The sequence below is a fragment of the Hippopotamus amphibius genome, chromosome 3, assembly GCF_030028045.1.
Source record: "Hippopotamus amphibius kiboko isolate mHipAmp2 chromosome 3, mHipAmp2.hap2, whole genome shotgun sequence".
NCBI lineage: Eukaryota > Metazoa > Chordata > Mammalia > Artiodactyla > Hippopotamidae > Hippopotamus > Hippopotamus amphibius.
In genome coordinates, this window is record NC_080188.1 from 110,843,484 (window position 1) to 110,915,572 (window position 72,089).

The window sequence follows — 72,089 nt, forward strand, 5'->3', positions numbered from 1 at the left end:
GGACCACAGGGCATTTAAATGTTGATGGTAGAAAAAGACTTCAAAAAAATATTATGATTAACATATTGAAGAAAATAGAGAAAAAGTTAGAAAAAACATTTAAGATGAAATATTTCAAAAGAGAAATAAATTTAAAGGGAGACATTCAATGCTCAGCTTCTTTGATGTTGCTATTTTAGATACCACTTATAAGGGAAAACATGCAGTATTTGCTCTTTGTTGTCTGGCTTATTTCACTTCGTACAGTGGCCTTCAGGTTAATCCATGTTATTATCCATGTTATGCAAATCGCAGGGCTTCCCATTTTTCTAACACTGAATAATACACAATTCATGAATATACCATGTTTTCTTCACATCATCTTCAATGGGCATTGGGTTGTTTCCATTTTTTTGGGCTGTTGTGAATAATGCTGCAATGGACCTGGGTGTGAAGGTTTCTCTCTGGGGAGAGGGGAAATGGGGAACTGCTGTTCAATAGGCATGAAGTCTCGGTTATGGGAAATGAATAAATTCTAGAGATCTGCTGTAGAACATCCAGCTTATAGTTAACAATACTGTTGTGTACTGAAAATTTTGTTAAGAGGTTAGATCTCACAATGTGTTCCTATGACAACAAGAAAAAAAAAAAAAACAGGAGCAGGAGGAAATTTTTGAGGTGTTGGAATTATCTATTAACTAGATTGTGGTGATGGTTTCATGGATGTATGCATGTATCCAAATTCATCAAAGTTTATATATTCAATATACACAGTGTTTTGTACATCTATTCTACATGAATAAAATTATTTAAAAAAAGAGAGAGAAAAAAATGTCATTCCAAAATGAAAAAATATTCCCACAAAAGCTGAAAATAAGAACTCAAAGGAAGGATTTAAAATGTATTAGACAAAGCATAGGATAGGATTAATGAACTCAACCACAAGCCAATAAAAATTATATAAACTGAATCAGGGAGAGAAAAAATGAAAAGATAAAGCAGACCATAGGATTTATATTTGGTGCAATTGAATGGTGTGAGATACTTGTAGTTAATGTTCCAGAAAAAGAGAATGGATAGAATAAATACTTTAAGGCAAAGTGACTAAAACTTTTGCAAAACTGATTGTTCTTTTAAAATATATTCAAGACGAGCAGGATATCCCCAATCAAAAAATGTAGAGAAACCCACACATAGGCACTTCGGGGTCAAAGGTAAGTGGTAAGATTTAGGGAAAACTTTTCATAGAAATTATACAATGGAGGGTAAATGGATTGACATTTATGTATGAAAGAAAAATAGAGTAAATACCTAACACTCTATTCTAAGGGAAAAGAAATCTTCAAAAATGACATTGTCAACAAACAGAAGATGAGAAGATTTCTCAGATTAAAATAAGAAATATCAAAAGTTTTAAGAACATAATAAAAACATCCACATGTGGAAATATGTGGAAAATATTAAAGAAATTCCTTGACTTTTGACTGTTATAATTAAAGAAATACCATAAATGATTTTCTACAGGGATCATAGCATGTGAAGAAGTAAAAGGATGAAAATAACAAATGACAGAAATGAATAAGTGAATTAAACTGCTGAAAATTTCTTCCAGTGTTGTATTAAAGTGATAAAGTATCGATTTTTAAAAGATTGTAATAAGAAAAATATATATTACAATTCCTCTTGCAACCAATAAAATAATTAATTTCAATATGTGGGTAAAATAATTCAGTAAGAGAAAGTTTAGTAATGCAATCTTAATGACTTGACTAGTACACTACAAGAAGGAAATGAAGTTCTGAAGGAAAAACATAAACGGAATCGTGAGGCGCTCCACGTAAAATCAGCTTTTCCAATTATTATATATTGAAACAAAGGTTGACAAACTAAATCAGGGTTTATCGACCTTGGCATCATTGCCATTTGGGATTGGATGATTTTCATTATGGAGACTGCAGGTCAACATTAGATGCCAGTAACATCTCTCCTCCCTGGTTAGGATAACTTAAAATCTCTCTAGACATTATTAAATATGCCCTGGGCAGCAAAATTGCCCAGGTGGAGAGCCACTGGAGTAGATTAAGAAGCAAACAAAAAACAACAATAACAATAAAAAACAAGAACCAAGTATATGCAATTTGTGAGATATAGGATACAGACGGAATGTTAAAAGATGGGAAAAGCTATACTACAGAAACACACACTTGGAGGAAGCTAATGTAACTATATTAATATCTGAAAAAGCAAACATTAACAGGGAAATATTATTTATAAAAAGGGATATTCCTTAAGAGTAAAATAACAAATTGAATAGGAAGAAAAAGTGACCCTTAATTTGGATTTACCTAACAACTTGCTTCAAAATACTAATAAGATACGTAGTGAAAATGAGATAACAAAGTGAGATAAGATTATGTAGAGGAAAAACTTTAAAGCTAAAGGAATTTTAACAATCTATTATTATTTTTAATGATCAAATCAAACCTGTAGAAATCAGGAGAAAGACAAAGATTGTTTTTAAGTACACAGAATTTCAACAGAAAAGCAGTTTACTGACGGTTGTTGACATCACAGAAAGGAAGGATTTTTTAACGTTTCAGATTGCCACCAAAGAGATATCGCTACATGCAGATTTTTAACTTGATGAATTTACAAACATTTCATTCACGAGCAAAGCATTGAAAATGAGAGTCTCAATTTTCCCCATGTCCCCAAAACACATTCATCTTAGATTTCAATGACAAAGGAATAATCAAAGGTTAAACTTGTAAGTGTACATAGAAGGCTGCAAAAATTACATATGAATTGACAGAAGTATTGCTTATATATAATATATACGTGTACATATGTAACTATCAACTTAGAAGAACACATACAAAGCTGCTAAGAACTGTGAGGGCATTTCTATGTCCTTAAATTTTTCAGCATTCTTTCAAATCTTTCCAATAGTAATACATACCATTCTAAGTCACTTATAAAATACTGGTGAATATCCTTTAAGAAAAAGCCATTGTGCATTAAAAATACTCAGGAATCCCACTAATGGGCATATACCCAGAGAAAACCATAATCCAAAAAGAAACATGTACCACAATGTTCATTGCAGCACTATTTACAATAGCCAGGACATGGAAGCAGCCTAAATGCCCATCAGCAGATGAATGGATAAAGAAGATGTGGCACATATATATAATGACATATTACTCAGCCATGAAAAGGAATGAAATTGAGTTATTTGTATTGAGGTGGATAGACCTAGAGTCTGTCATACAGAGTGAAGTAAGCCAGAAAGGGAAAAACAAATATCAAATGCTAACTCATATATATGGAATCTAAAAAAAATGGAACCCATTGACAGGGTAAGAATAAAGATGCAGATGTAGAGAAGGGTCTGGAAGACATGGGGTTGGGGGTGAAAGAGAAGCTGGAAGGAAGTGAGAGAGCAGCACTGACATGCACACAGTACCAAAAGTAAAATAGATAGCTAGTGGGAAGTGGAATAACACAGGGAGATCAACTCAATGACTGGTGATGATTTAGAGGGTTCGGATAGGAGGTTGGGAGGGAGTCGCAGGAGAGAGGGGATATGGGGATATATGTATAAATATAGCTGTTTCACTTTGTTGTGCAGCAAAAACTGACAGAACAGTGTAAAGCAATTATACTCCAATGAAGAGCTTAAAAAAAATACTCAAGAATGTGAGTGTTCTAATGATAAAGGCCAGTATTTATTAGTACTACCTTAAATGACTTGCATCATTTACTTTGTGATTTAATCTTCAGTAACTCTATGAACCTGGACTTATTATTTATTTTGTGCAGTTGAGGAAACTTGAGGCTTAAAGTTTCAGTGACTTTTTAAGTTTACACAGCTCGAGGGGTACCAGATCTAGAGTCTAAATCCTAGAATGTTGCTTTCCGAAGCAAGTGTTTATAATCACTCTGCTACATTGCTTCTCCACAAAATGAATGAGATAATTTCTAAAAGTATTATCATTGTTCCCAAAATGGAGCTCTTTTTCATCATAAAATTCTCTGAAGTGGATTATGCATGGGAATATGTATGATATAATTTAAAGGTAACAACTGTATTTTCTTCATTTTGCAAATTTTTTTCCCTTAAAACCACACACATTTAGAAATAGATTTAACATGTTTCATGGTTTCCAGTTACAATGTGGCTTTCTAAAGGCATATTCCTGGAAATGTCCAAGATCATATTTGGTCAAGCAAAGGATGGTAAGCAAAAGATGGTTCAACAGAAGAAACAAAAACAACAGCAACAACAACAAAAAAACAAGCAAACAAAAGAAAGAAACAAACAAAAAACCCAATTCAAATGTTTCTGGAAAGAGACAAAAGAAATACACAATTGGAAAGAACAAGAAGGATGATCTTAAAAGTTTAGCTTTACAGTTATTTTAATATCCTGGAGCCCTTTGTCTTCTGCATGACTCTAATAAGAGCATTTTTTACTTCTTTGTTTCTAAGACTATAAATGAGTGGATTCAGCATGGGGATGACCATAGTATAAAAAACAGAAGCCACTTGATCCTTTCCCAAGGAGTAGGACTTATTGGGTTTTAAATAAGTAAAAATCATAGAGCTGTAAAAGATAGTGACTCCCAGAAGATGGGAGGCACAAGTAGAGAAGGCTTTTCGCTTCCCTGAAGTTGAAGTAATTTTCAGGATAGTAGACAGGACAGACACATAGGACACAGATATTGTGATAAGAGACACCACTAGGGTGGAGCCAGCAGAAATGAAAATCATAATTTCAATGTCATGTGTGTCAGTGCAGGACAGGGATAAAATTGCAGGTCCATCACAGAAAAAGTGATAGATTATATTGGAGTCACAGAAATGCACTCTACTCAAGCAAAGCCCATTGACAAAGGAGTCCATGAAGCCAATCAAATAAGATGCAAAGACTAGCAAGCAGCAGTATCTGGTGGACATAACAACTGGGTAATGCAGAGGGTTGCAGATAGCTACATAGCGATCATAGGCCATTGAGGCAAGAAGGAAACATTCAGTGCCACCCAAGAAAACAAAGAAATACATCTGGGTGAAGCAGTTCAGGTATGAAATATACTTGGTGGACATCAGTAAGTTTTCTAAGGTTTTAGGGGTGATGACGGTTGAGTAACTGAGGTCAAGAAATGACATGTGGCTGAGGAAAAAATACATGGGAGTGTGAAGCTGGAGTTGCAGGCGGATGATCAGCAACATCCCTGTATTCCCCAGCACAGTGATCAGGTAGATGAGGAGAAACAGTGTAAAGAGGAACAGCTGGAGGTCTTCAGAATCTGTCAATCCCATGAGGATGAAGCCAGACACATGTGTGGTGTTCCTTTTACCCATAGTGTTAAGATGCTCTAAACTGTTGAGAAATCAAAGTTGATGCTTAGCAGGAATCACTCCAAAAATTTTGTGTTTCTATAAATGACATGATATATTTATATTAGTTTATTTTTTCTAAAATGTGCAATAATGAGGCATGCACAGAGTATGAAGAGAAAAATCTTGATTTGCAAATATAGAAATAAGTGTAAATTAACATCTGAATATAACAAAAGCTAATGTATTAAATAAGTAGAATAAGCCTGACACTGTTCTAAATGCTTTCCTTGATTATTGCATTTAATACCCATGAGATTATTATACCATAGTTAGTACAATTAGCCAGATTTTTTTAAGATGAGAAAAAGGGCACAGAAAATTTAGGTAACTTTTCCAGTGTCAGAGCTATTAAATGTTAGCTCTGTAATTCCAGCAAGATAGATTGATCCCAGAGAGCATGCCCGTAATACTATATTCTTCTTTATGATTAATTTCAGCAAAGCTGAGGAAAATAATGCTAGATATATAATGAAAATGATAGAAAAATAGTTTTAATGCATCATGTACTGTTCTTTTCTTTCCAATATTATTTAATACTAATAAAAAGTAAATTTCAAGCTTAGTGGGCTTTAGTAGGATATTTTAAAACCATAGACCATATATTAGTATTAATTGCCAAATGATAAGCTGTCTTCCAAACTTGACCATTCAAAATTAAGATTCTTCCAAAGTTATATTTTTAAAATATATACATTGATTGCAGACCCTGATTACATCAACTCTATATTTCTGGTTCTACAAATCCTGGCATTACTTAGGGTAAAGTTTAAATGATATCTGAATGCATATTCTTCTAAAAATGTCCCTGTTTTATTTGATCCTTACTAAAACCTTTGAATTTTGAGAATAATACTTACCTGGAGACAAAGTTGGTGAAAAAAACACTTTCTTCCAATATTGTCTGTCTAGAGGTATGTCAACCTCAAATTTTGCTCACAAATAAAATATGAAGACCATTTCAGTTGAAAATTTCTGTAATATAATGTTTTCTTTGAAATAAATTCTGCTTAAATTTTAGGCAATCATTTTATTTTATTCTGAGGGAAAAATAAATCAACTTATAAATTGCATTCAGCTTCTGATCAATTGTAAAATTTGCCAGGAAGTTATGTCTAAAAAGAAAATCATGGACCTATTGTGATCATACGTAAGCAGAGTATACCTTTCCTCTCACCCTGGTAATCTGAGTGCGTCATATACTGAGGATTGATAATAATGAAACATTTGCTCATCCCTCTGGACCAATTTCCAAGGAAGATTGCTTGGCATGTTTCCAAGGACAATAGTTCAAGGACTAAATGCAGCTATGCTAGGTTTTGAGAAGCCAGTCATCTTTTCCCTTAGAAGCCACACAATGAAGAGTCTAATGGTTTGGTCTTCCTTTGTGATGCTCTAAATTTATGCCTGGGGTGGTAGAGGAACTCTTTCTAGAGAAACACTTATTTTCTCTATGACTGAAACCATCAGGGACAGAATGATACATTTTCCACAATGAAAGTTTTATATTTAAATGTGTGCTATATTATGGGAGTAAATATATTCATTAGAAAGAAAATTAGAACATAACAAAATTCAAAGAATGATGTAAAAAGAATCCACAACTATTCTAACATTTTAATGAATTTCTCCAACTTTTTTTGTTCATAGGATGCTTGTTTGCCTCTAAATTTGTGTAATTATTATCATACTGTATACTCATTATCATTCCTCACTTTATAATTAAAATTTCATAATATAAGATGACCAGTGTTCTTGTAAACTTTCATAAAACTCATCATTTCATATATGACATGTTGACTGATACCCCATAACTAACCAACTTCCCTTTAGAAGTGTTCATCAGATAGTAAGTATTTTATTGAGGCTTGTTTATCAAAGATGAGGAAGCAAAGGAAATCCCTAAAAAGGTTAAGACTTCGAATCAGATTAAAATATTCCTGTGAATCTTTCATTATTTTATGATAATTAAACCAATTTTAATGTGACTTTACAAGTGACTCTTACAGAAAAGAGTCATCTGCTCATACTCCGGAATTTCAGGAGACAATTTGTTGGTGGGAATAGTGGAGCTACTTTTGTATGTATTACATCTATGATGAACTTTGAAAGGGCAATTCTACTCGTCAAAATTTAGTGCTGCTAAAACAGCTGTGAAATAAAATTTATATTTTATAGTAAGACAAGAAAAAATTAAACAAAAATGTTTTCTCTGTTCTTTGGCCCCTTCTCTCCCCCCACTGTGCATGTGTATCTGCATTATACATCCACCATACCTCCCCATCAGCAGAAATACCTGCTCAACCATAAAGAGCAACATTCTCCCAACACCAACAAGACAACTCCTTAAGAGATAACATTCCTTCTTGATCTTATATGGGGCCATGATGACCTATGACCCATTCTTGTTTAAATCTGGATTGTGTACACTGTCAATTATGCAGCATTTAATTTTAGCCCTCTTTCTCAAGAAGGTATATAACTGTCCTTTGACCTCTAATGGGCAAGACAGTTCTTGGAGCTTTATGAGAGGTTGATCCCAAGTTATCATCCTCAACTTGGCTTGAATAAAATTTTCCATTTCTTTCTTAGAGAGACCAATGAATTTTTCACTGACATAGGCTTATGTACAAATCAAAATGGCAGCATAAGCCTAGTTTACAATAGGTAACTTTGGGAGTTAAGCCAAATGAGAGACTAATGGTAATCTTCAATGTAAATGCTCCTCAAAAACCATGGTGATTGCAAAATTACCAGAAGCAAGTTTTTCTTGCTTAGTATTTTCTAACACGGAAACTCATTTGTTCGTTTAGTGTTATTTATGATTTCAAACTATTCTTATACCATTTATTGTGTCATATTGGAATCCAAAGCCTGATTAGAGATTTTTTTTTAAATCTCTCTTGATTTAATGATGATATAGTTTCATTCCCTAATTCATTACAGTTTTAACTATGTTATATATATATATATATATATATATATATATATTCCATTTTCTTTTTATTCTAGAATGATGGACCAGGGATAAATATGAAGAGCATATTGAAAAACATATATGGACACTTAATCATAACACTGCACAAATGAAACCTATTTCTACATATATAGAACAAGAAAAGTGTGGTATGTTTTGTGCTCTTAGAGAGAGACTAGCAAGGAAATATTAAAACACAAAAATAGAAATTAGATACATAATTTTATTGATATTAAAAAATATAAAGTCTTGAAATGATCTACAGAAGAACACATATGCAGTGCAAGTGAAAATAAAAATAATAAATACAATTAGAACCACAATAAACATAAATAAGATTCAACAGTCAAGATGTTTCACACAATTATAAAAAATTGAGCATTGAAGTTATAATGCATGGATGAAAACCCATGGGAGAAAGTGAAAGAAAGGGAAGTATAATCAATTTAATAATTCTCAGTGGTGATGAAATATCTTGAGAGCAACCAATGAGAATCAGACACTATGCCTAGAAGGAAAAAAATTAATGAGTTAACACAGTAGCCTCAATAAGTCCCTAAAATAAACCAGTAATATAGATCAGAGAAGAAAATTAAACATTTAAAACCAAATATATACATGTGCACAGGCAGATCCCTTCACAAGAATTATCCTCAGCTATCCCCAATACTGGAGACTGACTATCTTTATAGGAGATTTGTTTGTGATACACAGTATATGAGAAGTCCTATTCAGTTGACTCCATTGATTTAAAATCATATAAACAAAGTAAAAATCTGTGTATACTCATTTACATATTCTAACCATTAAGGGAAAAAAAATCTTTTGAAAAGGGATGTGTTAAGTACCATGCCATTTTTAATATATGAGATGGTTTTCAAAGATTTCCAGAAATAGAATTTTCAAGTAATGTTTTTGAGTGGTAATATGCATAGAACTGTCCAAATACCAAAGAAAGATGAAAATTTGAGTAAGGTAGATTTCTTCACCTTAATGAATTCATCACTATGCATTCACAAGCCAAAAAGAAGCAAAGAAAACATCTATTTGCATGTTGCATATGTGATATATTTGTTACATATTGTGGAGAGAAACATGACCAAGAGATCTCTTCTCTCAAAGAGCTTACAAACTTTCTGGAGAGAGAAAAACACTAAAAACACACATTTTATTTTAAAAGCACCTCATCAAATTAATCTTCAATTCATTTCAATAAACATTGAAATATGACTGCCGAGCTCCTTTGGCTACTACTCAATGATTCATGCACAGAGAAGGCAGTACTGAGGGCTTCATCTTTTCCAAGGGTCATTTTGTAACAATGCCTGGGAGACTTCATGAAAAGTGGTTTATGAGCTACTTTCAAGGAAAAATAAAATGAAAACACAGTTCCCCCTCTTCTGCCTGATTTGGAGAAATGATAATCTCTCTAGATATGTCTAGAAATGATAATCTCTCCAAAATGCAACAGGAATTATGCTACATCTAGCACTTCATTTACCTACACACACACACACACACACACACACACATACATTTAAAAGTTTATCAAGTCTCTGAACTTAGGGAGGCCCATTATGGTGACTAAGAAATTAAACTCTGCCGTTTTTGATGGAATCTGAACTATACTTTATAAATGCACCACTTGTTTGCATAATCAAAGATCATGTTTTGCAGATAAGTGATCAAAATTTTAACTGTAATGACAAAATAAATCCACATTACCAACAGATGTTGCTATATTACCCAAAGTTGCTTGTCTTCTTTAGTCATTACTGAAATAATTTCAACCACTTGCCCCTCTGACCTAAGACTTATATTTATTTTTGTTAATTCTGCCCTCAGGTTATCAGCTATCATTTTTTTGTTAATAAGATTTAAAAGTCATCATCTCTTAATGTACTAATTTTCTACTCTCACTTTGTTGCTGGCTGAGAAAACAAAACGTCAACCATATGAAAAGTCAATTTATTAACTTATGGCATGATCATTCAGGAATATTCAGGGATGTCAGAAATGTATCTTTACTTGTTTGTGCATGTTTATCCCTGAATAATGTACTGAAATGAACTCCTTACATGATGATTCAGTATTCCATACACACAAATAAAGTAATAATTCACTTCCTACATTTCTGAAGACTCCGTTATCATTTATTTTATTTTTTTTTATGTCTGTGGGGGTTACTCTACTATTTTCCTAACTCTTAGAGCCATTGAATTCCTGAAAACCTCCAGATTTGCTTTAATTGCAATATGCAGAAACTTGTCATGGAAACAGTTTTCTCCGTATGACTCTCAGGAGAGCATTTTTTACATCTTTATTCCTCAAACTATAGATGAGTGGATTCAGTGTTGGAATGAGAGTGGTATAGAGTACAGATGCCAGCTGTGCCTGGGTGAAGGATGATGTGTTATCAGGCTGCAAATATGTGAAAATCAGGGACCCATAGAAGATGGTCACCTCCATGAGGTGGCAGGCACAGAAAGGCCTTCTGCCTGCCTGCTGCAGACCAGATCTTCAGGATGGCTGAGATGATGGCAGTGTAGGTGACTGTGATGAGGAAGAGAGCTAAGAAGGATGAACCCGACTAAACCAAAAACCACCATTTCTGTGCTGAATGTCCATGCAGGACAGCACCAAAAGAGCTGTGGTGTCACAGAGAAATGATTGATGCTGGCATCACAGAATGCCAAACTGCTGATCACACAGATGGATACAGAGAATTGGTGAAGCTGAACACATAAGGCATGTCTCCCACACTTTCTGGGGCATGACCAGTGAATACAATAAGGGATTGCAGATCGCTATATAGCGGTCATAGGCCATTGATCCCAGAAGAAAACACTTACTACACACCAAACCCACAAAAAAGTACATTTGAACAAAGCAGCCAACAAAGGAGATGGTTTTCTGTTTTGACTGGAAATTTACCAGTGCCTCGGGTGTTACACTAGAGGAGTAACATATGTCAATAAATGTTAAATTGCTAAGGAAAAAAATACCTAGGTGTGTGAACCTGAGACTCAATTCTGATGAACTTAATTAGTCCAGGGTTCTCCCAAACAGTGAAGAGATAAAGAGAAACATCCAGAAAAGGCTGACTTTTAGTTCAGGGTGATTTGCAAATCCAGAGAGGATGAAGCAAGTCACCTCCATGAAATTGTTCCCAGCCATTTCTATCAGCTCAGACCTTTGACTCCCTGCTGAAAAATAACAAAAGTTGGAGAAGGATTCAAGTCCAAACAGCTAATAATCAGCATTGACCTAGACTCCCATAATAAGACAGGAACAGATGGGAAGAAAAAAGTTAATGACTTCAAGTTAATTAGGAATTTATGTATGATTTTTACTTTAAATATAGAGCTGAGAAATGCTAAAAAAAAAAAAAAAATTCCAAGTTCACAGTCATGAGGAATTGGTTGCACTCTAAAAGACATCTACCTGGAATGATTTTCAAAGAGATTCCTCTGGAGATATAGCATCTTTTACCCTAGTCTATCATTGTGACCCGAATCATATACTTAGAAGTTTACCTGTAGTAATTAATTACTTACATTGTGTTCTTAGAAGATATAAAGCTGATCTATAATTTGTAAATTTATTGATACCTCTGAGTAGCACGTTAAATTTTCAACACCCAACAGCAAGTTTACAAGGTAGTTTTAGGAGCTGAATAAGATCTTAGGTAGACATGTGTAATATTTCCTTGGACTCAAGCTTTGCTAAATTTTGAAATATATGTATATATATGCATATATTATAATATAGTAATGTAATACATAAAATATATTTTACAAAATGGTATATATAAAAATATATATACTTACACATATATAAAATAAGATTTACAAATTTATATATATATATAATATAAAAGGAAAGAAACATCTTGCTTATATTATATGTTAATGTTAAAATTCTCGATCATTTTCTATCACATATTATTTCTATCTTTTAGTATCTCTCATGTTCACAGTGTGCCTACTTATTTACCCATTTGTTCCTTTAACTAGTATTTAGTCAAGGAAGGCATTTTGACTTGCCTGTCAGTAAAGGCACTTTTCTTAAAGCTTACTGGAAGGTGCAAGCATGTAAAAATAAAAACTATCTCATTGCGAGAAATACACACACAGACACACAATAATGAAGAGAATGATAAAATTAGACTTACCTGGGATTTAGTCATCTAAAAGAAACCCCCTTCTGTTTCAGTACGCTTCCACCTGTTTTCATGTTTACAATCAGACAACAAGAAGAGAAAACATTATGCAATCTTTGCAAAACTCACCATACATTTTTGGTATAAAACTGTATCTGCCTTGTGTACAAATCTGAACCCCATGAAATCCCAACATGATGGCTTGGATCTATTGTTGTTTTTGCTGCTGCTGTGGTTGTAAGCACAGAGCTCTATTTCCTATATAATGGACCCTTAATGATATTAGGAAGTTGATGAAAGAAATGTTGGTGGTTTTGATGACAGTTCTGTATAATATGGCTAATACTTTCCACTGATAGGATAAAAAATAAGAGCCAAATTAGCAAAGTAATCACTTATTTTCATGTACCTTCTCAAGAATTAAAAACAATTTTTAGTTGAAATTTAGATTTGCATTTCAGAATTATGTTCTCAGTGTATTTATAAAGCAGTCCCATGACAAATGATTGTCTTCTGAAGTCTAGTGTTAAACAGTCTTTTTGTACCAGCATCTCTTTTTAAATTCACAAAATCATATCATAAAGGAATTGTTCAATTAGCACATTTGATATCTTGAGATCTGTATTTTAATTGTACCACAAGGTTTATTTTTAATTTGCCTGGCATATATCTCCAGTGAAATGCTTGGAAATAAATATTCCTTACTTTTGTGTGTTTCAGTTAAAATGTCCATAGACATACTGAAAAATGTAATTAATATAGTTTTAAAAATTATATTTAATTTGATGTTACATACATAACATTTCACAATGTTTTTCTCAAAGATTAGTAAATATATATGAGACTTCCCTGGTGGCACAGTGGTTAAGAATCCACCTGCCAATGCAGAAGACATGGGTTTGATCCCTGGCCTGGGAAGATCCCACATGCCACAAAGCAACTAAGCCCATGTACCACAACTACTGAGCCTGCACTCTAGATTTGGAATATCTTTTGTTCTCTTACGACATAGTAATAATCTTCTGTTTTGTATCTAAAGGCACTCTAATGTTGTTCTATCAGTATAGTCACAACTTTACATAACTTTTTTATAATTCTTTGAGTTTTGTGCAATATTTGGCTTGAGACAAGACTGCAATATTTATTTATCTGAATATATTATGTTACTCTACTTTTATGCTGAATACCTAACATATGCTAATATGTTGACAACAGAGCTTAACAAAGCTATCTGCTAACCTCTCCCGAACACACAAATAATGAAGATATTATTTGTATAATTGAAGAGAGTGAAATATAAGATTATGTAAAATGCTAACAAATTCATGTGATTTATAGGGAAAATCTCCACACTGTGTTATGAGTCTACTTCTGCTTCAAGAATGGCAGATACAAAGAAATTATGAGACATAATTCATATCTGCATAATGCTATTGAATTATTAAAGAGAAGAAAAGCATACTTTTTATATTAATAAGCTAAAAGGCAGGCTTACTATTGAATTAATTCTGTGTTTTTGTGTGTAATCTCATAAAACTTTAATATGAATTATTATTAAAGCTTTTGGAGTATGATGCCATATATTACATCAATTTCACAATGAATCAATGAGGTAGAGAAAGCATGGATGGATGGTCCCATTTTATAGGAAAAAAGACAACTTTAGCTGTTTCATCATTAGAACATTTGAACACTTGTCCAAGTCCTATCTATGTCATTGGGAAACATTTCTTTAGTTCCTGCAATTGCATTTAGTCTCTGTCTTGTGTCTTTATCCCAAGTTGATGGAGTCTTAGAAAACACATCTGTTTTAAAAAATTGTTTTGTTTATAAAAGAAAAAATATATATATTTTTAATTATTTAATTATTTATTTATTTATTTATTTATTTTTGTATTGGCTGCATTGGGTCTTCATTGCTGTGTGCAGGTTTTCTCTAGTTGCAGCGAGTGGGGGGCTACTCTTCATTGTGGTGCACAGGCTCTTCATTGCGGTGGCTTCTCCTATTGTGGAGCGCAGGCTCCAGGCACAAGGGCTTCAGCAGTTGTGGCACAGGGGCTCAACAGTTGTGGCTCACAGGCTCTAGAGTGGAGGCTTAATAGTTGTGGCACACAGGCTTAGGTGCTTCTCAGCATGTGGTATCTTCCTGGGGCAGGGATCGAACCAGTGTCCCCTGCATTGGCAGGCGGGTTCTTAACCACTGCACCACCAGGGAAGTTCCAAAAGGAAGTATATTTTATGTTAAAAAGTGAGAGCAGAGGCATCTACTGAACAACTGCAAAAGGACCTGAAGCTCTGATTAGTTCCAGTCTCAAGAAAACAGAAAAGATGTTAATAATCCAACTTGTTTTCATCTGAGATTCATGTCTACAAAACAAACTATAGTTTGTGTCCCCAAAAGGAAAAGAAGCACACATAAAAAAGCTCTACTTTCAAGGATAAGTCCTATAAGAATCATGAAAACCTGGTCTTTTTTAGATCCTCTGCTTACCCTGGATTTTGCTCAGTTATGAGTATGTTGAGCAAGAGGTGATAGAGATTTGTTTAAAACTGTAATATTTCTTGTTATCTCCACACTAAACGAATCTGTTACCAGCTGTATGATTCCTGTATTGTTCTCAAATAGCCAAAAAACGATTTCCTAACATGTGTTTATGTTTCAAAGGCTTTCTTCTCATTTTGTGGAAAGTGTGCATGATTTATATAATAACTACAAGGTTGAGTAAAAATTCTCTGCACTCTGGTTATATTAAAATGTCTGTAAATTCTACAGCCAGAGTATGGAGAATTTTTGACTCACCCGCATATGTTCAATATTCTCATGTGTGTGTGTGTTTATGGTATTTAATATTCAGTTTTTGTAGTAACTTATAACCATCTGCACATTTGAGGAAACCTTGAGATATTCTACGGAAAGTGGAGTATCTCAGAAATGTAATGTATTTGGCTATAGTACAAGGAAAGTCACTCCCTCCCTGTCTTACTAATAATAGTCTCTGGAAATCTTTTAGATCTGCATTTGTTTTATGATTCCAATAACAATATTACAACATTATTTTCTATTTTCTTTGAGTTTGTCATTACATCCTGTCTGTCACAAAAGCTAGGCATGCACACAGACACTTGATTTCCAGAACCAGGACTGCTTTTGTTACACAAGCTGCTACTTCTTCCCTCTGCAACTCCAGCATGCCTGAATATACTAATCTGCAAATAAATATGTACTATTTTAATATTAGACTATCAAAGCTATATAGTTTTGAGTTTTTCATTATCTCAAGGTGGTTGATGTTGATAGTGGATTTTTAAAAAATTTTTATTTGTGATTGTTGTTTAAGTTTGTGTACGTGTGTGTTTTGATTATTTTGTTTCTTTTTGTGTTATAAACAATTTTTATCATAAATCATTCAATTTATATTACTTTAAATTACAAGGACATTGATATACTTATGAACTTATATACTTATGAATTTATAAATAACATAGTTCATGTAAAAATGTATTGTTATATGTTTATTTGTATATAATATTCTGTAACAACATAACAATAATAGAACTGATAAATGAAATATAATATTTACACATAATATTTTATGACAATTTCAGTTGTAAATATTATGACAATATAAACACATTTGGGGAGCAGACCTCCATGGGAACATATAGTGAGATAGTTCAGTTTTGGTTTACAACATAGAGAGATCATTGTTTTGAAATTATTGACTGTTTTGATAGGTATTTGGCTGGGATCACTTTTTTATTTTCATGATAAATGATTTTTTTAAGATTTCTTTATTTTTTATTATTTATTTGTTTTATTTTTGGTTGCATTGGGTCTTCATTGTTGCACATGGACTTTCTCTGGTTGTGGTGAGTGGGGGCTACTCTTTGTTGCAGTGCATGGGCTTCTCATTGAGGTGGCTTCTCTTGTTGCTGAGCATGGGCTCCAGGTGTGTGGGCTTCAGTAGTTGTGGCATGGGCTCAGTAGTTGTGGCTCATGGGCTCTAAAGCACAGGTTCAGTAGTTGCAGTGCACGGGCTTAGTTGCTCCTCGGCATATGGGATCCTCCCCGCCCAGGGCTCAAAACTGTGTCCCTTGCATTGGCAGGCAGATTCTTAACCACTGTGCCATGAGGGAAGTCCCAAAAAATGATTTTAACTTTGTGATTTCTCTCACCAGTATCCTCATTGTGACCTTGATCATTGATGGTTGTATATTTTCTAATGTCCCTTTGGAGTCATAAGTCAAAAATTAATTACTCTGAAGGAATTTCATATTTTTTAAACAAACAGATCCTTTTTTTGTTTGTTTTTGGTTTCTGACATTTCAAGAAATTGATCTGAATTGGCAGAATTGCATTTGAGCATGTGGTTAGGTTACAAAAATATTATTTCCAGTATTTCTTTTCCTAAGGGAATACTCACATTTATTACTGTTCTGAACCAGAGTCTTATTTTATCAGGAAAATGATACTGACTGGTATCAGAAGTTTTCCATTTAGTCACAGATGAACCTGTGTTCTAGTTGGAGTTCCAACAGAGTGAGAGAAAATCATATCCTGATCCATGGTAACACTTTTCTCTATTTGCAGCTTTCTCTTACAAGCTCAATAGATAAAGCTGCTGTTAGAATTCTTACTACTAACTTACTGGGGTCACACGTGATTTTCCTCTCTCCTCGTGCTGGGGCATGTTTGTCAATATCATGCATCAGGTCATTGTTACATCTTCCGTGTGAAGGCTTATGCTAGCTAAACTGGCACAGGAACTCCATTTATCCTTCTCTTTCTCTAAGTGATAAATGTGACACTTATACAAACTCTGTTGTCTTCATTCCTTTTTATGATTTGTGCAGACAGGTAGAATATACAGCAGGTCAAAGAGAGCTTTACTGGAACACAAGCTGTGCTAGTCCTAACATACTCTAGTGCTGTGATGTTCCCATTATGCTCAGCAGTCTTGCAGAAGAAAAAGTCTTCCATTATGAAACACATAAATGTGCCTTCACCTCCAAAGTATTTTCTTTAATTGAGCTTTTTTCCAGGTTATAAAACCCTGATTCTGGTTTTTACAATCTGGATTTTATTAACAGAAAAAAATACTTGCTATTTCCAACAAATTAGTTCTTTTCCAGGATACAGTTAGATTTGGATTCCTTGTGATTCCCAAATTTATTGATCTAAAATATAGACAGAGTATAATCTCAGTCTGTGAGTGAGGAACCTCTGTACTAATAGAATAAAGATTTCAGTTTTGATTTAACAGTACTGTGAATATTACATCCCAGGCTTATCCAACTCTTTAGACTTCAAATTCCTCTGTAGACTTCAAGTTCCATCAGAGCACCACTCAGATATCTTTCTTGACATGTCTAATAACTACCACAGTGCCTGACACAAGAGGCAGGTTTATTATATTGAGTCACCAATGCTTGGTAACTGGTTACTGTAGCAGTAGGAAAGGAATACTCTATGTAGTAAAGTATTTACCATCTCTTTCTATTTACCCTCTCCTTCCTTACTTTTCTTCATAGTACTCACCCTCCAGGTATATGGAAATTCATTAGGTGTTTATTTTATTTATTTACCTAATAGCATGTAAGCACCTTGATAGCATGACGTTTTTCTTGTTCATTGCTTCAACTCTAGCAAATATAATATTTCTTGGTACAGAGTAGTAATATACATGTATTAAATGTATGAAAGTATACACAAATGGATTCATTTATTGATATTAAACCACAAATATTGTTGAATCCATATTATATCACTTCAGAAAACAAGTGAAACTGAGTGACAGACTATATTTTGGAAAGCAAGACACATCTGACCAATCACACCTTGCCTCTTTACACTAAGTTTTTGGGTTTGTTATTTTAGTCCTGTTAAAACCCAAAGATGTGAAGGTAAATACAAAGGAGTGATAGGAAAGGATTCTCAAGTTAAATTGCACTGCTATTTTTTGATTGGCTTTAGTACTAAATAGTAAATGAAAAGGTGTCTCTACCTCTTTCTCCTGACTCAACTCTTTGGAAGGCACAGACATTGTCAAAGTAAGGAATCTGAGCACATGCTGAGGCAAAAAAAGTTCTGATATTTGAGATTTGTAAAGAAAAGGGCTTAAATATTATGAAAGACATTGTTATGAGTTAACTAGTTATGAAAAAAATAGGAATAGGTTAGCCACAGAGAAGGAAATCATTTCTACTATTGCTTTAGTTTGAAGCCAAAGTAAGCAGAGAACTTGTCTGTGTCATAGACAAATCAGGGATTTGGTATGATGTATACTTGGGTTAGAATGTCAGTTCTACCAATTAACAGTTTCATCACCTAAAAGAGTTTCCTTATTGCTTATTGCAATGTTGATGATGTGGAAACTGACAAGGAAGAAATAAAAAAAAATCTTTAGTTCCAAAAACTTGAATCACTATAATGAAGTGTCTAGTACACATATGATATACCACTGAAGTTAATTTCTTTTTTGATCTAACTACAGGTTAAACCTAAATGCTCCATGCTACTATGGAAAACAGATGGTGGAGAAATCATATATGTATTTATATATATTTTCAACTGAGTGATACCATCTTGTTCTGCAGAGAAAAACCTATACAAACCTGAATGCATGACAGCTTGGAATCATACAGTTGTGAAGGAATTCCTTCTGGTGGGTTTAACTGAAAATCCTAATTTACGATCCCACTCTTTTTGCTGTTTCTCCTTATTTATCTTATCACACTGGTGGGACACTGGGGGATGATCATCTTGATCTGGATAAATGCCCCACTTTATACTCCAATGTACTTCTTCCTCAGCAACCTCTCTTTTTGTGATATCTGCTACTCGACTGTTTTTGCTCCTAAAATGCTGGTCATTTTCCTTTCAAAACACAAGGCCACCACATCTTTGGGCTGTGTTCTACAGAGTTTCTTTTTTGCCATGTATGTAACCACAGAAGGCATCTTCCTGTCTATGATGGCTTATGACCGCTATGTAGCAATAGCTAACCCCTTGTTGTATACAGTCATTATGACCCAAAGGGTTTGTGTTCAGATGGTTCTTGTATCTTACTTGGGAGGGCTCATTAACTCCCTGACACACACAATAGGTTTGCTCAAACTAGACTTCTGTGGTCCTGACATTGGGGATCATTATTTCTGTGACATTCACCCTGTTCTGAGGCTCTCTTGTTCAGATGCCCATAATAATGAAATGCTGCTCTTGATATTCTCTGGGGTCATTGCAGTATTTATTATCATCATGGTCTCTTATATTCACATCATCATTGCCATCCAGAGAATCTGCACAGCTGAGGGAAAGTGCAAGCCTTCTCCATTTGTGCCTCAAATCTGATTACTGTAACATTACTCTTCAGTTACATCCAGCCAAGCTCTCATTATTCCCTGGAACAGGAGAAGGTCTCTGCTATCTTTTACACCTTGGCGATCCCCATGCTCAACCCAGTGATTTATAGTGTGAGGAATAATGATGTGAAAGATACAGCAAAAAGGTCCATATGGCAGAAGAGAACCTCCAGCTGACTCAATCTTGTCTATGGTTTTGCCAACCTAACATTAATCTGAAAATAGACAGTCTTTCTTTAAAATTGTATCACAGATAGGATCACAAACACAACTGTAATCAAGACTCTTGTGCAATTTGAGACATGAGTGTGGAGTTTGACCTGAACACTGAAAATCATTCTATTTCACCATTCATTTTTTTGACTTAATAGATTCACTCTCGAAAGAGCTGATAAATGTTTGTTTTTTTTTTTTTTTCTAACAACATCTCATGATAAGCTCTGAGAGAGCTCATCATGGATTTCAAAGAATCTGACATTGAGTCAAATGAAAATAATACTCCAACAGTAAGCATTTATCAAATGCATTGTTATTGCAGAGAAAAATTGAAATGTTTCCTTGGCATACTTTTCTTAGATCATGTCAGTATTTTTTGTTTTAGGAAATGCCATTACTCAAGTAAAAATGTATTATTCAATTTTGTACTTAAATTATATATCTTAATAATAATATCCTAGAAAAATGGATATAGGAAAAAAAATTATAGTTACAATTTGTTCCTTCAACATATTTCTATTGATTACTTTTATTGTTAATACCAGCATAATGTTAATAACAGTATAACATATTTAGACTCTTTCAATGGCTAAAAAATAAAATTATAAATGAAATGCAAACTATGCTTCAATAAATTTCCCATGATGTCACTGCTCTCAGCATTTTGGAAAGTCAAAGAACAAATTAGGGACAAGTTATCCTGAGGTGGGTAAGAAGTGTTGCAGGTGAGCCATACAGAGAAGGGGACATGTTCATGAGATAGTTCATAAAAATCATCCACAAGACTTGAGAAATTGTTAGGGTTTCTTTTTCTTTCTCTATACTTTCTTCCTTTCTCTCTTTCTTTCTTTCTTTCCTTCTTTCTTTCTTTCTTTCTTTCTTTTAGAGGAAAGTGTTTATGAGACTGGGAGGTATTTTTTTTCTTTTTTTTCTTTTTAAATAAAACCACCATCACCATTTATTGAGCCGCTCTTAGGCTTCATCAGGATTTAGGCTAGATGAATAATGCTGAGGAAAACAGCTTTAGGACAAAGAGTAGATTAAAATTCATCCGATGTTGTGTGTGAAATTCATCTAGACTGGGAGGTTTTGAACTTGTGTCAGATAAATTAGTTGAGAGAAAAAAAAAATAGATGTAACATCTGCAAGTCATTAGAATTTCTAAAGGAATTCTCTAGGAAGACAGTATAGCCAAGGACAATGCCAAAGAGGCAAGAGGTCCTAGAATGTTCAAGAAATAACAAGAAGATCAGAACTGGAACAGAGAGAAAGAAGACGTGAAGCAAGAGATGTTGCCAGAGAGGAAAAGAGGTCCACCTCATGTCTGGTGTATGTACAGGCTTTGAATCTAAGTGAAGAAAAAAGCACAGTGGGGTCAAACAGAAAAGTGACATTATCCAATTTACAGATTAACAAGCTCACTCTGGCTGAAGTATTGATAATAAATAGACCATAGAATGACAAAAGTGGAAGACAGAAGTCCAAGAAGGAAGCTGCTTAACAATTTAACCAAGAATTGATGATATGTTAGACCAGAGATGTCATGGTGAAAATTTTGAGTAAAACAAATACAAGGTACATGCTGATGTTAGACCTGGCAAGATGGTGAGGGAAAGAGAGTGTTCAAAGATGACTCCAGTATGGGCATTGGGTTGTTTCCAGCACCACTTTTTTCCATTGTATACTCATGCCTCCTTTGTCAAAGATAAGGTGCCCATATGTGTTTGGGCTTACTTCTGAGTTCTCTATTCTATTCCATTGATCGTCCTTTCTATTTTTGTGCCAGTACCATACTGTCTTGATCACTATGGCCTTGTAGTATAGTTTGAAGTCAGGAAAACTGATTCCACCAACTCCATTTTTCCTTCTCAAGATTGCTTTGGCTATTCGGGGTCTTTTGCATTTCCATACAAATCGTAAGATTTCTTGCTCTAGTTCTGTGAAAAATGCCATTGGTCATTTGATCGGGATTGCATTGAATTTGTAAATTGCTTTGGGTAGTACCGTAATTTTCACTATGTTGATTCTTCCAATCCAGGAACATGGTATGTCCCTCCATCTGTTTGTGTTGTCTTTGATTTCTTTCATCAATGTCTTAAAGTTTTCTGCATACAGATCTTTTGCCTTCTTAGGCAGGTTTATTCCTAGGTATTTTATTCTTTTTGTTGCAATGGTGAATGGGAGAGTTTCCTTAATTTCTCTTTCTGCTCTTCCGTTGTTAGTGTATAGGAATGCAAGAGATTTCTGTGCATTAATTTTGTATCCTGCTACTTTACTAAACTCATCAATTAGTGCTAGCAGTTTTCTGGTAGAGTCTTTAGGGTTTTCTATATATAATATCATGTCATCTGCAAAGGGTGAAAATTTTACTTCTTCTTTTCCAATTTGGATTCCTTTGATTTCTTTTTCTTCTCTGATTGCTGTGGCTAACACTTCCAAAACTATGTTGAATAATAGTGGTGAGAGTGGACACCCTTGTCTTGTTCCTGTTCTTAGAGGGAATTCTTCTAGTTTTTCCCCATTGAGAACGATGTTGGCTTTTGGTTTTTCATATATGGCTTTTATTATGTTGAGGTAATTTCCTTCTATACCCATTTTCTGGAGAGCTTTTATCATAAATGGATGTTGAACTTTGTCAAAAGCTTTTTCTGCATCTATTGAAATGATCATATGTAAACCCCTGTTATTTTAATGCTCTTTATATCAGTCTATGATTTTACTGACAGACTCATTAATGAGTTTGTTAGAAATTATCTGTGTGTTAATTTTATATTTGTATGAGTCATGTTTTAATCATTTTGAAAATTGTAATTTAGTACCTTTAGAAGTGTCAGTTTGTATCGTCAATTTTTTCCTTTACTTGAAATCAATTTTTTTCCATATCTATTTTCTCTTTCTTGAAATATTCCTTCTATAGTGACAATCTACTCTTGTATTTTACTAAATTATTCTTAATTTCTGAATTTTTATATTATTTCTATTATTTTTTTTTTTTGGTTAATTACTTTGAGGTTTTGGAATCATCTTTACCCATCCTCCTGATGTCTAGTTATCTCATTTTGATTCCTGGAACCTTAATCGTTTAAAAATTTTGAAAAAAAAATGTTTTTTATTACTTTATATATATGACAATAGTGCTTTTATATTGCTTTATAGCCTTGTTTTATGCTCTGATTTTAGTAATGTAGGGATGCTATTTGGTTGTTTTATTTCTTTGTGTTTTGGGTTTTTTGTTTGTTTTGTTTTGTTTTTTTTTACTTTTTGTGGAATATCTTTGTATGGAATTCAATAGTAATCCCTTTGTTCCTTCAGCGTAAAATGGTGAGTCAAAAATTATCCACACTCTGGCTATAGAATTTACTGAAGTTTTAATATAACCAGAGTGCAGATGATTTTTAACTCACCCTTTTAGTATTAAATGAAACACTATTGAAATATAGAATCCTTATAGGGCTGTAACTAAATTTGACATAAAGAAAAATTTAGTAGCATTATTGAAAAGAAGTTTAGCATATACTTGTTCATGTGCTTTTTTTTTGTCATGAAATAAGACTTTTTGTGAAAAAGCAGTATCCAGAAATTAATTAATTAATACAATATATTGAAATATATTTTAGAAAATAATTACTTTTATTCAAATAAAAGTTATTGAGGAAAAATTAGATACAATATACTGTGATAATTTTAAGTGTATAATTTAATGAGTTTTGACAAATATGTACTCCAGGGCAATTACTACCACAATCAAAACATAAAACATTTCCATAACCCCTAAAGTCTCCTGTTCTTTCCAAGAAATGCCTGTTTCTTACTCCAACCCTAAGGAACAGCTGATCAGCTGTATATTTCGGTACATGAGATTTGCTTCAGCATAGCAGAGTTTCACAAAATTGAGGTAATACACTATATGTTATTTTGCACTGTCTTTTTTTCTTTCTTTCTTTTTCTTTTTTGGCCATGCTGTGGGGCTCCTGGGATCTTACTTCCTGACAAGGGATTAAACCCAGGGCCATGTCAGTGAAAGCAAAGACTCTTAACCACAGGACCACCAAGGAACTCCCAAGGAATGTCTTTTTCAATTAGAATAATATTTTGAGAAACATCCATTTTGTCACACAAATCATTACTTTGTTCTTTTTATTACTGAGTAATATTCCATTGTATGGATAAAACATGTTTTTCATCCATCCCCCTGTTAATGAGCATTTAAGTTGTTTGCAATATTCAGCCATCATGAATAAAGCTGCAATAAATATTAGACTAAAAGATTTCTGTGGATATAATTACTCAGTTCTCTTGGATAAATATCTAAAAGTGGAGTCTTCCAAGTCATTAACATGATATATCTCTCCATTCATTGAGATATTCTCTAATTTCTCTCTACAGTGTTTTATGGTTTTCAGTTCCTACAGTCCCAGGTCTTGACTTCTTTTGTTGAACTTATTTCTAAATATTTTATGCACTTTATACAAGGGTGAGTCAAAAATTATCCGCACTCTGGCTGTAGAATTTACAGAATTTTTTTTTTTAATTCTTTGTTTGTTTGTTTGTTTGGCTGCACCTGTCTTTGTTACTGCATGCGGGATGTTGGTTGCAGCATGCGGGATCTTTTAATTGCAGCATACGGGATCTTAGTTGCAGCATGTGGGATCAAGTTTCCTGACAAGGGATTGAACCCAGGCTGCCTGCATTGGGAGCTTGGAGTCTTATCCACTGGACCACCAGGAAAGTCCCCAGAAGCTTTAATATAAGCAGAGTGAGGATAATTTTGACTCATCCTTGTAGTTTTTAATGTTAAAAAAGCCATTAGATCTTGAGGATCCACTGGCATATCTGGTGATTGGTGTGAGGCCACTTGCCAGAAATATTGTACTTTTTAAACATAATATTGCATATAACTTCAAGATGTTAATGGAGCTACAGAACATAGACGATGTAATAGGGACTTTCTGAATGTAATTATTTGTTGTTTTTCTTTTCAACTGAGTTCCTTCAAATACAGACAATTATAAAGCTTTTTTTTCTAGATAATTTTTGTCCTTAAGCTACAATTTCCTAGGTTAAAAGAGAATATTGGTCTGAGAAATTTAATTTCCTTATATTTTTTATATACAGTTGGCCCTTGAACAATACAGGTTTAAAATGCAGGGCACCACTCATGCACGGATTCTTTTCAGTAGTAAATACGACACTACTACCAGACCCTCAGCTAAATCTGCAGAAATGGATGAACTGCATATAGGGAGGGTGGACTATGAATTATAGGTGGACTTTCAACTGCACAGGAGGGCAGGCACCCTTAACACCCACACTCTTCAAGGGTCAGCTGTGCATTTCTTATATAATTTTTTCATATGTGAACTGGAAATGGGTTATGTATTAAAGAAAACAGAGACGGAATTAAGTACTTAAAGTGTTCCAGGCCTTCTAAGATAATGGGTCATCTTCTGGCTAATTCAAGCTTAGAATATCACCTAAGCCCCACTTTTACCACCTGCCCCATCAATTTTTAATTCAGAGATTTAGGAAATTTACATTTAGGTAGAAAAAATGGAATTGTTTTTAGACTAACTAATAAAGGACAATTCTTATTTAGGTATGTATGTAACTACCAGAATGCCTCATAATTCATTTTAAGATAAAGGCAAAAAAAAAAAAAAAAAAAAAAAAACACCCAAATTTCCTATCAGCAGATATAGGCTAGACTGGAGGAATAAATATTCAAGAGATGGGGGGTTGGGTTTATTGTAAGGAAGCTTTCTAAAAGTAGTAGTTTTGATTTTAATTTGCTTGATGATATTCTTTAAGAAAGTAGAGAGAATTGTTATTTTTGCCACATGTTGTCCTACTACATTAAAACTCACTGATGTTTGTTTTTTCTTTCACTTTCATTTTTATCTGTGTGTTTATGTGGATGTGTGTGTGTGTGTTTGTGTGTGTGTGTTTCTGACACAAGGCACAAGTAATGTGCTGTGAAAATCTTCCGTTAGTAAATCATTGAGCAGGGATCACTCTCACTACATTATCAGGTTTTTTTTTTCTTCAGAGGTCATATATTCTGGGTTTTGTTTTTTTTTTCCCTTTTACTTTACCCTACTTTTCTTTCTATTCATAGTAACAATCAGGAAATGAAATACCTGAAGGGAGCCAATGGGTTCCTGAGAGTTTCCTAAATCCCTCAAGAAGCACAAGGGAGCTGTTAATAATATATTTATTATATCCTTTGATCACAAGATGAACTCCAGGGACTCCATTCCCATTTAAACTGCGGTAAACACATAAATGAAGTTTTTATCTAAACCTATCTTCTGACATGATTGTTCTTTGATCAACAGCACGGAGACTGTGCCTTTCTTTCTCACATTTAAAGAAGTTTGCATTTCAATCCTGCTATTTGTTAACTACTATCAATGACCTAATTTATGTATCACTGTAAAGAGCAGACAATTTTGTCTATTTTTTCTGTTTTGTTTTCATTTTTGTTTTAGGGGATGTAGAGAAATAAGCCATGATAATGGGTGGTGATGAGGTTCATAAATGAATAAGGTTTGGGATATTTTTTTCATCCACTGGTAAGTACAATTGATGTACTTTGAGTATTCAGTGTACATACATTCTGCCAATCAGTTAAAAATACAAGGAAAAAGATGAAGAAAAAAAGAGATGATCAGATTTTAATGTTATAAAGACTTCAAATTACAGGGGAGGGAGGAATGTGTAATTTGGCTGTTATCCCCACCCTTTATCCTACACTGAAGTCTCTTTTTCTATATTAATATCAAAATTGTTATGCAACTTCTCCAGGAGGATTGAGAAATCAATGTTTAAATTAAATTTGGGATATTTCCAAAAGGATGAATTTCAATCTACATCATAATTACTTACACCCATGGGGATTATTCACCTGGCACCATAGATACTCTAGAGCTAACATAGATATTTCCTTATTTTTTAATATTTCAGTAATCTTTCAGTATTTTTTTTCTGAGTTTTGCCTACTGTACACAAGAAATAGCATCTCCCCAGTGAAAGGATGATAAATCCACCAAATATCATATTTTATTCTGTAAAAGTAAAGTTACTAGCATCCTGAATTATTTATAATACCTGTTTTTTTATATAAATGTGAAAAAGTTCAATTTTATGAACCAAGTGTGTAATAAAAATGTGCATTGATTAAATGAAAAACAATACATATGTTAAGAAATGTGTCACAACATCATGAAAAACATAGCATTGCAAAGAAGTAGCTGTATGTTTTCTAGGTTGCCTTTACTTTACAGGCTTGCTTTACTTCTTCTTAGAGAAATTGTAAAGACTTTGTATCCTTGGTCCCCTCAATAAGTCATTGCTATTGGATATCAAAGGCCAGTTATAAGTTTTGTTCATCATGTTTCATGGTCTAGCTCAGAGTCCCTCTTCCCCCATTCCTAGTGGGCACTTTTCTCAAAGCCAATGCCTCTGGCTATTTTCTAAGGAGGACTCCAGAATTTTTCAATATTGGGGCCTTGCCTTTCTTCACATTCCAGTTTAAAAATGTAGCATATGAACTAAATAGAAAGGTGTAAGTGAGAAAAATCAAGTTTAAATATCACAGTATAGTTTATTCCTATACATTTGTATCTTTGACATTGGCTACTATTAAATTCAAAATAAGACATTTTAAAGAGAGTTTCAATGATACCATGAATTAAATTTCCAACTTCAGTCAATATACTTTATAAACTGTATTTTATGCATTTTAGAATGAAATTGACTTATTTTCTTCACACTAAGAGCAGCATTTTGAATGCATCCTGAATTTAAGACCCTAATGTTTTCTTTGGTCAACTCTTGCAATTTCCTATGGAACAGGCAAATAGACAGTGCTTGCAGAGACTAGCAATTTCTAGTTAAATTTTTCTAATTTTATAGACAAAACAACCAGAGTAGAGAAGTCAATAACTCAAGGCATACTGCTAGTTAGAGATCCCAAGTAGTCTTAAAAATGCAGCATGACTATTTTCAATTTATTTGTTATCAGGTACCAAGATAAACAAACACATGGCCAATGTTAATTTTACACTGGTGACTGAGTTTATCCTTGTGGGACTGACAGATCATGCTGAACTGAAAGTGGTCCTCTTCCTGTTGTTCCTGTTCATCTATACCATTTCCTTGGTGGGGAATCTAGGAATGCTCCTTCTAATCCAAATAACTCCCAAACTCCAAACACCCATGTATCATTTCCTTAGTTTCTTGTCATTCGTTGATGCCTGCTATTCATCAGTCTTTGCACCCAAAATGCTGCTGAACTTCTTTGTTGAACAGGAGACAATCTCATTCTCTGCATGCATTGTGCAGTACTTTTTATTCGTGTCACTCCTTACCACTGAGGGGTTCCTGCTGGCAGCAATGGCTTATGACCGCTACATGGCCATTGTGAACCCTTTACTTTACACAGTGGCTATGACAAAAATAGTATGTGTGGTTCTGGTCATTGGATCATGTGTAGGAGGTTTAATTAACTCAGTGACACACACAATTGGTTTGCTGAAATTGTCTTTCTGTGGGCCAAATGTCATCAGACACTTCTTCTGTGACCTTCCCCCACTGTTGAAGCTGTCCTGTTCTGACACATCCATGAATAAATTGTTGCTTTTAATCTTCTCTGGCATTATTGTCATGATCACTTTCATGACTGTGATGATCTCCTACATCTTCATCGTCGCTGCTATCCTGAGGATTTGCTCAGCAGCTGGTAGACATAAAGCCTTCTCCACATGTGCATCACATCTTATGGCTGTGACTCTATTCTACGGCTCTATAAGCTTTAGTTACATTCAACCAAGCTCCCAATATTCCTTAGAGCAAGAAAAGGTGGTATCTGTGTTTTATACCCTGGTGATTCCTATGTTAAACCCTTTGATTTATAGCCTAAGGAACAAGGAAGTGAAGGATGCTGTGAAAAGGGCTAAAGAAATGAGATATATTCCTTGTTGATTTCATACCACATGTGCCCTAAGAGAGTAGACAAATAAGTGCTTTGGATAATGGTCTGTATATGAATTTATTAAAATTAGGAATTTATTTCTGTTTTAGGACAGAAGGAAAAGGCCTAGAAGAATAACATGTCATAGAACACATGGCTGACTATTGTGTAAACTAACCCAATAAACCATACTAAGATATAGGTTAGTTATCTCTGGACAATTGTTAACATTTTTATTTCTGTATGTGGGTAGAAATAAATATATACATATAGATATATAGACACACACACACACACACAGAGACACAAACATAAAATTCATAAATAATATATCTCAATTCATTTTCTCTTTTGAGCACAGACAAAAAGCAAAATAATTTTAAAGCATAAAGTATAGGTACTTGAACTATCCCATAAAGCTGACAGATACGTGTTCCTGGAATTAGTCTGAAATATTTGTAGTCAGATATTCTACAAAATAAATTTAAATACTCAAAAATAGTCAGAAAGAAAACTTGGTTCTTGATTGCCTTTCCACCCACAGGGGTTAGTCTAAATCATTTCTGTTTTTCTGGCCTGTTTCCATTACTGCACATGAAATTGAGCAAGGTGGAATGCCACGGTTTCATTACCACTTCACATGGAAGGGCCACTTATATTCACAGAAAACATACCCTGAAAAATTTTACTTCATGTTTAGAAAGTGTGCCTCCAAGTTAATTAAGGAACCATTATTAATCAGACTTAGTCCCCGCTTTCTTTTAAGGATCTTCCAACATCTTCTTTTAGACATTAAACAAAAATTCACTGAAAGTAGTTTAGGCAGGAGAGAAATTGTTCTATGTGGTCTAGGTGGGGAAAACATATGAAGCCAATTGTTTTCCCTTCAATTCAAATTATATGCACAGGTGCATAATGATAAAATCAGGCCCATAAATACTGATTGTCCCATAGTGGTCTCTTTCCTCTAAATTGCTGTAAATTGGATTATCTGGAAAACAAAAACTGTATTCTAAAGAATACCTTCATTTACAAACAAAATTATACTGAATTTTTGGAGTTTGTTCTAAATACTGAAATAACTAGTGGCAAACAGGCTAAGCAGCACGACACACCTGAAGATTCAATAAATATTGTCTTGTTTTTAAACTTTATTTTTTCCACAGTGGCAGCTAAAATCATATGTGAATGGTTCCACCATGAGAAGATAGTAAAGTGAAATGCTTATTATATTAGCCATTCATGCAGAGAAATTCATATGAAAGTTTACTTTTCAGAATGAAAGAGCAATGACACCACTACCTCCAAGAACAGCATGTAACATTTGCAGAGACTTTCACGATTTTCGAAACACATTTAATATTTATTTGAAATTGGCTCCTACAAGGCTGCATTCATGTATGAAGCATCATGTAAATGCATTTGTATGAAAGTTTTAATTTTCAAAATAAAATAAAATAACAATGGTAATAAGTAAACCTAATTTTATATAGTTCTTCATGATTTTCAAGAGCATTTGATATCTTGTATCCTAGAGTAAGAAACACTAGGAATGGTATAGAGGCAAGAAAATTCAACTCAAAAAATAAATTGAACTGTTTATAATTTTTTTGATAAATTCTGTTAAAAATATATACTCTGTGAAAGAAGGGGCTTGCCTTCCAGGATGCAGATAAAAGAATGCAGTTTACTAAATGTGAGTGTGTGGGTGGGGGGTTATTTTATGGAAAAGAATGATTTTTGTGTTTTTCTAGTAATGATCTTCAACTTACTCTAACCAAGAGATACTATATATTATACTTTAAATAGAGACTGGATGCTCAAATGAGAAAAAAAAAAATCTCTGACCTAGAATTCTATGACAAATGGCGGGTGTGTGGCACATTTGTATTTTGTAGATTGGAAAATTCATAATATGCCATATTGAAAAATCAGTAATATAACAAAAACTAGTAATATACCATATATATATACTGAAAGTAAGTAAACTGGGTTAAGCAGATTCTAAATGTCTTTAAATGACACATACAATTAGTCAATAAGAAATCAATGAAGACTTCATCAATGAAATATCTGTTGGTATTCCCTCATGTGAAATATCAGGAAAAAAATTGAGAATGGGCACTTGTAGCTCCAGTCCCTGCACCTCATACATACAACTGGTGACTGTTCAATATCAACATTTAGAGAAATCAGGGCTCCGCAGACATTTATCTCACATAACTTTCCTCTAAGCACTGAGAACTTCTATCAAATATGTGTTAGTTTTATTCCATATGTGTAACCTTGGAATTTGCAATTTGGAAATGGTCCAGCTCATTAGGAAAATAAGTTGCTGGCATCATCTAGATTGGTCATGGCTACACTGGCATCATGGTCATCTTTGTTGCTTATTAAGAGGCTCTCAAGTCAATGCAATGAATTTATGTTTCCAAGATTTGAGATTTGGTACAGTGCCATTGACACATAGTGATTACATTGATCCCAACTTTGACAGCAGTTTTCAGTTGTCCTTGGACAAATGTGGCTTGTGAAACAATACCAATGCCCAGAATCATGACATCTGAGGATCATACAGCCACTCCATCCAAAGCCTAACCTGAAGATAGAGGAGGTGCTAAAAATGCCCTAATGGTTTTCTACCTTCCCCTGCAAAACCAGTACTTAATTCAATTTTACTATAAACAATGTACTTTTTTCAATTCAAGCAAGACATAGCTCTCTCCTTTGAGACCATATCAGTTAGTCTTAGATAAGTGTTAGGAAGCCTTAGAATTCATATATTCTCATTCTTCATTCTTAGGCTCCTCAGACACTCAGTTTTTGCTAAAATACCATCTTGAGTCAAATTTTTCTCATTCTGGATATTTCCTATCTTTTCCACTATTCTTTACACAATATGGCTTCAAATTGCATCATTTTAACATTCACTCCCTAGTTTCTCAATATTGAAACCTTCATGGAAAAATTGTAAAAGAAGCACAGATTTTTACATTAGACACTCATCATATTAAAATTATTGTTCTACCACTTCTTAGAGTGCAGACTTGGACTATTTATTCAATTATTCTGGGCCACCTCTAATGTGAATCATATGAATGATAATATCCAATTAAATACAATCATAGAATGATTAGAGATAATATCTGTGAAGTGTCTGGAACCCACTTGACATTTAAGACATAGGAAGCATTCCAGCAAGATCCTAATTAAATTTTGGTTGCCAAAGAAAAAGAAATACTCCTGCTAATAAAACTACTTATACCTTTTCCTGTGTGTTAGTCTATTTTCACTACTGCTTCATTTTAAAATCACTGCAAATTTTCACTACCTTTTCTTGTGCAGCTGTGGTTTTTGGTTTGGTTGCATTTGAACGATTTCAGTGACTTCTTATTTGCCCCTCCCCCATTTTCACATTTAGCCTAACTTTTCACTCTATATTTACCTCCTTTTATATGTACTATTCTATCCCCCGAATATCAGCCAATTCAATATTTCTTAAAACTACTTTTATGTTAAAAAATGTTGAACCTGATATTTATTTTAGTATCTTATTTGGCTAAATTACTTTAATATTAAAAGAAAATCTAGTGTATGAAAACACACACACACACACACAAAAACACACCTGAATTCTATTTCTTTTGAGTTAGCTCATATTGGAATATGCATATTTTCCATAATTACTATCAAAAATAATGTATTTATAGAAGCACATAGTTATCAAAAAATGGAACTTTGCATTCTTTAAAATACACACATATATATAAAGTTATGTTAATCATAATTTTCAACACCAGTGGAGTTCATTTTTAATTATTCAGTTTTTCCTTGCAGAGTCTCATATAAGTTAGACAAACACATATGTGACAATTTTCCTTAAAACTGACAAAAGGCCAAATACTTGAATTGCTATAATTTAGAAAGATAATGCTGGGACCTTACTTTCCCCAGGCCTCTCACCAGCTGTTTTGATGAAACCTGGTGTTCACAGAATCCCTGGAGACTGCATCCTCCAAAGATCTTGAGCCAAATATAAACACAAGTCAGGAAACTCAGAGAAAGCATCAGGCTGCCTCTTGACACAAGGTAGGTGCTGCATTTATGTGCGCTAATAAAGGGATTATAAATGTGTTTTCCACTCTTCAAAAACAGCTACTCTCAGTAAATGCTGTGAGTGGAATGTGAAGAAAAATCATCTGCCTCAAATCCATTACAATTAATGAGATAAGTGAAATAAAACTACACCTTTACCAAGTCAACTGGCTCTCTTGAAATAATTAGTGGGCTTATTCCATATTTCATCAGGTAGTGGTGTTTAAAGCTTCACGTAATTACATAAATTACAAGAGGGAATTTTATTTAAGGTCTAAGACTGATTATTGCAAACTGTTGAATTTCATCAAATCTGAGGAAAAGAGCAGCTATTTATTTGGTGCCATTACCAGAGCTAATTTTGAGACTCAAAGATTAATTTATTGTATATAACTAACTTTATAGCAAAAGAAAATTGGTGTGAAAGGCAGTCCAGGTGAAAATTATTATTTATTAAGTGAAAAGTGATATAAGAAGAAACTCATCATCAAAGTAACAAATTGGTTTGGTTAAAAACAAGGTTAATCTAGATAAAGCTAACTAAACAAAACTAAACCAAAAAAAAGCAAAGATCCAAAACATTACTTGGTCAAAAGCCATTTGTCCACTATGTTAACAGATAGCACAGTTTCTCTTCTCCTTATTTGTTTTACTTTGAATAGACAACAAATATTTAGAGAGTACCAATGGTGTACAATACAACTTGCACATATTTTCTTATTTAATTCTCACAACTACATCTTGAGCAAGGTTTATAGGTGAAACTAAGAGATAGACATGAAACCACAGCTTGATGTGGTAAAAAGTGACTAGTCATTCTTTTTTACTTATTGTGTTTTGGTAAAATGGACATAACCAAAGCTATCTTGTAGCATGGTTTGCAGTATTTGAATTCTTATTAAATAACTTACTTTACATCACACTGATAACAAAAGGTAGAGATCCAAGCCCACTCACTCTTTATTCAATATCAGGAAAATATTATTCCCAAAGCATGGATTGTGGAACATCCTATTCAGTAATATTTAGTTAAAATAAAATCAATTGTCAAATAAATGTGAAACATTCTATATTTATTTCTCTTATTGGAACTGGCAAAGCATAGTCATATACTATGTCTTCTTGTAAGTCCTGCAGTAAAGAAAGCATTCCTTAAAAATTGTTTAACCAGGTGTTTCCCAAATATACTAGAAACTTGTTTTCCATGAACTTTGGGTTATATGATAAAAATCTAAAATAAAATTAATGATCTAACTATTCCTGCATAAAAACCCAGTAACATGTGTGATGTAATGTGTCAAAAGCATATGCATTCTCCTTGAAATTAGATTTGAGACCTTTTGACTGTCGGGATTAAAACATATTGAAAAAGTTTTCTGCCTTAATCTTAACAAAAAAAGTGAGATATGGACTAATTCAAGCCATTGGATAATAAATTCTATAGGAAATCAGAGGATGAAGTGATAAATCCCTGTTGGAGTAGCAGAGAATGACGTCCTGCCACAGAGTTACATTAGGAGAGAAAACGTTTGAATTTGTTTCATTCTATATTCCAGACACTCCTAATTCTCTTTTTCCATCTTTATGGATAATTATTAATTTCATTAGATATAATATACATGTATGTGTATATATGTATATACATATTCTATTCATTTGTTGTTTTTACTGTTTAACATGTGTCATGTATTTTTTTGTCTAAGTTAAAAAGATGTCATAGAAAATAATTTTGCTAGATGTCTCAAGAATTTACCTATTAAATACTGAACTTTTGGTCTTTGTTAAAGGATATATTCCTTAACATATGAGGTTCCTGCCTTGTGTCTGAAATTTGTACTATACTGTTACCCAAGATCTATCTCCTGAACTTTCTTTGTTTAACAAAGATTCCTACCAGAGCTCTTCACAGAAATTTTAATTTCTCCAGGGGTTCTTATGTGGTGCATAATGGCAGCTTATATGCGCTGGTGAGACATTGGTCCAGGTAAACTTTCATATCAGGCTAACTTTTCATATTTGCAAGAATTGAAATCACGGTAGATTATTATTAACCAAAATCATGCAGTGTTCTAAAGATGCTGGCAGATGGAATTCATATGTTCAGGCTATACCTTTGCTTATTTTCTTTCTTCTCTCACTCTTTGCAGGTCTGTTTTAGAGGAGCCACATAAATGGCTAACAGCAATGTCAGTGGGATAGCTGAATTCATCCTCCTGGGGCTGACCGATAACCCTGAGCTGAATGCAGGCCTATTTGTGCTGTTTCTCTTGATCTGTCTCATGACTGTGCTGGGTGACATTTGGATTATCACGAGCTTCCTGGCTAGTGCGCAGCTCCATTCTCCCAAGTACATTTTCCTTAGCCAGTTGGCTTCCTTGGATTTCTGCTATTCCTCAGTCTTTATTCCTAAGCTGTTGGTGAACTACATAACAGGACAGAAAGTCATCTCCTACATCGGGTGCCTCCTTCAGTATTCCTTTGTCAGCATGTTCCTGACCATAGAATGCTTCCTGCTGGCTGCCATGGCCTATGATCGGTACCTTGCCATTTGCCACCTGCTTCACTACAAAGGTCTCATGACCCCCACATTCTGCACCCACCTGGTCACTGCTTCCTACCTACTAGGTTGTACCAACTCACTCACCCACCTGACTGGCTTGCTCAGTCTGTCTTTCTGTGGTCCCAATATCATTAACCATTATTTCTGTGATATCCCATTGCTTTTTCGACTTGCCTGTTCTGACACCCAGTACAATGAGTTTTTATTTACTGTCCTCTCTGGAACCACATCAGTGGCTACCTTTCTGATGGTCATTAGTTCCTATCTGGGCATTCTTCAGACTGTCCTGAAGATACAGTCTTTGAGGTGCAGATACAAAGCCTTCTCCACATGTGCCTCCCACCTAACTGTAGTGACTCTGTTCTAAGGAATGGTAATATTTACTTATCTGGGAACCAGCTCTAGCTACCCACAGGATAGAGCCAAAATCTTATCCATGTTCTATACCCTTTTGCTGCCAATACTAAATCTTCTAATATAGAGTGTAAGAAACACAGAGGCCAAAGAAGAAATGAAAATAATTATTATGAGAGAAGTATTTGCTTAATGACTATTAATTTTCAAGCAGAAATATTTAAGGAATATCCCACATGTAGGTACATTATTAAATATGTGTGAAACTTGGAAAAAGAAGGATGGTATTTTAAAGTAACATATGCAAAGATGCATTACTTATTGACTTTTGGAAACACGTACACATATGCTACATTATATTATATTTATGTGTGTGCATATACATATACATAAATGCAATACATTCTGTCAAGAAGGAAGAAAACTTTTCTTCCACCCTGAAGTTGGAGTCCTTTCTAATAAAAGGACTGCGAATCAAACTGACAAAATGTAGGTTAACAGGAGAATAGAAGTTTATTCACATGTATATAAGTGCACAAAAATGCGGCTCACTCAGTAATTAGATATGAGGTTTATATACCTAACAACAGAGGAAAGGCAGAGCAAGGAACTGCTTCTGTGAGAAAAACAAATGGGCTTCTAAGGGAACCAATAGGAGATATGAAATTCTGTGAGATCATTCATTTACGACAGGGCAAGGGGTCTTTTCTGTCTTCTTCCTGGCAGGCAAAGCAGCCCCTAGGAGAGAGGATTTATGGCAGCCTCACTCAGAAATTCTGCCTTCAGTCAGATAAAGGAAGCTCTGAGAAAGCCTCCCTCTGCATTAATTGAATCCCAGGTCTCCATTATATAATAATTTTATACCACTGTATAATTGGATTACCTCAATTCCCAAATTGTTATTTTTAATCTCTACTAACTTTTTACATAATATATAGGCAGCATTTTCTACAGATTGGTTAGTTGTAAAATATGATTTTCAGTTTTGATAGAATATAGGAGAACCAGAAGGTGATAATCACATAAACATACATACAGAAACGCATGCACACACACACACACACACACATGCACACACATGCACACACACATAACTCAAAGAGAATCAGTTACAGAGAATGGACTCAATCTTCCTTTTTTTTTACAACTCTAGAAGAGTTAACCCATCTTACAGGTGAGGACACAAAGGTTCAATGGAGTTAAAAGTGTAACAGGGAAGAGATAAATTGGAATCCATGTTCAAGCTATTTCTTTGACTTTAACCTTCGCTTTTAGCTGTTTTTGTTATAATCACACATGATGGCCTGCCTCAGGGAACCCCATCCCTCTGCCTGAATGTTAAACTAAAGTGTCTCTGTTCAACTTATGGGCAGACAAGCTGCCCTGCACACCTGTGAATTGCTGCAGAAAAGAAGAAATGAACCACATCCCCTCATTGAGGCTGGTCATTCCAGGAGATGTTTTGCAAGACTGATGGCCCTTTTACTTTACTTCCCTGCCACCTCTGCTTCTCTATTCTACCTTTTTACTTTACTTCCTCACAGCCTCTCTCTCTCTAATTCTATAAAATAAACTGGCATCCAGACACTGATAAGATGGTTTTCCAGAGACATTGGTCTACCATCTTCTCAGTCTGCTGGCTTTCTAAATAGTCATATTCCTTGCCTCAACACCTCATCTCTGATTTATTGGCCTGTCATGTGGCTAGCAGAGTGAGCTTAGACTTGGTAACAAAAACCTAACCATGATAAAAAAGAAATCAAGATTTAAGATATAGAATTCAAACACACACACATGTTTATATATTTGTACACAGACCTCTTACAATTTTACATAAAAAATAGAATTTCCTGTATGTATTTTGTATTCTATATCAACCTACAACTGTTAAAATTTGAATATTTAACTTAAATATAATTCCATAGCCACCAATGGACCTTTATTTATAGCAACTCCATTTCTGTAAGTAGTTTAATAGAAATACCCAAATAGCAATGCAAAAGTATTCTATAATATCAGAGCACATTGGAATTTATTAAAAATCAGACTTTAGGAAACATCCATAAAACAGTGCAATCATTTGAAGATACTGATAGTTTTCCTTTTTTTTTTTTAACAAAATGACTTAGAATCTCATGTTGCTGATGTGCATCATTCCATCATTCACTCTCCTGCTTCCTCAGACATGCATCAGAAACTCAGTCCAGCATGACTGGCATCGCCACAACTGATAAGAAAGCAAACATAACATTTTTGCAATATGTAGTAAACAATGGTTTTGAGTTGTGTATAGAATGTTTATTAACATTTATTACCTATAGACAATCAAATGGAATAATATTTCAGTCAGAGCAATAAATCTCATTTGTTAAAATATATGTCTATGGACTTTGTTCTTATTGCTTGACAGTTATGTTAATGTAAATATGTCACAAAATGTGTTAAAACAAATTTTATTTCATTTTTCTATACTTAGTCCATATTTTCTTCCAGGATAATCCCATTGTCAAATATCAATATTTTGATTGCATATCAAAATAATAACCATGCATTTTCAAAAACAATATAATGTTATTGTTATAACTGTAACAGAGAAGAGCTAAATTGGACTCCATGTTCAATCTGTTTCTTTGACTTTAATCCTTGCTTTTCACCACTTTTGTTATTATTGTTATACTTGATGGCCTGCGCCAGAGAACCCTGCCCACCTGTGAATGGCTGCAGAAAAGAAGAAACTAACACATCCCCTCCCTGAGGCTAGTCATTCCAAGAGATGTTTTGCAAGACTGATAGCCCTTTTTATTTTACTCCCCTGCATCTCTCCCTCTCTGATTCTATAAAACAAACTGACATCCAGACTCTGATAAGATGTTTCTTTTTTTCTTTTTCTTTTTTTAGATATTAGTTTGCCATATTCTCAGACTGCTGGCTTTCTGAATAAAGTCATATTCCTTGCCTCAACACCTCATCTCTGATTCACTGGCCTGTTGTGCAGCAAGAAGAGTGAGCTTAGACTTTGTAACATAACCAGTTTCTTGTTTTTGTTTTTTTACTTGTAAGTAATATTTATTTGTTGAGTCTCAGGATACCAAGTTCTGTGCATCATTTTGAATGAGCTAGAAGAGAAAGAAGAGTATGCAGATTCTGTCGTTGATAAGTTTTTAAGTCTTATTAATGAACACAGTCGTTTTTGAACACCTGAAGAATCATATTGCCCTTAGAGTACTTATTGGTAATCTTGGATTTCCCATCTGCCTCAGCCATTTAACTTTAATCCTTTATTCTTCTGCTCTCTTCCTAAACTAAAAACTTCAAACTAGCTGCAGAAATAGATTCCTTTAAACATTTCTTTCCCCTTAAGCGCTTATCTTTGAAATTTGAATGAAACTAAACCAGGACAGTATTTGCTCTACAACTATACTTAACATAACATTCCAAATGTGCTTTTCAGATTTTCAAACAAAATGTGGAAAGCTGAGTCTAGCTAGATTGAGAATAAGGAACCATAAGGCTCTAAGATTGTTGCTGTAATAATGGCTACTCTGTACACCAAGACCCAATAGAAAAACAGAGACAGATAATTTGAAGGAAGAGAAAGATGGCTTTATTTTTCTTTGCTAGGCAAAGGGAAGACACAGCAGGCTAGTGCCCCAAGAACTGTACCTCCCCCCTCCAGTCCTTGGGAGTCAGGGAAGATTTTATACATGGGGACTCTCAATCTGGGGTCTGTGATAAGGATCAAGTTGGTGGAAGTCTTGCATTCTCTTTCCTTTGCATTATTCTTTTTTTTTTTCCTTTGCAATATTTCAAAACAGTCATAGCTGGCATCAGGCCACCTGGTGACTGGGGTCTGCCAGTTTGTTGATTGTCCATTTGCCTAGAAGTATGTTGATAGTCCCTTTGTCTATGGTTTGTCCTCTGGGGACCTCCTTTTTGAAATGCAAAACAAACTATAGGAATGATTTTGTTACAATGGTCCTATGGAATGCAGATTCTAAGTTGTAAAAAAGGTTAGCAAGTGAGAGGCAAGATGAAACACACACAGAGTTAAATATCAGGGAATTAACTTTGTGAAGTAAAAATCAATTAACTACAGATTAGTGATAGCTAAAGTAAACCAAGGAATGATTAACTCTTTAAGGCTAGGTTATCTTTCTCCTCTAGCCTATTTGACATTCTCTTTGTTTTCCTTGCTCTCAAGAGGAAAAAGAAAACTCACTTCTATTTGCATGCAACAAGATGAAAAAACAAACAAACAAACAAAAAAACCCAGCTACCTCAGAAATGGTACACAAGAAAATGATGGCTTTTCTTCTCTCTCATGTTTTTTAGAAGAAATGTTGCCCTGTGATGCCCCTATTATCAAAGACATAACCAGTTTTTAAAAGCAAAACTGTGGCTTAATAAGAGAGTCATTAGGACATGGCAATCACAGAATAAATTTTTTTTGGATTTTTTAAAAATTGAAGTATATTTGATTTATATATATATATATATATATATATATATATATACACACAATGTTCTTTTTCATATTCTTTCCCATTATGGTTTATCAAAGGATACTGAATATACTTCCTTGTGCTATATGCTAGGATCTTATTGTTTATCCGTTGTATATATACTAGTTTTCATCTAATCACAGAATAAAATTTAAATATACTTTGGGCCCAAGAAAGTATCCACATTTTGGTTTATATACTTTGGGTTTGAAAGTTTTACAAAGTAATTTCTAGCATAATGGCAAGGGCTGTATATAAAATTTGTTCACTTTTCTAATTGTTTTCATCTCAACAGATTCCCAATAATGGAAATCTTTAGTAAAACACATAAATGTTTTATGTTGATAGTTCATTGAATTACTTTTCAAAAGACCTGAATAAAATCTAATTCCTTCACAACACAATTCTGCTTACTTAAAAGTATAGTTGTTATACACAATATACTAAGTGTACAGCAAATGTACTGCATAATAGAGTCTCGTGAAAAAGGGAAAAGTCAAAACCAACAACATGAAAATTAATAAAGCGTCAATGAGAAAATCAAGCAGTATCAGTAGTATTTCATCTTGTGGAACTGAAAATCACAGACACAGAAAGATAAAGAAAAGGACAAGGTAGAAGACTTTGTACCAGATGAAGGGACAAGATAAGACCCCAGAAAAACAACTAAATGAAGAGGAGATAGGCACTCTTCTGGAAAAAGAATTCAGAATAATGATGGTGAAGAAGATCAAGGACTTTGAAAAAGACTGGATGCAAAGATTGAAAAGTTGCAAGAAAAGTTTACCAAACACCTAGAAGAATTAAAGAACAGACAAACAGAGACAAACAATACAATAACTGAAATGAAAAATACACTAGAAGGAACCAATAGCATATTAACTGAGGCAGAAGGGTGAATAAGTAACCTGGAAGACAGAATGGTGATAATCACTGATGCAGAAAAGAATAAAGAAAAATGAATGAAAAGAACTGAAGACAGCCTAAGAGACCACTGGGACAATGTTAAATGCAAAAACATTCACATTATAGGGGTCCCAGGAGAAGAGAGAGAGAAAGTACCCAAGAAAATATTGGAAGACATTATAGCTGAAAACTTCCCTAACATGAGAAAGGAAATAGCTACCCAAGTGCAGGAAGTGCAGAGAGTCCCAGGCAGGATAAACCCAAGGAGAAACATGCCAAGACATATAGTAGTCAAATTGACAAGAATTAAAGACAGAGAAAAATTATTAAAAGCAACAAGGGAGAAATGACAAATAACATACAAGGGAACTCCCATCAGGTTAACAGCTGATTTCTCAGCAGAAACTCTGCAAGCCAGAAGGGAGTGGCATGATATATTTCAAGAGATGAAAGGGAAGAACCTACAACCAAGAAAACTCTACCCAGCAAGGATCTCATTCAGATTTGACAGAGAAATCAGAAGCTTTACAGACAAGCAAGAGCTAAGAGAATTCAGCACCACCAAACCAGCCCTACAACAAATACTAAAGGAACTTCTCTAAGCAGGAAACATAAAAGAAGAAAAGGACCTACAAAAACATAAACTAAACAATTAAGAAAATGGTAATAGGAACATACATCTCGATAATGACCTTCAATGTAAATGGACTAAATGCCCCAACCAACAGACACAGACTGGCTGAATGGATACAAAAACAAGACCCATATATACCCTGTCTTGAAGAGACCCACTTCAGACCTAGGGACACATACAGACTGAAAAGTGAGAGGATGGAAAAAGACATTCCATACAAATGGAAATCAAAAGAAAGCTGCAGTAGTGATACTCATATCAGACAAAATAGACTTTAAAATAAAAAATGTTACAAGAGACAAGAAAGTACACTACATAAAGATTGAGGGTTCAATCCAAGAAGAAGAGATAATTATAAATATATATGCACCCAATATAGGAGCACCTCAATACATAAGGCAAATGCTATGACCTATGAAAGAGGAAATAAATAGGAACACAGTAAAAGTGGGGGACTTTAACAGCCCACTTATACCATTGGACAGATCATCCAAACAGAAAATTAATAAGGAAACACAAGCTTTAAATGACACAATAAATCAGTTTGATTTAATAGATATCTACAGGACATTACATCCAAAATCAGCAGATCACATGTTCTTCTCAAGTGCACATGGAACATTTTCCAGGATAGATCACATTTTGGGTCATAAATCAAGTCTTGATAAATTTAAGAAAATTGAAACTTTATCAAGCATCTTTTCTGACCACAACACTATGAGATTAGAAATCAATTACTGGAAAAAAAAAAAACTGTGAAAAACACAAACACATGGAGGCTAAACAATATGCTACTAAATAATCAACAGATCACTGAATAAATCAAAGAGAAAAAAAAAAAAAAAACTTAGAGACAAATGACAATGAAAACACAATGATCCAAAACCTCTGGGATGTAGCAAAGGCAGCACAAAGTAGAAAATTTATACCAATACAATCCTACCTCAAGAAACAAGAAAAATCCCAAATAAACAATCAAAACTTATGCCTAAAGAAACCAGAGAAAGAAGAGCAAACAAAACCCAAAGATAGTAGATGGAGAGAAATCATAATGATCAGAGCAGAAATAAATGAAATATGGGGGGGCAGAGTCAAGATAGTGACATGGGAAGACATGGAGATCACGTCTTCCCACTAACAGATCAGTTGCTGGAGGCCAGCAGGGGACCTGAGGCCCAAGAAGATGGCAGGCACCTCGAAGCAACTGGGTAGGACCTGGGAGAAGTCGGTGGGGGGGAGAAGGAGAAGCTAGATGGGACCAGCACCCATGGGGGGTGGCTGGGTGAGGGAGGAGGTTCCCACCAGGAGGGACCACTGGGGGCTGGGGATATAGGGGAAACCGCAACTGGGTTTCTTCCACCCAGCAGGCCAGGAGGCCTGCTGAGCTCCCCAGCTTCACGGCCTGCTGGGCTCCTCAGCAGGGTACTCCACCCTCCAAGGTTCCTCCCAGCTGTTGGTCCTAGAAGTACAGGAAGGAAGCAGTGGGGGGAAAAGAAGAGAGGTAGAAGGGAGGAGGGATCCTCTGGGATCAGAGATTTTGGGGAGGAACAGAAGGCATTTCCACTGCCCACTGGCCAGGGAAGCCCATTGGACTCCCAGGCCTGGATTCCAACTCTCCAGGGTACCCTCCCAGATGTGTTGGTCCCAGGGATATTGGAGTGTGGCAGGAGAAGAGGTATAGAGGCTGATTGGTGGTGGGTTGTTCCAGGAGCAGAGTACCAGGGGAGGTATGGAGGAACTTTCTCCTGCCCACTTGGGCCCAGCAGGCCTGCTGGGCTCCTGAGTCTGGTCCTTTGGTCTCTCCAGCTGAGTGGGTTGTACAGGTGTTGTGAGGGAGGGAGGAGAAGAGGATGAGAGGTAGACAGAGGTGGGGGGTACCTTGCAGGACAGGAAGATCAGGGGAGACGCTGTGGAAAATCTCCCTACCCATTTGGCACTGTGATGCCTGTTACAACCCCAGGCCTGGCCTTTGGTCCTTCAGGGGCCCCTCTAGGTCTCACTGGTTCTAGGGGTGTAGAAGGAGAGCAGGGGAGTAGAGGAGAGGCAGGCAGGGGAGGGGGCCTTCTGGGATTGGAGGATCAAGGGAGGCAGAGAAGGTATTTCCCCTGCTTACAAGCTCTGGGAAGTCTGCTAGGCTCACAGACCTGGTCTTCCACACTCCAGGGCCCCCTCCAGCTGCTTGGGATGTAGGAGAGTGGGGGGCCGGGGAGAGGAAGAGAGGCAGACAGGGACCCTATGAGACTGGGAGATCTGGGGACATGCCCCAAGTGTTACCCTAGCCCAGTTGACCCTGGGAAGCCTGTTGGACAACAGAGTCTGGTCTCCTGCCTTCCAGTGCCCCCTGCAGCTGTGAGGGTCCTAGGGGAATAAGAGTGAGGGGGTGAGGAAGAGGAGAACCCAAGGGGGAGGGACCCTCCAAGATTGTATTCTGTGGTCATGTCCCAGAAAGCATGGGGGACATGCTTTATGTGTTGAGCTTCACCAATTCTCTGTATCCATCTGTGTGATCAGCAGTTTGGCACTCTGTGATGCCAGCATCAATCATTTCTCTGATACCACAGCTCCTTTGGTGCTGTCTTGCATGGATGCATTCAGCACAGAAATGGTGATCCTTGTTTTAGCCGGGTTCACCCTTCTTAGCTCTCTCTTCCTCCTCACAGTCACCTACACTGCCATCATCTCAGCCATCCTGAAGATCTGGTCTGCAGCAGGCAGAAAGCCTTTTGCACCTGTGCCTCCCACCTCATGGGGGTGACCATCTTCTATGGGTCCCTGATTTTCACATATTTGCAGCCTGATAACACATCATCCTTGACCCAGGCACAGGTGGCATCTGTGTTCTGTACCACTGTCATTCCAACACTGAATCCACTGATTTATAGTTTGAGAAAGAAAGACTTAAAAAAAGGTCTCCTGAGAGTCATAGATAGAATTTTATTTCTATGAAAAGTTTCTGCATGTTGCAACTAAAGCAAATCTGGATGGTATCAGGTATTCAATTACTCCAAGAATTAATGAAATGAGTAACTCCCAAGGGCTTAAGATAACGATAACAGAGTCTTGAAACATGGGGGGTGAATTATTACTTTATTTGTGTTCATGGAATACTGAATCACCATATAAGGAGTTCATTTCAGTAATTATACAGACATACAATTGCACAAAAAAGTAAAGAATGTATCTGACCTGTGACTAAATCCCTCCATGTATATTCTTGAGTGAGCATGCCATCACCCTATAACATGTTAAACGGTTATTAAATTGACTTTTCATATGGTTTGATGTTTTGTTTTTCAAGGCCATCAACAAATAGAGAGTGGAAAATTAGTACATTAAGAGATGATGACTCCTAAATATGATTAAGAAGAAATGATAGATGATATCCTGAGATGAAAGGAAAGAGCACAGAATTAACAAAAGCAATATATTCCCAGGATGGATGGTCAGGTATTTGAAGTTATTTCAATGATGAATATTGATGACCAGAGATATTGTATAATACAGAGAAATCACTTGGTAGTGTGGATTCATTTTGCCATACCAGTTAAGAATTTGATCATTTATCTGCAAAGCATGAACTTTGGTTATACAGAAAAGTGATGCTTTACACAGTGGAGTAAGGAATCTATGAAAAACAGCAGAGTTGAGTTTCTTAATCACCATAATGGGCCTGCCTAAGTTCAAAGACTTGATAAATTTTTAAATGTGTCTGTGTGTGTGTGTGTGTGTGTAGATTAATGAAGTACTAGCTGTAGCACAATTCCTGAGGCATTTTGGAAGTGTCTAAAGATTCTCATTTCTCCAAATCAGGCAGAAAACAGTTAAATTTATAGCGTTAAAAAGAGGAACTGGGTTTTTTTTTTTTTTTAATTATCCCTTGAAAAGACACTTAAACCTCATTTAATCAACTGTCCCAGGCATTGTTACAAAAGGATCCTTGGCACTAAGTACTGCCTTCACTGTGCAGGAGTCATTGAGTAGTGACCAAAGGAGCTGCACTATCATATTTCAATGTATATTGAAAGGAATTGAAGATACATTTGATGAGGTGCTTTTGAAAGGAAATGTGTGTTTTTAGTGTTTCTCTCTCCCCAACAAGTTTGTAAGCTCTGTGAGAGAAGAGTTTTAGTCATATTTTTACTTTTCACAACATGTAGCAAATATATTACATATGCAATATGTAAGTAAAGATTTTCTTTGACTTTTGTTGGCTGGAGAAAGCACAGTGATGAATTCATTAAGGTCAAGGATTCTACCTTACTCAACTTTATATTTTTCTTAGATATTTGGACAATCCTGTGCAATTAGCACTCAAAAACATTAGTTTAGCTGCAAATTCTATTTCTAGAATTATTTCATAAACATTTACTTGTATATTTAAAATGGCATACTAATTAACAGATTTCATTTCAAATGATTTTTTCTTTAATTGTTAGGATATTGAAATGAGTATACACAGACTTATACTTTGTTTCTATGATATTAAGTCATTGGAGTCAACTGGTTAATCTCATATAGTATACATCACAAACAAACCTTCCATAGAAATAATCAGTCTTCAGTCTTGGGAGTAGCTGAAGATAATTCATGTGAAGGCATCTCTGTGTTCATATGATTTTTATATATTTGGTTTTAAATTTGTAATTTTCTTCTCTGACCTACATATGTGGTATCTGACTCCTGAAAACTTCATTTTACAATGTGATTTTACATTATAAATTATTGCAAGTGACAACTTATGCATTACTTTAGGGACTTATTGAGGCTACAGTCTGAACTCATCGCTCCTTCTCTTTACTAAGCCTACTTAGAATTTTTTCCCTCTAAATACATTGTTTGATTTTGATTTGTTGCTCTCAAGATGTGTCATCATCATCGCTGAGAATTATTAAACTGATTATATTTTCCTTTCTTTTTCTACCATGGATTTTCATTCATGCACTATAACTACAATGCTCAAACTTTTATAAGTGTGTGAAAATCTTGGCTGTTGATACTTCTTTATGTTTGCTTATATTCATTTGTTGTTCTAATTGTACATATTATTTTTTGTTTGCTTTTTGTTGTTGTTTTGCACTTTCTAAAGAACTTTTATTTAGATACAATTGACATACAGTAAATTGCATATATTTAATGTGTATAATTGGATATCTTTTTTCTTATTAGTAATGTATATATGGCAATCCCAATCTCCCAGTTCATCCCACTCCTGTATGTATAATTTTATTTTCACTGACAATGAATATGTGTTCTTCTATGGATTATTTCAGGACTCTATTATTATTAATAAAATTATGTACTTAGCTGTTCTCTTTTTTATAATTTAATGTTTCCTTGCTAGTCTTTCTGTAAGAGCAGAAACATACCACATTTTCTTATTAATCATAAAATGTAGAAATATATTTTATGTGTCCAAATAATGATTAAATGTCCACATATATATTTCAATATAATCCTAATATTTATCCCTGGTGTACCTCTCATCATTCTCTCCTCTAGATGTTGTTTATGTACCTTCCCTCTAAACCTGCATTACACATCTTTCCAGAATTGTCCAAGCGGGTATAATTAGGTGCTAGAGAAAAAACGAGACATTCACACTGAAGCGGAACAGAATAGGCTTCCTTGGCATAAGGATTATATTGAGCTGGTTATTTTTATTTGTATTTTTTTAATTAATTAATTTATTTTATTTATTGGCTGTGTTGGGTCTTCCTTGCTGCACACAGGCTTTCTCTAGTTGCTGCGAGCAGGGGCTACTCTTCATTGTAGTGTGAGGGTTCCTCATTGTAGTGGCTTCTCTTGCTGTGGAGCACGGCCTCTAGGCACGTGGGCTTCAGTAGTTGCAGCACATGGGCTCAACAGCTGTGGCTCAAGGGCTCTAGAGCACAGGCTCAATAGTTGTGGTGCACGGGTTTAGTTGCTCTGCGGCATGTGGAATCTTCCCAGAGCAGGGCTCAAACCCAAGTCCCCTGCATTGGCAGGTGGATTCTTAACCACTGTGCCACCTAGGAAGTCCTGAGCTGGTTATTTTTAAAATGCTGTACACATGGGAGAATTTTTGAAAACTGAGTAGAAGTTATCTTTTATAAGAGATTTAAATTTAAAAGGGAAATCTCCAATACAAGGATGTCTCCCTCTCTGTACCAGGAAGAGAAAGTTGACTAAACATCTATTCAATGAAGAAGGAATGAAATTGAGTCTGTATTAACAAACATAACCTTGTTTACTATGCTTTTCCTGGCTCTTACCTTCACGCAGCTTCTTTTGTCTTTAGCTTGTAGATAGTGTTTAAGGTAGAGGCTTGGACCCTTTGAGGGTGTCACTCAGGTTTCCTGGGAATCTCCCATCTATACAGGGGGTATACATGTTATTAAATTTCTGTTTCTTTTCAGGTTCTTAATCTACCTTTCATTACACGGGGGTGGATTTCATCCTAAAACCTAGAAGGGTAGAGGGAAAATTAATTGTTGTTCCCCACAAATCTAATAAAGTATGGGGAAAAGTGATACCACTTAGATAATTCACAAATTAAAAAGCAAAAGGATAATTTAAGAGTGTTTATCCAAAAAAGAAAAAAAGAAACATAATAACCAGAATCATCAAGGGGAGAAAGGAAAATATATGTATGACATATTTTAAACTGTAGTGAAATAGGGGATGAAACTATATCATCATTACATCAAGAGAGATTTACAAAAATCTCTGACCAGACTTTGGTTTCTACTCTGAGACAGTAAGTGGTATAAGAAGAGCCTGAAATGATAAACAGCATTGAACAGGAGCAAAATGAGTTTCAATGATGGGAAAATATTAAGCAAGAAAAATTTGCTGCTGGTAATTCTTCAATTACAATGGTTTTTGAGGTGGCATTCACATTGAAAACTACCGTTAGTGTTTTATTTGGCTTAATGTCAAAAGTTACCCATTATCAACTAGGTTTATGCTTACTTCTTAATCTCCAACTAAGATGGTGTTAGTGATAAATAATATTCAGTAAAATTCTTAACATCTGAAGAAAATTTCCCTAGAATGAAGTTGGTTATGGGGTATCAGTCAATGAACAACACATGAAATTATGGGTTTTATTAAAGGCTGATATAACATTGGTGATAGTATGCTACAAAATTTTAGTTATAAAGTGAGGATGGATACTGAACATGCAGTCTGATACTCATTATGTAAATCGAGTAGTAAATGAGTAAGCATTCTATGAACAAAAACTAATTGGGAGAACTTAATCAAATGTTATAACAATTTTGATTATTTTCATATTGTTCTTTTAATTTTGTTACATTCTCATTTTTTCTAATGAATATATTTATTCCCATAAGTGTCAAATATTTAAATATAACAGTTCCATTAAGAAAAATGTGTCTTTCCATCCATGAAGATTTCAGACATGGAGTAATTAAGTATTTCTCTACCACCCCCGGCATAAATTTAGAGCATCACATGGGAAGACCAAACCTTTTGCTCTTCATTGTGTGGCTTCTAAGGGAAAAAAACAACTAGCTTCACAAAAGCTAGCATAGCTGCAATTAGTTCTGGAACATTTGTCCTGGGAGACATGCCAAGCAATCTTTCTAGGAAATTGGTCCACAGGGATGAACAAATGTTTCATTATTATCAGTCCCCAGCATCTGAGGTACCCCAGAATTATCAGGATGAGAGGCAAGTCATACTCTACTCTGCTTACAGGCACAGTAGATCCCTGATATTCATTTTAGGCATAACTTTCTGGCAAAGTTTACATTTGATCAGAAGCTGAAAAAAAATTTCTAGATTGATTTATTTTTCCCTCAGAATAAACAAAATGAATGCATTAAAATTTAAAAAGATCTTATCTCAAAGAAAACAAATATTGTATCAAAGAAATGTTTGACTGGAATGGTCTTCATATATTATTTGTGAGCGAAACTTGGGGATGACATATTTCTAGACAGATAATATTGGACAAAAGTGTTATTTCACCGACTTTGGCTCCCAGTAAGTATTATTCTCAAAATTAGAAGGTTTTAGTTAAGATAAAATAAAACGGGAACATTATCAGAAGAATATGCATATAAATATAATTTAGACCGTACCCTCAGTAGTGTGAGGACTGGTAGAACCAGAAATGCAGAGTTGATGTAATCAGGGTTTACAGGCAATGTTTATATTTTATAACTATAATTTTGGAAGAAATTTGATTTGTAATGGTCAAGTTAGGAAAACAATATCTTTTGGAAATTAATACTGTTATGTTATCTATCATTTTAATATACCCTATTACAGTCCAAAGATTAAAATTTATTTATCATTAGTATTAAATAATATTATGGGAAAAGTATGTAGTGCATTAAAACTATTATTGGATAATTTTTTAATATATATCTAGCATTTCTTTCCTTAGGTTTGCTGAAATTAATTATAAATAGGAATATAGTATTATAAGCATGCTCTCTCCTTGGTCAATCTATCTTAGTAGAACTACAGAGCCAACATTTAACAACTCTTGACTATGGACAAATTACCTAAATTCACTGTGCACTTTTTCTCATCTGAAAAATATGGCGAGTAGAAATAAGTATCATATGATATTACCATGGGAATTACATGCTTTAATAAAGAGAAGCATTTGGAATGGTCTCAGGCTTATTGTAAGTTATTCAATATATAAGCTTTATTATATTAATATCAAATGTCAATTTACAACTATTTCTATATTTGGCAAACAAATTAAGAAATTTCTTTTCACATTCTGTTAACCCCTCACTATCATTACTTCCTAAAAACACTAAACTATTATAAATATGTCACCTTGTTCACAGAAACACAAATCTTTTTGAAGTAAATCCTGCTGAGTAATAAATTTGATTTCTCAACAGTTTAGAGCATGTGAACGCTATGGGCAGACGGAATATCACACATGTGTCTGACTTCATCCTCATGGGACTGACAGATTCTGAAGAGCTCCAGCTGGTCCTCTTTACGCTGTTTCTCCTCATCTACCTGATCACTGTGCTGGGGAATGCAGGCATGATGCTGATCATCCACCTGCATCTCCAGTTTCACACCCCCATGTATTTTTTCCTCAGTCACCTGTCATTTCTTGACCTCTGTTATTCAACTGTCATCACCCCTAAAACCTTAGAAAACTTATTGACTTCCACCAAGTATATTTCATACCTGAGCTGCTTCATCCAGATGTATTTCTTTGTCTTCTTGGTTGCCACTGAATGTTCTCTTCTCTCCTCAATGGCCTATGATCGCTACGTAGCTATCTGCAACCCTCTGCATTACCCAGTTGTTATGTCCACCAGACGTTGCTGCTCCCTAGTCTTTGGATCCTATTTGATTGGCTTCATGGACTCCTTTGTCAATGTGCTTTGCATGAACACATTGAATTTCTGTGATTCCAATATAATCTATCACTTTTTCTGTGATGTGCCTCCAATTTTAGCCCTGTCCTGCACTGACACACACAACATAGAAATCATGATATTTGTTAATGCAGGCTCCACAATACTGATGTCTCTTATAACAATATCTGTGTCCTATGTGTCCATCCTGTATACTATCCTGAAAATTACATCCATTTCAGGGAAGCAAAAAGCCTTCTCTACTTGTGCCTCCCATCTCCTGGGAGTCACTGTCTTTTATAGCGCTCTGACTTTTACTTACTTAAAACCAACTAAGTCCTACTCCTTGGGAAAGGATCAGATAGCTTCTGTTTTTTATACTATTGTCATCCCCATGTTGAATCCACTCATATACAGTCTTAGGAACAAAGAAATAAAAAATGCTCTCATTAGAGTCATGCAGAAGAGAAAAGGCTCCAAGCAATTAAAATAACAGTGAAGCTAAACTTTTAAGTTCACCGGATTTTTTCTTCTTCTCTATAGTGTATTTCCCTGCTTCCTTTCCAGAAAAAAATTCTTCTTTGATTGATTGATTGATTGACTCTGTTGAAACATCCTTTGCTTGACCAAATATGATCTTGGGCATTTCCTGGAATATGCCTTTAGAAATCCACATTTTAATTGGAAATGTTAAAACATGTTAAATCCATGGTTTAATTACCTATGTTTTAAATGCTGGTGATTTGCAAAATGAAAAAATATAGTTATCACATTATAAACTATGTCTTACAAATTCAGAAAATTTTATGAGGGAAGGACCTCCTTTTTGAAAACAGTGATGACAGTTTTAGAAATGATTTTGTTTACTTTGTGGAGAAGAAACATAACAGAGTGATTACCAGCACTTTCCTTAGAACCAAACATTCCAGCATTTGGATTGTAGATTTGCAATGCTTTTAGCCATGTAACACTTAAAAAATCATTGAAATTTTAAGCCTCAAGTTTCCTCAACTGCACAAAATAATAACAATTACAATTAAATAAACTTGTTCTAAAGATTAAATCATATAATGGATGTAAAGCGTTTAAGACAGTCCTAAAAAATGCTGGCCATTATCATTAAAACATTCATATCTCTGCAATATTTTTAGTGTCCAATGGCCTTTTCTTAAAGAATATTCACTTGTGATTTATGAATAACTTTTGATTGATTCAAGGGACAAACACACAAACTGCTAATGAAAAAGACGGCACTTCACAAATCGATTTAGAATGGTGTATATTAATATTGGAGAAAATTTGAAAAGTATTGAAAAATTTACGATATTTCTATAATGCCCTAAAAATTAACAACTGTGTATATTTTGTTCTAGATTGATAGTTATGTACATACGTGTGTATGTTGTATACATGAGCAATATTTCTGTCATTTTCTACATGGCTTTTTTGCAGCTTTCTGTGTACACTAAAGAGATTAATCTTGATCATTACTTTGTCATTGAAATCTAAGATGAATGTGTTTTTTGATACATGGGTAAAGTCAGAGACTCTGATTTTGCAATGCCTTTGACATGAAATGTTTCTAAATTCATCAAGTGAAAAATCTGCATGCAGTGATATCTCTTTGGTGACTACCTGGAAACTTAAAATCCCTACCTTTCTGTGATGCATCAACAATCTTCAATAAACTGCTTCTTAGCTGAAATTTTGTGAATTTGAAAACATCATTGCCATTTTCCTGATTTTTATAGGTTTGTTATGATCTCTAAAAATAAATTCTTGAATTAAATGCTTGGCTTATGTGTTTTAAGTTTTTTAACAGAGACAAGTTATATAACTACAAATAAACAGTGAAAACAGATGTCTTGGTAATCCATAAGCTTTAGTCAGGTAGAGTGCAAACTTTTCTTTTATGTTAATATTTTTCTTGTACATAACCTTAATTGCAGTTTTAATTTTCTCTGCTCTTTCTTTTATAATTGTATTTACTTATTTTGGGGGGTACACCAAGTTCAATCATCTGTTTTATACACATATCCACTTATTCCCTCGCTCCTTCGACTCACCCCCACCCTCCCTGTCCCCATCCTCTAAGGCATCATCCATCCTAGAGTTGAACTCCCTTTGTTATGCAGCAACTTCCCACTGGCTATCTATTTTACAGTTGGTAGTAGATATATGTCTATGCTACTCTCTCACTTCGTCTCAGCTTCCCCTTCACCCCCCACACCCCCAAACCTCGAGTTCTCCAGCCCATTCTCTGCATCTGCATCCTTGTTCTTGTCTTGTCACTGAGTTCATTAGTACCATTTTTAGATTCCACATATGAGTTAGCATACAATATTTGTGTTTCTCTTTCTGACTTACTTCACTCTGTATGACAGACTCTAGGTTTTTCCACCTCATTACATATAGCTCCATCTCATCCCTTTTTATAGCTGAGTAATATTCCATTGTATATATGTGCCACATCTTCTGTATCCATTCATTTGTTGATGGGCATTTAAGTTACTTCCATATCCTGGCTGTTGTAAATAGTGCTGCAATAAACATTATGGCACATGTTTCCTTTTGAATTATGGTTTTCTCTGGGTATATGCCCAGTAGTGGGATGACTGGATCATATGTTAGTTCTATTTGTAGTTTTTTAAGGAACCTCCAAACTGTTTTCCACAGTGGCTGTACCAATTAACATTCCCAGCAACAGTGCAGGAGAGTTCCCTTTTCTCCACACCCTCTCCAACATTTGTTGTTTCCAGATTTTGTGATGATGGCCATTCTGAACGGTGTGAGGTGATACCTCATTGTGGCTTTGACTTGCATTTCTCTGATGATTAGTGAAGTTGAGCATCTTTTCATGTGTTTGTTGGCCATCTGTATGTCTTCTTTGGAGAAATGTCTATTTAGGTCTTCCACCAATTTGTGGATTGGGTTATTTGCTTTTTTGGTATTAAGCTGCATGAGCTGCTTGTATATTTTGGAGGTTAATCCTTTGTCCGTTGTTTCATAGGCAACTATTTTTTCCCATTCTGAGGGTTGCCGCCTAGTCTTCTTTATGGCTTCTTTCGCTGTGCAAAAGCTTTTAAGTTTCATGAGGTCCCATTTGTTTATTCTTGATTTTATTTCCATGATTCTAGGAGGTGGGTCCAAAAGGATCTTGCTTTGATGGATGTCATAGAGTGTTCTGCCTAAGTTTTACTAGAGGAGTTTGATAGTGTCTGGCCTTACATGTAGGTCTTTAATCCATTTGGAGTTTTTTTGTGTGTGTGTGTGTATGATGTTAGGAAGTGTTCTAATTTCATTCTTTTACATGTTGCTGTCCAATTTTCCCATCACCACTTATTGAAGAGGCTGTCTTTTTTCCATTGTATACTCATGCCTCCTTTGTCAAAGATAAGGTGCCCATATGTGTTTGGGCTTACTTCTGAGTTCTCTATTCTATTCCATTGATCTTCCTTTCTGTTTTTGGGCCAGTACCATACTGTCTTGATCACTATGGCCTTGTAGTGTAGTTTGAATTCAGGAAGCCTGATTCCACCAACTCCATTTTTCCTTTTCAAGATTGCTTTGGCTATTTGGGGTCTTTTGCGTTCCCATACAAATCGTAAGATTTCTTGCTCTAGTTCTGTGAAAAATGCCATTGGTAATTTGATCGGGATTGCATTGAATCTGTAAATTGCTTTGGGTAGTAGAGTCATTTTCACAATGTTGATTCTTTCAATCCAGGAACATGGTATGTCCCTCCATCTGTTTGTGTTGTCTTTGATTTCTTTCATTAGTGTTTTAAAGTTTTCTGCATACAGATCTTTTGCCTCTTTAGGCAGGTTTATTCCTAGGTATTTTATTCCTTTTGTTGCAATGGTGAATGGGAGAGTTTCCTTAATTTCTCTTTCTGCTCTTCCGTTGTTAGTGTATGGGAATGCAAGAGATTTCTCTGCATTCATTTTGTATCCTGCTACTTTACTAAGCTCATCAATTAGTGCTAGCAGTTTTCTGGTAGAGTCTTTAGAGTTTTCTATATATAATATCATGTCATCTGCAAAGAGTGACAATTTTACTTCTTCTTTTGCAATTTGGATTCCTTTTATTTCTTTTTCTTCTCTGATTGCTGTGGCTAAAAATTCCAAAACTATGTTGAATAATAATGGTGAGAGTGGACACCCTTGTCTTGTTCCTGTTCTTAGAGGGAAATCTTTCAGTTTTTCCCCACTTAGAACAATGTTGCCTACTGGTTTCTCATATATGGCTTTTATTATGTTGAGGTAATTTCCTTCTAATCCCCTTTTCTGGAGAGCTTTTATCATAAATGGATGTTGAGCTTTGTCAAAAGCTTTTTCTGCATCTATTGAGATTATCATATGCTTTTTACCTTTCAATTTGTTGATATGATGTATCACATTGATTGATTTGTGTATATTGAAGAATCCCTGCATCCCAGAGATAAACCCCACTTGATCATGGTGTATGATGTTTTTAATGTGCTGTTGGATTCTGTTAGCTAGTATTTTGCTGAGGATTTTTGCATCTATATTCATCAGTGATATTGGTCTGTAATTTTCTTTTTTTGTGTGACAACTTTGCCTGGTTTTGGTAACAGGGTGACCGTGGCCTCATAGAATGAGTTTGGGAGTGTTCCTCCTTCTGCAATATTTTGGAAGAGTTTGAGAAGGATAGGTGTTAACTATTCTCCAAATGTTTGATAGAATTTGCTCATGAATCCATCTGGTCTGGGCTTCTGTTTGTTGGGAGATTTTTAATCACTGCCTCAATTTCCGTACTTGTGATTGGTCTGTTCATGGTTTCTATTTCTTCCTGGTTCAGTCTTGGAAGGCTGTATTTTTCTAAGAATGTATCCATTTCTTCCAGGTGATCCAATTGATTGGCATATAGTTGCTTGTAGTAGTCTCTCATGATGTTTTGTATTTCTGAGGTGTCCGTTGTTACTTCTCCTTTTTCATAACTAATTCTGTTGATTTGCATCTTCTCCCTTTTTTTCTTGATGAGTCTGGCTAATGATTGATCAATTTTGTTACTTTTCTTAAAGAACCAGCTTTTAGTTTTATATATTTTTGCTATGGTTTCCTTCCTTTCTTCTTCATTTATTTCTGCTCTGATCTTTATGATTTCTTTCCTTCTGCTCATTTTGGGGTGTCTTTGTTCTTCTTTTTCTAATTGTTTTAGGTGTAAGGTTAGGTTCTTTATTCAATAATTTTCTTGTTTTGTAAGGTAGAACTGTATTGCTATAAACTTCCCTCTTAGAACTGCTTTTGCTGTATCCCATAGTTCTTGGGTTGTTGTGTTTTCATTGTCATTTGTTTCTAGAATTTTTTGGATTTCCTCTTTGATTTCTTTAATGGTTTCTTGGTTGATTAATAGTGAATTGTTTAGCCTCCGTGTTTGTATTTTTTGCAGCTTTTTTTCCTGTAATTGATACCTAGTCTCATGGTGTTGTGGTCTGAGTAGATCCTTGATATGATTTCAGTTTTCTTGATTTTGCCAAGGTTTGATTTGTGACCCAAGATGTGATCTATCCTGGAAAATGTTCCGTGTGCACTTGGAAGAATGTGTATTCTGTCATTTTTGGATGGAATGTCCTATAAATATCCATTAAGTCAAGATGGTCTATGTGTCATTTAAAGCTTGTTTGTCTTTATTTATTTTCTGTTTAGATGATCTGTCCATTGATGTAAGTGTGGTGTTCAAGTTTCCCGCTATTATTGTGTTACTGTCAATGTCCCCTTTTATGGCTGTTAGCATTTGCCTTATGTATTGAGGTGTTCCTATGTTGGAGGCATAGATATTTACCATTGTGATTTGTTCTTCTTGGATGGATCCCTTGATCATTATGCAGTGTCCTTCCTTGTCTCTTTTAATAGTCTTTACTTTCAAGTCTAATTTGTCTGATATGAGTATTGCTACTCCAGCTTTCTTTTGACTTCCATTTGCATGGAATATTCTTTTCCATCCTTTTACTTTCACTCTATATGTATCCCTTGGTCTGAAGTGGGTTTCTTGTTGGCAGCGTATAGAAGTATATTGTTTTTGTATCCATTCAGCCAGTCTGTGTCTTTTGGTTGGAGCATTTAATCCATTTACATTTAAGGTGATTATGGACACTTACTGACTTCCACAAAGTATATTTCATACCTGAAGTGCTTTGCCTAAATGAATTGTTTTATCTTCTTGAGTGCCACTGAATGCTCTTCTCTCTCCTTAATGGCCTATGATCGCTATGTGGATATCTGCAACCCTCTGCATTACCCAGTTGTTACATCTGCAAGATGCTCCTGCTTCCTAGTCTTTGGATCCTATTTGATTGGCTTCATGGACTCCTTTGTCAATGAGCTTTGCATGAGCAGATTGGATTTCTGTGACTCCAATGTAATTCACCACTTTTTCTGTGAAGCACCGTCAATTTTAGCCCTGTCCTGAACTGACACACATGACACTGAAATCACAATATCCATTTTTGCTGGTTCCACCCTAGTGGTGTCTCTTATCACAATATCTGTGTCCTATGTGTCCATCCTGTGTACTATCTTGAAAATTACTTCCACTTCAGGGAAGTGAAAAGCCTTCTCTACTTGTGCCTCCCATCTCCTGGGAGTCACCATCTATTATAGCACTACTCTTTTCACTTATTTAAAACCAGGTAAGTCCAAATCCTCAGGAAAAGATCAAGTGGCTTCTGTTTTCTATGCTATTGCCATCCCCATGCTGAATCCACTCATATATAGTCTTAGAAACAAAGAAGTAAAAAATGCTCTCATTAGAGTCATGCAGATTAGAAAAGCTTCCAAGCAATTAAAATAAGACTGAAGCTTAACTTTTAAGTTCATTTTTTTTTCTTCCCTATAGTGTATTTCCTTGGTCTCCAGAAACAAATGTACTTATTTATGTATGTATTCCTTTATTAATTTTTTATTCTGCTAAACCATTCTTTCCTTGACTAAATATGATATTTGGCATTTCAAAGACTATGCCTGTAGAAAACACATTGTAATTGTAATCCATGAAACATGTTAAATCTATGGTCCAAATATATATATTTTTAAGGGCAACTGATTTGTAAAATGCAACAAGTATAGTTGTCACCTTTCAAACTATATTGTACTAGTTCCCACGCATAATCCAACTTCAGAGTTAGCAATATAGCACAGTGATTATGAGCACTTGCTTTAGAATCAAACATTCCACGATTTGGACTCCAGCTCCATTTTGGCTGTATAACCCTTTAAAACATCACTGAGACTTTAAGCCTCAAGTTTCTTCAACTCCAGGAGATAAATAACAATTCCAGGTCCATAGAGTTATTGTAAAGATTAAGTCAGATATGAATGCAAAGCATTGAAGGCAGTCCTAATAAATGCTGACCACTATCACATTCCTCAAGTATTTTTAATGTACAATGGCTTTTTCTTAAAGAATATTCACTTGTGTTTTATAAATTACTTTTGGGTGACTTAAAAGACAAACACAAAAGTAGCTAAGAAAAAAGTCAGCACTTCACAATTTTGGATTTAGTATGGAATATGTCAATGTTGAAGAAAATTTGAAAACATTGAAAAATTTAAGAAAATAGAATTGGGAGATTGGGATTGACATATGTACACTAATATGTATAAAATAGATAACTGATGAGAACTTGCTGTATAGCACAGGGACCTCCACTTTGCTATACAGTAGAAACTAACACAACATTGTAAAACAATTATACTCCAATAAAAATAAGTAAATAAAAGAACATAGAAATGCCCTAAAAGTTATTAACAGCTTTGCACGTATCCTTCTAGATTGATAGTTATGTCTGTATGTATGTATTATATACTTTACCAGTATTTCTGTTATTTCCTTTGTACTTTTTGGCAGCTTTCTGTGTACATTTACAAGTTTAACTTTTGATTGTTCCTTTGTCATTGACACCTAAGGTGAATGTGTTTTCGGTATGTGGGAAAAATCGAGACTCATTTAGCAATGTTTGGACATGAAATGTTTGTAAATGCATCAAGTTAAAAATCTGCATGCAATGATATCACTTTGGTTGTTCTCTGAAAATACTTAAAAACCCTAGTTTTCTGTGATGTATCAAAAAACTTCAGTAAACTGCTTCTTTATTGAAATTCTGTGTATTTCAAAACATCATTGCCTTTTTCCTGGTTTCTATAACTTTGTTATGATCATTAAATATAAACTCTTAAATTAAATGCTTGACATTTGTTTTAAATTGTTTTACAGAGATAAGTTGTTCAGCTACTAACTTACAATAAATTCAGATGTTGTGGCAACCCAGAAAATTTAGTCAGGTAGAGTGCTAATTTTTTTTTTTTTTTAAAATGTATTCATTTTCATCTGATGGCCATTTGGATTGTTTCTTCTCTTTGGCTATCATTCATAATGCTTATGAACATTTTTAGGCAAGTGCTTAAGTGAATTTTCGCTTTTTTTATCCATTATCTGTGCAACAGAGGATAATATGGCAATAAAGAAAAAAAAATACTTATACATGCTACACCATGGTTGGGTGACTTTCAAACTTCATATTAAGGAAATACCTTAGTCACAAACACAACATACTGTATGATGCAACTCACATGAATTATAGTAGAAGAGGCAAACTTATAGACAGAAAGTGGATAGTGGTTCTTGGGTTTATGGATGAGAGAATGGTGAATAACTTACTGCTGAAAGGTCTTTTAAGAGAGATAAATATACACAATCTTTAAAAGTATTACTTATCATGAATTGTATGTTTTGAATATATAACATGATGCAGGTGAAATTTGTAGTATGTATATTATTTCTCCAGAGAGGTCCTACCTTTATATACCTCTAAATATTATTTATATGAGATAAGGGAAAAAAGGTCTTGGGAAATTTTTCTCAAAAGTGAATATATCCAAAAAAAAAAATACAGTCAGGAAAATATAAGAAAGACAGAATATATAGATGAAGAAAGCAGAATATACATATAGTTTAATTCTCCAAGGATGAAAACCAAGCCAAAGAAACAGAAAAGTTACCACAAGGTATACTCAAGATTTTTTCCCCTGAACTGAAAGATGATTTGAAACTTCCCATAGAAGACATATAATGTGTTCCAAGTCAACAAAGAATGATGAGTATTAAATTATTTATTGAGGTTACTATTTCATTTTGCAGAACCAGACCAAAAGATCTTGTTACTTTCAAGGGTTATCCAAACACCCATATTAAGCTTATCAACAGTACTTCATGGCAGGATAAATGGAAACAAGGAACAAACAAAAGACAAGTGTGAATACAAGGTTAAAGGTATTCCAACCGAACTTCAACTATTTGCTAGGGATGACATCCAACTAAAAATGGGAATCACAAGGTTAATATAGCAGGAATTTTTTTAAGTAAATGTATTCCCAAAATACAAAACATTCTAAAGTAAAAAAATAACAAAGAACAGGGGTCATGAAGAAAGATGACAAATGAATACTTCACTTGTTTGTGTGTGTATGACTGTATACCTATGTCTGAATAAATCTATGTGTATGATACATGTTTGTAACATGAATATCTTGTTAAAGCAAGACTAAATATCTGTTTACCAAATCATAAATGTAAAGGCACCTGACATAACTTTAAAATGAAACGACTTTCAGTATAGTTCTTTTTTAAACTAAATATATTACATATATTTCAAAAAGTCAAAAATAACACTATGGGCATACTTTTAGGCAATATATATGAAAAGAAAGCATTGGTTGCAACTTTGATGTCAAAAATACAGAAGGCAGGAAAGATTATCAAAATAAACAAAAAATGGTATTTTGTATTGATGGAATTTAACTCACAGTGAAGACTTAAAAGTAAGTGTTATCTGTGCAAATGTTAATATAACAACAAATATTATAAAACAGGACCTTCTAATTCAGGAATAGCAATTTTAGGAAAATTTTAGAAAAACAAATATGCCTCTACTCAAACTTTTTCAGTCCAGAAAACATTGAAGCATATATAAATACTTAAAATACTCATTCAATATAGTTATTTTTATAGATAAGTATGTGTTAAGCTTTGACCAAAGTAAGAGAGAATTCACTTTCTTTTCAAAGTACACTTGCAGTATTTATAGAAACTGCCATACATTAGTGAAAACTGATCTGAATTCAAAATATTTCAAAGTTTCATTCACTTTAGAAATGAAAATCTAAAACTATTTCAGTTAGGCATTTAAAAATAAGTTACTAAACCACTCCCAAATCAAAGAGAAATTAGAAAAATATCAGATATATTGAAAATGAAAACATGACATATTATAAAATGTGGGTTGCCACTGACACGGTATTCGTTGAAAAATCCATATCCAATGTAGAAAGTTAGAAAAGAATAGCAAAATAGACTAATACAAAGAAGATGAAACATATTTAAAGGGAGTAATAAACTAGAAAATCTATACAATAGCTAATATTTACACAGAAAATGCTATCTCTGATTTGTGTGTCCCTTAACTGAATTAAATAAAATGTTTTTCACAGTTTCCAACCTATAATATTTATTCATTAAGGGAATATTTATGAGGCACAATACATGTGAGACATTGTTCTAGACTCGGGAAAGTAGATTAGACAATAAGCCAAATATTAGATCATTAGTGGCATCCTGAATTTTAGGCCAGTTCTCTTTTTATTGCACATAGTATTATAATACAATTTGTCTTACAAGCTAAGATAACTAAGAAAGTCTGAGTAAGGATACATTCGTACTTTTATTAGATGTCTGGTCATTTTATATCTCACCCAAGAAAAATAGCCTTTTTTTTTTTTCTCTGAATGTCCTTCAAGTATCTCAAACCCAGCATTTTAAAATAATCTTAGCAGTCTCCCTGCACTCAATTTCTATTCTTATATTATTTTCTTCTGAGTAAATATGTTTGCGAACAATCAGTCATGGAAGCCAAATCCCTAAATGTCAGCCTAGGTTTATCTCTCTTACTTTATCCAAATGTTTATTGGATTCAGTGGTGGTGTTTCTGTCCCCAAATGCTCTTAAATTGTTTCCCCTTCTTTATTATTCATCATTGCTGCTGTATCTGTTCAAGTCCCCATGTTCTTGAATCCTAACTATTGAAATAGATTTCTGACTTCTTCCATTACAGCCTGCCCAGTTTCCATTTAATATATTTTCAATTTTATCCTAGAACAAAGGTTGTAGTCATAATTCTTTTCTTATTGCCATATATTTTCTCTTCTTTTAATCAGAATTCCAAATTGCTTAGCCTGCTCACACTTATCTTTAGATTTTACATCTACTCTTATCACTTCTTCATTCCCCACCTCCATACTACAGATCACATGTAGTAAATGTCTTACTTCTTCAAATTACCATGATGTAAATTCTTTTCTCCTTGCTTTTGTAAACATCTGTCACTTTGCTTAGAATCTTTTCTCTACAGTGCAGTAATGATTCTCAAAAACCAAGGGTAAGAATTCCTACTACTCCAAAGATATTCTTGATAACTTCCTTGAGAAAATTGGATTATTTCCTGCCTTGTTCTATCATTGCACATTGCATTGTAAAGATTAATTGTAAATATTTGTTTTTATTGCTAACTCCTCTCCAGGACTGCTTATTTCTCTAAGGAAAAGACTGCATCATTCAACTTCATAGTTTCAGAATTATTGGGAAAGTGCTTATCACATAGCAGGTGCTCAGTGTTTACTTATGTAATGAAGTACTTGGTGAGTTAATTACTTCAAAGGATTGTTTGCTTTCCTTTATGCACTAGCACATTCAATATTGAAGAGTAAATAAATTTTGAATTAATTTAAAAATTAGAATTTTTTCCATTTAGTACATTAAAAAACAAATAAACAAAGAAAAAACATGGCCAGTTATTGGAGTCAGATTTTCAATAGTATTTAAAGTTATGGTCATATAAATAGTAAATAATGATATGAAGAAGTGTTCTTCATGCACAGTGATGAAATAAATATCTAATAAGATAACCTTTGATAGATCATTCTCTAATTAATACGGAGCTCGATAAGATGTAAATGGTCAGTGTAAGCAAGGTTATGTTGAAACTGATGGTCAAGGACAATGCTCACGGAAATTCAAATTTGTCAGACTGTTCTAGAATGCGTGATGCTAATATGTAGCAGAAATTTGTAGTTTTGGTCCCCAAATACAATTTCCAGTTATTTATCTAAGAAAAACAAGGCAATGTGCATTCTGCATTACTATAAAAAATGAAGGAAAATTGTGATTAATGTGAAAGTCCAAGAGTGGAAGAAACAATTTAAAAATGTGGATGTATCTATATACTAGATTATTATAAGGCCATTTATATTGAGGACAAGGACATTTATATTGACTGAATACCTTGTAAATTCTTAATATCATGCAGGATATTTTATATATGTTATTTAATTTAATGTTCACAAATACATGAGGCAGGTACCACTCTTGTCATTTTCCAGACAAGGACACTGAGGATGAAATAAATTAAGAAATTTTCAGATGGTCATAAAGCTAGTAAATGGTATGTCTGGAAACAAACTCAATTTGCTTCCCAAATCTAAACATTTATACTATAGCATAGAGTCTTCATTTAAAAGGTTATAATTGCAAAGACCTGAACATTTAAAAGCAATAAAATATTAAAGATTTGTGACATATTCTTAAGGGAAAAATACAAATGCACACACAAAAATAGAATACTTTGTCCAGATCCTGGCTCCCAAATACCACCGTCTCATAAAAGCTAGCAGGGGTCCTTGAAGAAGTGGTTGTTTCTGGAACTATCTCCATGAAAGTATAAGCTAAACCTGGAGTACACCATGCTGCATGGATGTAAGAAGTGAAAACAAAACAGACAAAAATGGATAAGAGCATACCAAAGAGCAAAGCACCAGAAGCTAATTGAACTACAGTTTCGTTAGCAAAGCTGAAATAAATTGAACAACTAATCACATGATGGTAGGTTTGAATAATAATCCCAAAGAACAAAAGTATCAATAAGTTCATATTAGTATATGCAGCTAATTAGCTAACTAACTAAATACATGAGGAAGAGAGAATTGTTCATTACAGAATAACTACAATTAAAATATATTGAAAGAATAAGGGAAATGGAAATTTACTATGAAAACCACATAGCAGTCATTGGCAGAGGCAATGAATTGATGGAAGCCAAAATGTATGAAATAAATATAAACAAAGTCTAAAATTCCTTCCATGTACATAATATACAAATATTATGTATACATATATAATATATGTATATATACATTTGGATGTATATTATGTATATGGAAGAAAAAAATATATATGTGACAAAGAATAGTAACTTTACAGTAAAGTCTGACCGAAGCTATTAACAAATTTAGCATCACTAATAATATCACTTATCAACACCATGTATCCTTAGATAATATGAAAAGGGCATACATATCAACTCACTGGTACTTTTTCCCGTAATTAATAACTTCAAGTTAACCAGGAAAAAACAACAAGCTAACTTAAATTGAGAGACATTCTGCAAAGTAGATGACCAGTTATCTTGAAACATCACAATCATGAAAGAAAAGGAAAAAAAAAATGGGGCAGAAAATAGTCTTCACCACTTCTTTGGTCTCCAGTTATGTGATCAGCAGTTTGGCATTCTGTGATGCCAGCATCAATCATTTCTCTGTGACACCATAGCTCTTTTGGTGCTGTCTTGCGTGGATGCACTCAGCACAGAAATAGTGGCCTTGGTTTTAGCGGGATTCACCCTTCTTAGCTCTCTCTTCCTCATCACAGTCACCTATGCCATCATCTCAGCCATCCTGAAGAGCCAGTCTGCAGCAGGCAGACAGACAGTCTTTTGCACCTGTGCCTCCCACCTCAGGGGGTGACCATCTTCTATGGGTCCCTGATTTTCACATATTTGCAGCCTGATAACACATCATCCTTGACTCACACACAGATGGCATCTGTACTCTATACCACTGTCATTCCAAGTCCACTCATCTATAGTTTGAGGAACAAAGACTTAAAAAGCTCTCCTGAGAGTCATATGTAGAAAACTCTTTCCAAGACAAATCTTTGCATGTTGCAATTAAAGCAAATCTGGATGGTTTCAGGTAATCAATTTCTCCAACAATTAGGAAAACTCTCGAGTAACCAACCCCCAAAGGCATAACACAAACTAAATAATAACTTAAGAGTCTTGGCGCATGGGATGTGAATTATCATTATATTTGTTTATATGGAATATTGAATCACCATGTAACAATTCATTTCAGTACATAAATTATTCAGACATAGACATGCACAAATTAGTAAAGAAAGTCTCTGAACGGTGACCAAACCCTCCATGAACAATATTGTGTGAGCATATTATCACACTACAACACGTTAAACGTTTATTAAATTGACTTTTCATATGGTTTGACATCCTGTTTTCTCAGTCATGTATAAAGTGAGAATTGGAAATTAGTAGATTAATTGATGATGACTCAAGTGTTATTAACAAGAAATGAGAGCTGATTGCCTGAGAACAAAGGAAAGAGGGCAGAATTAACAAAAGCAAATGTAAGTCCCAGGTTGGAGGGCCAAGTGTTAGAAGTTATTTCAGTAATGACTAGCGATTATAAGAGATGTGTAATATAGAGAAATGTTTCAGTAATGTGGATTCATTTTTCCATAACAGTTAAGAGTCTGATCATTTATTTGCAAAGCATGATCTTTGATTACACAGAAAAGTGATGCATTTACTCAGTGGAGTATGGAATCCATCAAAAACAGCACAGTTGAATTTCTTAATTACTGTAATGGGCCTTCCTAAGTTCAAAAACTTGATAAACTTTTAAGTGTGTGTTTGTGTGTGAGTGTGTGTGTGTGTGTATTAATGAAGCGCCAGCTGTAGCACAATTACTGAGACATTTTGGAGGTGTTTAGAGAGATTTTCAATTCTCCAAATAAAGCAGAAAGACTGTTAAGTCTGTAGTATTAAGAAGGAACTGGGTTTTTGTTTTATTTTCCCTTGAAAAAGACAATGTAAACTTTATTCAACGAACTCTCCCAGACATTGTTTCAAAATGATACCTGGAAAAGATGAAACCCTCAGTACTGCCTTCACTGTGCATGAATCGCTGAGTAGTAACCAAAGGAGCTGGACAATCATATTTCAATGTATATTGACAGGAATTGAAGATACATTTGATGAGATACCTTTAAGAGAAATATGTTTTTAGTGTTTCTCTCCAACAAGATTGTAAGCTCTATGAGAGAAGAGTTTGCTTAGTCATATTTTTGCTCTTCACATCATGTAGCAAATGTATCATATATGCAATATATGGGTAAAGGTTTTCTTTGCTTTTTGTTTCCTGGTGAAAGCACAGTGATGAAATCATTAAGGTCTAGGATTCTGCCTTACTCGAAGTTTATATCTTTCTTTGATATTTGGAAAGTCCTGTGTATATTATCACTGAACAAACTTTAGCTTAGTTGAAAATTCTTTTTCTGGAATTCTTTTAAAATCACCACTTGGAGGGGCCCCCATTGCGGAGCTGGGCTGCGCCCTCGCGCCGCCACCGGCCCTGGACGACTGGCGCGCCCGCGTGTGCCGCGACCGCAGCACTTCCTGCGCCTGTGCGCGCACCTCGACTGCACGCCCGGCATCTGGGCGCTGCACGAGTGGAGCGCCTGGCTCACGCCGTTCACGGGCTGGGGCGGCGACCGCTGCTTCCAGACTACCTTCTTTCTGTGCTGCCTGCGCAAGCTGCCGCCGGTCTTCTCCGCCTCGGTGGAGGTGGTGGGCTGCCACTGGTCATCTCCATCAGAGGCAACTGAAAGCTTCATATCAAAGGAAATTTGGTTTGCAGTCCCACAGTTCTACGAAATAAGAAGACTAGAAAACTTTGCCTCTCTCTCTGACTTGCACAAATTTTGTTTGGATCTTGAATTAGAAGGGGTGAAAAGATTGCTGCCAATCGTGTTATTAACTGCTGATGGGATGATCCATCTTTTACCAGGAGATGATTTGTACTTAGAAGATTCAAACTTTTTAGAAAATCATATGTCCACTGAAAAAAAGATTGAAGAAATCATGAAGGAAAGCAAGAAATTTCACCGAGTAGTGTTGTACAGTCACCATGATTATAACATCCAGGTGACAGTTCAGTCAAAGTATAAACACGTTTATCCTAAGAACTATGTAGTGAGTAAGAGCCATCTGTAAAGAATAGCTTCTTTGTAAGCTGGCCTACTTGAAGCTATTCTGATGAAAAATGAGGGCTGACTAGACATGCCTGGAACTTAAGGAACTTTGTGCCTGTAAGTTCTAGTACAGTCTTTCATATTCCAAGTACATTGTGGAGTTCTTATTTTATTCTTTAAACCTTACAGTATCACACAAGTATAAAGTATTAATGATTTTGTTACCAAAACAAGAAAAAAAATTTTCACAAGGGTTTTTACTTTTGTATTGTTATCAAAAGTTTAAATAAGATATTCTACTGTATTGTCTTTTAACTGTATTAGCACTCTGCCTGACATACTAGCAGATTGATCCATGAATTCCTTAGACTTTCTGCTGGAATTAATTTAAAGGTGTGTGGTTAGATGCATGGTGAACAGTAGACTGAGATGACCTTCAAGTGACAGTGTCATTATTTTCTTATGACTTTAGCTTGAAGATTAAGATATAATTCTGTTTAAAACTAAATGGCATAAGTTATTATGTTTACCAAAGTGGAAATTATTTTAGTGATTGTTGTAAAGAAATGTGAAGCCATAACAAAGGTCATAATTATTTTTACCTTGGAGTGCTAGTTAACAGAATAAAAGGAGATTAGAGAGATGTAGAGCTATTCATCATCTAAGGGTACTTATTAATGGTGTTTTTAATATGGGAAATTTTTTTCACCTCCTCTTAAGAGGAATAATGTTTATTGATTAAAGGTGAGAAATGGGTAAGACACCAGTTCTATTTCAGATCTTTGACTATATTATGCCTTGTATATTGAGTTTCATTTTTCATGAAATGTTCTGGTTTTCCTACCTATAAAATAGAGGTATTGGTAAAAAATAAATAAATAAATAAATAAATAAATAAATAAATAAATAAATAAAATAAAATCACCCTTTGTTTATATATTTTAAAAAAAGACATAGAGATTAAGAGATTTCTTTTGAAATGCTTTTTTTCCCTTAATGGTTAAGATATGGAAATGAGTGTACACAGCTTTATACTTTGTTCACATGATTTTAAATCATTGGAGTCAACTGGTTAGGCTTTTTCATATATCATACTTCACAAACAAACCTCTGATAAAGTCTTGGGAGTAGCTGAAGATAATTCATGTGAAGGTATCTGTATGTGCACATGTATATATTTGGTTTTAAATTTGTGATTTTCTTCTCTGATCTATATTACATGTGTCTGACTCCTGCAAACTTCATTTTACAATGAAATATTTTACAATAGAAAGTATTGTGACATCTTATAAAACATATTATGCATTATTTTAGGGACAAATTGAGACTACTGTCCGAACTCATCGCTCATTCCCATTATTAAGCCTATGTGAATTTTTCTCCTTCTAAGAAGAATGTCTGATTCTGATTGGTTGCCCTCAAGTATGTCATCATCATCACTGAGAATTATTAAACTGATTATATTTCCCTTTCTTTTTCTCCATGGATTTTCATTCATGCATTATAACTACAATGCTCACGTTTTTATAATTGTGTGAAATATCTCGGCTGTTGAACCTTATTTATGTTCACTCTGGCTCTAATTATATGTATTATTCTTATTTTCACTTGCATTGAATGTGTTCTTCTGTAGATCATCTCAGGAATTTTTATTTAGTATTAATAGGATTATGTATTTAATTTTTATTTTTATGTTTTAATGTTTCTTTGCTAGTCTCTAAGAGCAAAACATACCACCTTATTCTTATTAATAAGTAGAAATATATTTTATTTGTCCAGAGTTATGATGAAATGTCCATATATATTTCAATATATTCCTCATATTTGTCCCTGGTGTACCTTTCATCATTCTCTCTTCTAGCTGCTCCTCTGACCTTCCCTCTAAACCCATAACACACATCTTTCCAGAATGGGTCAAGCAGATATTACTAGGTGCTGGTGAAAAAACAACAAATTCAACTTGAAGGGGAGAGAATTTTCTACGCCACAATATGCCTCCTTGGCATAAGGATTATCTTGAGCTGGTTATTTTTTAAAAGCATTAGACACAGGAGAAGTTCTAAAAACTGAGTAGAGGTTAAACTTTGGCAAGAGGTATTTATATTTAAAAGGGAAATCTCCATTTGCAAGGATGTCTCCTTCTCTGCACCAGGAAGAGTAAGAAGACTAAATCCCTATTCAGTGATGAAGGAATGAAGTTGAGTCTGCATTAACAAACATACCCTTGTTTACTATGTTTTTCCTGGCTCCCTCTTTACCCCCCACCACCACATCTCCTTTTGTCTTTAGCTGGAGATGGTATTTAAGGTAGTGGCTTGAAACTTTAGGGGGAATTACTCAGTGTTCCTGGGTATCTTCCATGTGTAAAGGGGGTATACATATTATTAAATTTCTGTTTTTTTTTTCTCCTGTTAAACTGTATTGCATTACAGTGGGGTGGATCTCAGCAAAACATCTAGAAATGCAGAGGGAAAATTATTTGTTTTGCCCACAAATCTCATGAAATAGGGGAAAGAGTGATAGACTTTAAAACTATTCTTTTCATTAGTCAAAGAAGAAAGAAAAAAGAAAACAACTAGAATAGTCTAGGAGAGACAGGAAAAAAAAATATATATATATATACACATATATACAGTGCATAGTTAAAACTGAAATGAATTAGGGAGTGAAATTATATCATCATATTAAAATTGAGAGATTTAAAAAAATCTCTGATCAGGCTTTGGTTTCTGCTATGGCACAATAAATACTATAAGAATAGCCTGAAATTGTAAGCTGCTTTAAATATCATGAATTGATATTTGTTTAAATATCATGAATTAATGAGAGATTCAAAAGAACTATTTTTTTCAAAAGAATTTTTAAACTGATTCTCAGTCTATCCCTTTTTTAGCATCTTCCTTTGTTTCCTCATCTTGGATAAAAAAAATTAATAAAATTCTTAACATCTGAGAAAGACTTCTAGAATGAAGTTGATTATGGGGTATCAGGCAATGAGTAACACATGAAATTATTGTTTTTATCAGAGTCTAAAATAAAATGGGTCATATTATATTGTGGAATTTTAGTTATAAAATGAAGATGAACACTGAATACCCAGTATGATAGTAATTATGAAAATCTAGAGATATACAAATAAGCATTCTATGAAAAAAATAATTCAGAGGAATATATCAAAATGTTACAAGAGTTTTGATTATTTTCATGTTGTTCTTTTAATTTTTTATATTCTTATTTTGTTTCTCATGAAAAATATACTCTTATAATAGTATCACATGTTTAAATATAGAAATTTTACTGTGAAAAATGGATCACTCTATCACTGATGGTTTCACTTATAGAAAAATGACATATTTCTCTAGAAACAGTTTCTCTACAACACAGGTATAAATTTAGAGCATCACAAAGACCAAACCAGTAGGTCCTTCATTATGTGGCTTCTAGCATAACTGCAATTAGTCCTTGAACTTTGTCCTTGGAGACATGCCAAGAAATCTTCCTTGGAAACTGGTGCCCAGAGATGGGCAAATGATGCATTATTACCAATCCCCAGTATATGAGGTTCCCTGGAATAATCAGGATAAGAGTCAAGGCATACTCTGTTATGCTTATATACGTACACAGCTGGACAAAATTTCTAGGTTGATTTATTTTTCCTCAGAATAAAACAAAATGAATGCACTAAAATTCAAAATGAACTTTCTCAAAGAAAACAAATATTATATTACAGAAATTTTCAAATGAAATGGTCTTGATATTTTATTTGTGAGCAAAATTTGATGCTGACATATTTCTAGACAGATAATATTGGAAGAAAGTGTCTTTTTCACTGACTTCGGCTCCCGGTAAGTATTATTCTGAAAACTGGAAGGTTTTTGTTAGGATCAAATGAAACAAAGACATTATCAGAAGAATATGCATACAGATATTGTTTAGACCTTAACTTCAGTAATGCCAGGGTTTGTGGAACCAGAAATGCAGAGTTGATGTCATTAGGGTCAGCAAGCAATGTACATGTTTTAGAAATATTTTAGAAAAAATCTGATTTTGAATCATTGTTATGAAAACATCATATTTTTTAAATTAATGCTAATATGTGGTCTATCATTTTAATACACCATACTCATTAGTATTAAATAATATTGGTAGAAAAAGATTAATATTGGTAAAAAAAGAACAGTACATGGTACACTAAAACAAATCTTCTATCGTTATTTATTTTATATCTAGTACTTTTCCCTCAGGTTTGCTGAAATTAATTATAAACAAGAATATAATATTATGGGCATGCTCTCTGGAATCAATATATCTACTGGAATTACAGAGCCAAGATTTAATATCTCTGATTCTGGATAAGTTAACTAAATTTTTGCACCCTTTTTCTCATCTAAAAAATGTGGCCAATAGTTGTCAATACTACCTATGGAATAATAATCTCATGGGAATTAAAT

At 34.4% G+C, this 72,089-nt stretch overlaps 3 protein-coding genes and 3 pseudogenes across 3 annotated transcripts; 5 read left to right on the forward strand and 1 right to left on the reverse strand.

The window, feature by feature from the left end:
• Positions 1 to 4,395: 4,395 nt before the first annotated feature.
• Positions 4,396 to 5,343, reverse strand: LOC130850146 (olfactory receptor 8H1-like). The gene has a single exon (XM_057729528.1). The coding sequence runs from the start codon at positions 5,341 to 5,343 to the stop codon at positions 4,396 to 4,398; it is 948 nt and encodes a 315-aa protein (XP_057585511.1).
• Positions 5,344 to 19,141: 13,798 nt separating this feature from the next.
• On the forward strand, positions 19,142 to 20,057 carry LOC130847922 (olfactory receptor 1052-like; annotated as a pseudogene).
• An 8,082-nt stretch (positions 20,058 to 28,139) lies between these two features.
• On the forward strand, positions 28,140 to 29,078 carry LOC130847908 (olfactory receptor 1052-like). Its single transcript, XM_057725612.1, has one exon. It carries the CDS (start codon positions 28,140 to 28,142, stop codon positions 29,076 to 29,078), a length of 939 nt encoding a protein of 312 aa, XP_057581595.1.
• Positions 29,079 to 35,333: 6,255 nt separating this feature from the next.
• On the forward strand, positions 35,334 to 36,269 carry LOC130848652 (olfactory receptor 1052-like; annotated as a pseudogene).
• Positions 36,270 to 51,007: 14,738 nt separating this feature from the next.
• LOC130850185 (olfactory receptor 8H1-like) lies at positions 51,008 to 51,955 on the forward strand. Its single transcript, XM_057729580.1, has one exon. The coding sequence runs from the start codon at positions 51,008 to 51,010 to the stop codon at positions 51,953 to 51,955; it is 948 nt and encodes a 315-aa protein (XP_057585563.1).
• Positions 51,956 to 64,565: 12,610 nt separating this feature from the next.
• LOC130848653 (acyl-coenzyme A diphosphatase NUDT19-like) lies at positions 64,566 to 67,660 on the forward strand (annotated as a pseudogene).
• The last annotated feature ends 4,429 nt before the right edge of the window (positions 67,661 to 72,089 follow it).

Bases quoted from the DNA above. Each gene is read 5' to 3' on its own strand.
- LOC130850146 (XM_057729528.1), bottom strand. From the start codon at position 5,343: ATGGGTAAAAGGAACACCACACATGTGTCTGGCTTCATCCTCATGGGA.
- LOC130847908 (XM_057725612.1), top strand. From the start codon at position 28,140: ATGGCCAATGTTAATTTTACACTGGTGACTGAGTTTATCCTTGTGGGA.
- LOC130850185 (XM_057729580.1), top strand. From the start codon at position 51,008: ATGGGCAGACGGAATATCACACATGTGTCTGACTTCATCCTCATGGGA.